This window comes from Ranitomeya imitator, chromosome 6 (genome assembly GCF_032444005.1).
Source record: "Ranitomeya imitator isolate aRanImi1 chromosome 6, aRanImi1.pri, whole genome shotgun sequence".
Lineage (NCBI taxonomy): Eukaryota > Metazoa > Chordata > Amphibia > Anura > Dendrobatidae > Ranitomeya > Ranitomeya imitator.
In genome coordinates this window covers 12,183,322-12,255,410 of record NC_091287.1, presented here as the reverse complement: position 1 = coordinate 12,255,410, position 72,089 = coordinate 12,183,322, and the positions used below count along the sequence as shown (strand labels likewise).

At 46.6% G+C, this 72,089-nt stretch overlaps 1 protein-coding gene across 1 annotated transcript; it reads right to left on the bottom strand.

Moving 5' to 3' along the window:
• Nucleotides 1-26,028: 26,028 nt before the first annotated feature.
• Nucleotides 26,029-71,011, bottom strand: LOC138643530 (cathelicidin-6-like). The gene is made up of 4 exons (XM_069732427.1): nt 70,711-71,011; nt 40,901-41,002; nt 40,735-40,815; nt 26,029-26,451 (listed from the first exon to the last, which is right to left on the bottom strand). The coding sequence occupies exons 1-4, from the start codon at nt 70,978-70,980 to the stop codon at nt 26,242-26,244; spliced, it is 663 nt and encodes a 220-aa protein (XP_069588528.1). The 5' UTR covers nt 70,981-71,011; the 3' UTR covers nt 26,029-26,241.
• Nucleotides 71,012-72,089: the final 1,078 nt, after the last annotated feature.

The following is a 72,089-nucleotide window of genomic DNA, read 5'->3' as shown; positions in this document are numbered from 1 at the left end:
AAGGGGCTGTTCACCCACAATGTTAGAAGTGTTCAGATCAGTAGCCAAAATGCCCCAATGTCTACACAAGATACCCCTCAATTGCGACCAGTGTGTATTATAGTTTGTAATGAATCTGGGCATATTATCCCGTACCTTGCATTCTGTATTTAGCAAGGACTCTTGTGTATGTGTCCTCGCCCTCTGAAATGCCATTGAAATACATCTCTGCGGATAGTTTCTTTCTTTAAAACGGGACGTCAATGTCAAGGCCTCTGATCTGAAGTCGTCATCGCGTGTGCAGTTCCTCCTTGTTCTGAGAAATTGTCCGGTAGGGACTCCGCGCTTTGTATGGTGGGGATGGAAACTTCTGAAGTCCAGGAGACTATTTGTAGCCGTGGGTTTACGATATAGCTTGGTGACAATAGTATCATTCTCCATCATGACTTCCAAATCCAAGAAGGTAGCTGAGGAGGAAGATGTTGAATAAGTAAAAAAAATGTTATATGGATTCTCATTCAACCCATCCATAAATACCCTACACTCAGCTTCTGTCCCCGACCAAACAAAAAACACATCGTCGATAAAGCGCATCCAATAACGCACCTTATCTTTGAATGCATCAAGTACATATACCACAGTGGCCTCCCACCAAGCCAAAAATAGGTTGGCTAGGGCCGGGGCACATCTGGCCCCCATGGCCACGCCGGAGGTCTGAAGGTAGTATGTCCTATCGAATGTAAAATAATTATGTTTGAGGACAAATTCCATCAGATCCACAATTAATGAGTCGTGCATTCTGTCAGAATGCCCCGACTGATCCAAAAAATAAAGGACTGCCCTAACCGCATCTTCGTGATCGATGTTTGAGTAGAGGGACTCTACATCACAAGTAACCATCAACATGTTACTAGGTAATATAATATCCCGGCACTTCTTGATGAAATATGAAGAGTCTAAAATAAAGGAAGGTAATATCTTAACCATAGGTTGCAGAAAGTGGTCGACATAGATACAGATTTTCTCGCATAGACTGCCGATACTGGCCACAATTGGACGGCCCGGTGGCTTACAAAGATCTTTATGCACCTTGGAGAGCATGTAAAAGGTCGCAATGATTGGGTGTTCAACCCACATAAAATTAAATTCCTGGCCATTAATGATCCCCAAGTCCCGAGCCCTTTCCAAAAGGCCCCTCAACTTACTTGAAAACACCCCTGTAGGGTCTGATGGTAACTTCCGGTAAAATCGGACATTGTCCAACTGGCGATGGGCCTCCTCCAGATATAAAGTGTGGGGCCATAGGACCACATTCCCCCCCTTATCAGCCTCCTTAATTAGGAAGGCAGGATTAGATTTCAAATTAGTAATGGCACGTTTTTCTTCTACTCCAAGGTTGTTAGGCGTGCCAGAAAAGGGGCGTAGTCGGAGAATGTCTTTTTTTACCAACTCAAAAAACACCCTTATTGCCGGTACCAGTGAAAAGGGGGGAGCCACCGTTGATTTATTTTTATGGGGAAACCGGTCCTTACCACTATCGATGGAGTCCTCCTGTAATAGTTGCAGCAAATCCTGGAGTACTTGTCGGTCCGTCTGATCCAATCCATCCCTGTCGTGTGGCCTATTGTGTAGAACTTGTAACACCAAGCGCCTACAAAATAAATACAGGTCCTTAACCAGTGTAAATTTATCCACCTTCTGTACCGGGGAGAACGTCAAGCCCCTTTGTAATACTGAAAGTTCCACCGGGGTGAGTTGATACTCAGATAAATTAATAACCTGTAACTTACCTGGTGGTTCCTGTAAACCAGGTGATGGAATGACAGCTTCCAATGATGGTCCCATTAATGGAAGAATTTGTGCCGTTTCGGCATCTTGCGACCTCCAAACCTGGTGAACCGTCGAGGTGGCTGAGCGGCACTTGCGGCCCCTTCTGGTCCTCCGTCGGGCTCGCTGTCGGACGATGATAAAAAATCACTCCCACTACCAGATGAATGAGGACCTCCTCCACCTCCCTTGGATGGCCCAGACCCCGCCCCAGGTTGTCTAGACATATGGGGGGCCTGTCTTCGATTCCCCTGGTGCTTCCATTGGAAAGCTTGTTGAGTATCAAAGTCCTTCCGATCCCCAAAGAACTTAGATCTCTTCTTCTCTCTGATATCCAGATCATATTTATCAAGGGTATCCTTGAGTCTCATCCTAAAGGGCTGGACCTGTGTTTTGTCATCAAAATTAGATAACTTGGATTCTAGTTCCTTAATGTGGCCTTTAGTGCTCACAAGCAACTTCCTATCATGCTCTAGGAGCATGTTCATGATAATATTGGAGCAACGTAACAATCCCTGTTCCCATGTTGAACGAAAAGCCACAGACGGCTCCCATGCGGGATAAATGGGAACCCTAATGCCCCGGGGTACAATATTAGCTTTCATGTACTCCTCCAAACTCCGAACATTCCACCACAGTCTGATCCCTAATCTATGGGCTGAAGTAAGCTCAGCTGTTAGTATAGAAAACTCTGAGCCCGGTATATGACTCTCCGTGGAAGAAAAAACTTCCTGTTGTGGCCAGTATCGGCAGTCTATGCGAGAAAATCTGTATCTATGTTGACCACTTTCTGCAACCTATGGTTAAGAAATTACCTTCCTTTATTTTAGACTCTTCATATTTCATCAAGAAGTGCCGGGATATTATATTACCTAGTAACATGTTGATGGTTACTTGTGATGTAGAGTCCCTCTACTCAAACATCGATCACGAAGATGCGGTTAGGGCAGTCCTTTATTTTTTGGATCAGTCGGGGCATTCTGACAGAATGCACGACTCATTAATTGTGGATCTGATGGAATTTGTCCTCAAACATAATTATTTTACATTCGATAGGACATACTACCTTCAGACCTCCGGCGTGGCCATGGGGGCCAGATGTGCCCCGGCCCTAGCCAACCTATTTTTGGCTTGGTGGGAGGCCACTGTGGTATATGTACTTGATGCATTCAAAGATAAGGTGCGTTATTGGATGCGCTTTATCGACGATGTGTTTTTTGTTTGGTCGGGGACAGAAGCTGAGTGTAGGGTATTTATGGATGGGTTGAACGAGAATCCATATAACATTTTTTTGACTTATTCAACATCTTCCTCCTCAGCTACCTTCTTGGATTTGGAAGTCATGATGGAGAATGATACTATTGTCACCAAGCTATATCGTAAACCCACGGCTACAAATAGTCTCCTGGACTTCAGAAGTTTCCATCCCCACCATACAAAGCGCGGAGTCCCTACCGGACAATTTCTCAGAACAAGGAGGAACTGCACACGCGATGACGACTTCAGATCAGAGGCCTTGACATTGACGTCCCGTTTTAAAGAAAGAAACTATCCGCAGAGATGTATTTCAATGGCATTTCAGAGGGCGAGGACACATACACAAGAGTCCTTGCTAAATACAGAATGCAAGGTACGGGATAATATGCCCAGATTCATTACAAACTATAATACACACTGGTCGCAATTGAGGGGTATCTTGTGTAGACATTGGGGCATTTTGGCTACTGATCTGAACACTTCTAACATTGTGGGTGAACAGCCCCTTTTGGTAGCTAGGAGAGCACCCAATTTGAGGGATCTCCTAGTCCAAAGTCACTATAGAAGACAGACTACCCGGTTGAATCGTGGAGTGAGGCTTAGGGGGTCGTTCCCCTGTGGAGACTGTAACATTTGTCCCCACATGGGTCCAACCAGGGAAACCTTTCAAAACCCCATTGATGGATCTAGGCATAGACTTGGAGGTTACATCAATTGCAGGACTAGATGCGTCATTTATGCTCTCATCTGTCCTTGCAAGATGGACCAGAAAAACAGAAAAGGGTGCAGCTATAGATATCCCTATGCGGACCCTTTCTATTCTGATCCCTACCTATCGCGGAGGTTGGCACCCTAGACCTGCGCAGTGGCGCCCCCACTCGACGGCGGCTGCCCCTATTCTAGGAATAGAAAGGGTCTGCATAGGGATATCTATAGCTGCACCCTTTTCTGTTTTTCTGGTTATGGAGGTTCGCGGTGTCGCCTACGTATGTTCTTGTTCCCTATTTCTTAGTTTTTTTTTAGTTGTCTGCGACGGTCCCTAATACATTGGTTTTTTTTTTCTAGAGTTTTCGCGTTTGTAATTGCCATTAGAACACTGGTGTGTAATTCATTCATTATATATATTCTTTTTAATTCTTTCATTTTTTCATTTATTTATTTTTTCGTAGGTGAATAATACTGTTCTCCGGGGTCCTATATGCCTCATAACATGGGGGTATCTTTAGCTTAATTCATTAGCGAAAGTTTGCACATACACCCTTTTACAGAAGGCTCTGGGGGAGCGGTGTATGTTGTTGTGCCCCCCCCATTCTTTGGTATAGTGGTGCAGGAGAGGTAAGAGAGACGGAAGTCCCCTTCTTCCTGCACTAGATTTAGCGCTAAGCGCTGATACGCACCGTCTAGTGGGCGGCAGGGAGAGAATGCCCGCCCACCGGATATGACGTGACGGCACGAAGTGCCGACGTCGGGATATCCGGAACGGAGTTAGCGTTCCCTTTCACTCCAGAGTGCAGATTACTCGGATACGCACCGGATATGGCGTCACGGCACGATGTGCCGACGGTGTGATATCCGGAACGGATTTGGCGTTCCCTTGTGTTCCAGAGTGCTGAATATCCGGCTACACCGGAAGTGAGGCGCCTAGCGTCCGGAAATCTGAAATGATGAGACGCCGGGTAGCTACATATAAAAAGGGGCGGGAAATGGACCGCCATAGCGTTATGCTCACGCAATATCTGTATAGGTGACACAATCCCCTGATGATTATGATCCATATGAAACGCGTTGGGAAACACTGTACAAGATGATGGGTCCAGAGAGAACAATGCGGTTGAAAGTGGAATGACCGACACGAGGGGCTACTGATACGCAGCACTGCACCAGGTCTCCAGAGGATGACTAGCAGAAGACTGATGAGTATCATGGGTTATATTATGCATGTGACTAGCTATATGTCTTTGCCCTAAGATGCTGCTTATAGAGGGTATCTGAATGACAAACATGGTCACTGCATTTCTTTGAGCATTAGAAAGAGTTATATACCGCTGGGTAGGGGTACGTTGTTTCTGCAACAGCAGTTACCTAGAGGCTGATAAGCGATTATAGACATAGCCTCCTGGGGCGTCATCCTGCCTTTTGATCACAGTTGTGGTATAGAGCCGTGAGATCTAGAGGTTTACGGATTCATAGTCTCTAGCCTGTTTCTGTTCAAAATACTAACGTATGTTTTACATACCAAATAGTGTTTTACTGCGCGGTTATATGCTCATATGTTTTTATATGTGTCTCCATGTTGGTACGTACGCACTTTGCACTTTTGTCAGCACTATATGTTTGCACCTTTCTTAATGGTTTAGAAATAAAAGTTATATTTTAATTATATTTAGGAACCGACTTGTTTCAATTTTGATGACACTTTACTAGTGTGTGACAATCATTTTTGGAAATGTTTGGACTCCATGTTGGTTTCTTGTAGCAGCATGGCTTCCAGGTCGGCAGGCCTGCACTTTCTTCCAGTAAATTACAGTGTTACTATCCTTAAATGTTTGTACTAATAGTAGCCTACAAAGAGTGTGGCTCAGCATGAAAGCAGGTAGAGGTGTTGCATGTGGTGTCAGGGCTCCCAGCACAGGAGGCCTACACTGATCCCTCTCCCAGCACAGGAGGCCTACACTGATCCCTCTCCCAGCACAGGAGGTCTACACCGATCCCTCTCCCAGCACAGGAGGCCTACACCGATCCCTCTCCCAGCACAGGAGGTCTACACCGATCCCTCTCCCAGCACAGGAGGCCTACACCGATCTCTCTCCCAGCACAGGAGGCCTACACCGATCCCTCTCCCAGCACAGGAGGTCTACACCGATCCCTCTCCCAGCACAGGAGGTCTACACCGATCCCTCACCCAGCACAGGAGGTCTACACCGATCCCTCACCCAGCACAGGAGGCCTACACCGATCCCTCTCCCAGCACAGGAGGCCTACACCGATCTCTCTCCCAGCACAGGAGGTCTACACCGATCCCTCACCCAGCACAGGAGGTCTACACCGATCCCTCACCCAGCACAGGAGGCCTACACCGATCCCTCTCCCAGCACAGGAGGCCTACACCGATCCCTCTCCCAGCACAGGAGACCTACACCGATCTCTCTCCCAGCACAGGAGGCCTACACCGATCCCTCTCCCAGCACAGGAGGTCTACACCGATCCCTCTCCCAGCACAGGAGGTCTACACCGATCCCTCACCCAGCACAGGAGGCCTACACCGATCCCTCTCCCAGCACAGGAGGCCTACACCGATCCCTCACCCAGCACAGGAGGTCTACACCGATCCCTCACCCAGCACAGGAGGTCTACACCGATCCCTCTCCCAGCACAGGAGGCCTACACCGATCCCTCTCCCAGCACAGGAGGCCTACACCGATCTCTCTCCCAGCACAGGAGGCCTACACCGATCCCTCTCCCAGCACAGGAGGTGTACACCGATCCCTCTCCCAGCACAGGAGGTCTACACCGATCCCTCACCCAGCACAGGAGGCCTACACCGATCCCTCTCCCAGCAGAGGAGGTCTACACCGATCCCTCACCCAGCACAGGAGGTCTACACCGATCCCTCTCCCAGCACAGGAGGTCTACACCGATCCCTCTCCCAGCACAGGAGGTCTACACCGATCCCTCTCCCAGCACAGGAGGTCTACACCGATCCCTCGCCCAGCACAGGAGGTCTACAAAGATCCCTCTCCCAGCACAGGAGGTCTACAAAGATCCCTCTCCCAGCACAGGAGGTCTACACCGATCCCTCGCCCAGCACAGGAGGTCTACAAAGATCCCTCTCCCAGCACAGGAGGTCTACACCGATCCCTCTCCCAGCACAGGAGGTCTACACCGATCCCTCGCCCAGCACAGGAGGTCTACAAAGATCCCTCTCCCAGCACAGGAGGCCTACACCGATCCCTCACCCACCTCGTCTTCATTGAAAGCTGTAAATGCTGTCTGGACCCCGATACCTCATGCCTGGTCCATGGCTGACTGCTGCTGTGCTATTATCACATTTCTACTCTGTGTCAATTGATTCCACTTTTCCTGGTGTCTGCCCCTAATTTTTGTAAATGTTTGGACTCCACGTTGGGTCTCCTTCATGTGTGTTGCCTGAATTTGGCAGGGCTCTCCGAGCACCGGGCCTGCACCTGTCACTCACCCACCTGTTACTGATCAATGTTTCAGCAAGAAATGCTGCACCAAGCCCTGTCCCATGCAGCCATGCTGCACAATTATACTATTTGTACTTTGGGACCATTTATGCCACTTTTCCTGGTGTCTACCCCTAATTTGAGATGTTTGGGAAGCTTTTTGACCACCTTAAGGTGTTGTCTATACGATTTGTTTTGCCTCCCATTGAAATAAATGTGGTTTGGGTACGTTTGGCGAACATGGTCAGTGAACAGCAGGACGTTCGCCGAACCGACTTTTGAAAGTTTTGCTCATCTCTAATTACTAACACCATCAATGAATGAGGGCACTAAGGGGTCTGGGCACTATCCTCTAACCCATTGTATCTAGTAACAGTGACATTAAAGGGTCTGGTCACTTTTTCATCTGTACCATTATTTCTAGTAAGCAAGCAGCAAAAGGTTTGGGCATTGTTTCTTCTAAATACATACCATGAGATACGGCCTTCCCAAAACCCTGTCTGATGACAAATGCACACTAAGCAGGATGCAGCCGGCCTCCACTGATAAAGGCTAGGGGCGGCACAGGTGTAAACTACTTGATAAAAACAGCCACCCCAACCAAACATTGCAGGGGTTGGCTGCCTAGCAGAAAAAATGCACATTGATATGACTCACATAGGACGCCAGTCACACTGATAAGTGTGGTGCACAGTGTCTCCTCTAAACCATTGCACCTAGTATGGGGGACAGTCATAGGTGTGGCACTATTCCCACTAAGTTATTGTACCTAGTCAGTGGGACAGTCATGGATCTGGCACTGATCTCTCTCCTCGAAGCCATTGTACCTAGTGAGTGGTACAGTAATGGGCATTGAGCTATTACCTCTAAACCATTGTATCTAGTGAGTGGTACAGTAATGGGTCTGGCACTGATCCCTCTCCTGTAAGCCATTGTACCTAGTGAGTGGGACAGAAATGGGTGTGACACTAATCCCTATCCTCCAAACTATTGTACCTAGTGAGTGGGACTGGCACTGATCCCTCTCCTCTAAGCTAGTGAGTGGTACAGTAATGGGTGTAGAACTATTCCCTCTAAGCCATTGTATCTAGCGAGTGGTACAGTAATGGGTCTGGCACTGATCCCTCTCCTCTAAGCCATTGTACCTAGTGAGTGGTACAATAATGGGTGTAGAGCTATTCCCTCTAAGCCATTGTATCTAGCGAGTGGTACAGTAATGGGTCTGGCACTGATCCCTCTCCTCTAAACCATTGTACCTAGTGAGTGGGACAGTAATGGGTGGGACACTAATCCCTATACTCTAAACCATTGTACCTAGTGAGTGGTACAGTAATGGGTGTGGCAGTGTTCCCTCTAAGCATTGCATGTAGTTTAATGTTTCTGGACACCAGCCATTTTCTGTAATGCAGGACAGATATGGGGTCTAGACATTGGTTGTTTTTTTCAATCTATTGCATTTTTCAGAAAGTAAAGGGGTCTTTACATTATTTGATCTAAGCTATTATACTGTATCTAATTATACAAATCTGTACTATTATAAATATATATACATACTACCCAACTAAACCGGTAAATTAACCGAATGCTGAGTCAAAAAAGTGTCTTGTACATTATTTTCTATAAAAAGTTACAACTTTATTGAAAGACAGATTACACATAAAAAATGGTTAAAACAATACCTCTGAACCTCAATGAACAGAATAGCTGACAGGTAGACGTATTGAGCAAATATCGCTAAACAGATAACCCGTAACTAGAACTTACTGACTTTAAATAGAATAATATCTATATTAAAAAATCAAAATTGGATTTTTTTGTTAAGCAAACATGTCACCTACCATGAATAGACATTTCGTAACTCTAATGTCATAGCCATAATGCTCCTATATATAATGAATGAACTTGTTTGCTAAGCACTAATAGCGATCAATAAACGGCTCCGGTGTGTAAATAACAATGGATGACTACTAAAAAAGTCTGCTATTATAGCAAAATATAAATCTAAAAGGGATGCAAAGTACAGATTTTTTATGCATAGACAGGTCCAAGATGCCGTGCAGCATATACCAAATTCACCTGCCACTCCGTATACACATGCCCGTACATCTCTAGCTTGCATGTGATCCATTGTTATTTACACACCGGAGCCGTTTATTGATCGCTATTAGTGCTTAGCAAACAAGTTCATTCATTATATATTAGAGTTACGAAATGTCTATTCATGGTAGGTGACATGTTTGCTTAACAAAAAAATCCAATTTTGTTTTTTTAATATAGATATTATTCTATTTAAAGTCAGTAAGTTCTAGTTACGGGTTATCTGTTTAGCGATATTTGCTCAATACGTCTACTTGTCAGCTATTCTGTTCATTGAGGTTCAGAGGTATTGTTTTAACCATTTTTTATGTGTAATCTGTCTTTCAATAAAGTTGTAACTTTTTATAGAAAATAATGTACAAGACACTTTTTTAACTCAGCATTCGGTTAATTTACCGGTTTAGTTGGGTAGTATGTATATATATCTAGTAAAGTGTTGCCCGCCCCAAGTGTGAGGGTATGGGTTTGGGTTATATGTTTACACTATTATAAATATATAAAATTATACACACCTAAATTATGTCCATTAAATGATTACATAGATCCTTACGAAGCACAATTACATTGTATATCAATGAAAAGTTGTAACTGCAGTACCAATATGATAAAAGGCTCCACTGTGGCTACATAATCTTCCAATAATTTACAAGCAGATTTTGATGTGGCATTCCATAATGGATGAGCGCAACCAATTCAACCCCTCCCTGCGTGCGTTATGTTAGACGGCCTCCTAGTAAAACGCGCCTTAAGGATAACGCTTTTTACAATTTCCACTGTGAAGTCGCGGGGCAAGTTATGAAAGATATTCTACTAGGTTAACTTTTTCTATGATTATATTTCAGATCCTCGTTCTACAGTGCCTTGTGAAAGTATTCACCCCCTGGAACTTTCCAACCTTTTCCCACATATCATGCTTCAAACATAAAGATTCCAAATGTAGATTTTTAGTGAAGAATCAAGAACAAGTGGAACACAATTGTGAAGTTGAACGAAATTTGTTGGTTATTTTACATTTTTGTGGAAATTCAAAAACTGACAAGTGGGCGTGCAATATTATGTTCCCTCCCCAGTGTCATGTGACTCATTAGTGTTACCAGGTGTCAGGTGTGAATGGGGGCAGGGGTGTAACATTGGCTGTTATTGCTCTCACACTTTCACAGTGGTCACTGGCTCCTCATGGCAAAGAACAATCTGAGGGTCGGAAAAAAAAGAATTGTTGCTCTATATAAAGATGGCCGAGACTATTAGAAGATTCCCAACAGCCTGACACTGCGCCGCAGGATGGGGCCAAGACCATAGGGATGATACAGGAGACATCTGGGCAGCTGGTCAGCTCCTGGAGGATTCTCTGGACACATGGTAACACATCCCCCACAAACAGCCAGAGACCCCACAAATATTCACAGGCTCCTCACAAGCCTCTGATACTGATGGAGGCAGATTCTGGGGTTGTAGTGACCACTACAGGCGAAGTGCAGTATTACCTGGGACCATTTGTGACAGCTGCTGCTTGTTGTTTGGTGGCATAAAATATATATTACATATAAAAAAAAGAATACAATGAACATCAGGAAGTTATATTACGTTTATTCAATAAACTGTTCACCTGAATGCGGCAAATCTCATCTTGTATCATTGTGGCAGTACCAGATATGTCCAGCAGAGGGCGGCACTGCTCTCCTTTCATCATTATATATGATATGGATAGATAATATGGATATATATAATATGGATAGATAATATGGATATATATATATATATATATATAATATGGATATATAATTCTATATAATTTGATGGGAATGAACCGATCTCAGATCAATCAGTCATTACGAACCGGTCCGTGCCGCCCGCTAGAGTGCGTCGTGGTGTATTCATCCTGCACATGACATCTCAGTCCTGAATTGTATCTATTTCATGAAGGAAACAAAGATGCACAACCTGTGGCGATGAATGTGCGTTTTGTCTGATTAGCGGCATTTTCGGTGCAGCGTTAGTCGGCGTCCGATCTCCACGCGATGCGTTTAGCAGAACGCGGAGATTTCCCGCTGACGAAGGGAAACACGAGGCTGAAAAGGCAGAAGGAGGATTCGGGGGCCGCAGCAGGGGCGTCATCACTTCCCCTCTTCGTCTTCTCTGTCGTTTTCACACCTCTGCTTGCTGTCAGTAAATAGGAACGTTCTGGTTTACACCCAGAGGCTAAACATCTGTCTTTAATATTTCTTTATTACAATATATCAGTACAGACAATGCAATGTTACAATCCTGACACTGACACATTGTAACAAGCCCTCAGCTGTGAGCATAGGAGGGACTAGACCATGGTGGGTTCCTGTCTGAGGGTCTGTTACAATCCTCTGTGAGCTAAACTGCCCGAACTGCAGACTGACACATTGTAACAAACACTGACCACAAGCTGTATACAGAGTATATAGCTGCTCATATACGGAGTGCGGTCTGTGGTTTTATGGTGTCGACCGCGTACAATGAAATTCAGCCGGAACGCTGCTAACTTGCAATGTGCTGGAAGTAAAGTCCACGTGGGCCGGTCATGTAGAGAAGACCGGGGGCGGACAGATCATTGGTGCAGCCGTACAGGGGCCCGAGAGCTCAGGGGGCCACATCCACCGCAGGCGGCATATATTCCGAGCTGTCGGGCTGCAGGGGGTCCACATATTGTTCCCTCACAGGGGTCTCTTCTATCCTCCAGTGGAAAAGACGTCACATGATCCCGGCCGAGCGCCCGGTCCCAGGAGGATGCAATACTCTCCAGTGAGCATTTGGTGTCTGGTTGGAAGCAAAGAACGTTTCCATTTATTATTATTATTATTATTATTTATTTATATAGCAGCATTAATTCCATGGTGCTGTACATGAGAAGGGGTGACATACAGAGTTATAGATATCGATTACAGTACACAGGTTTACAGTGACAGACTGATACAGAGGGGCGAGGACCCTGCCCTTGCGGACTTACATTCTATGGGATAGTGGGGAAGAGGCAGAAGGTAGGGGCGAGGCGGCGGCTCTCGCGGTGGTGAGGCAGCGGCTCTGGCGGTGGTGAGGCGGCGCTCTGGCGATGGTGAGGCGGCGGCGGCTCTGGCGGTGGTGAGGCGGCGGCTCTGGCGGTGGTGAGGCGGCGGCTCTGGCGGTGGGGAGGCGGCGGCTCTGGCGGTGGCGAGGCGGCGGCTCTGGCGGTGGGGAGGCGGCGGCTCTGGCGGTGGGGAGGCGGCGGCTCTGGCGGTGGGGAGGCGGCGGCTCTGGCGGTGGGGAGGCGGCGGCTCTGGCGGTGGCGAGGCGGCGGCTCTGGCGGTGGCGAGGCGGCGGCTCTGGCGGTGGCGAGGCGGCGGCTCTGGCGGTGGCGAGGCGGCGGCTCTGGCGGTGGCGAGGCGGCGGCTCTGGCGGTGGCGAGGCGGCGGCTCTGGCGGTGGCGAGGCGGCGGCTCTGGCGGTGGCGAGGCTGCGGCTCTGGCGTGGTGAGGCAGCGGCTCTGGCGATGGTGAGGCAGAGGCTCTGGCGGTGGGGAGGCGGTAGCTCTGGCGATGGCGAGGTGGCAGAATGGTTATTGCAGGCTGTAGGCTTTCTTGAAGAGATGGGTTTTCAGGTTCCGTCTGAAGGATCCGAGGATGGTGGATAATCGGACGTGTTGAGGCATGGAATTCCAGAGGATGGGGAATATTCGGGAGAAGTCTTGGAGGCGGTTGGATGAGGAGCGAATAAGTGTGGAGGAGAGTAGGAGGTCTTGGGAGGATCGGAGATCACGTGAGGGAAGATATTGGGAGATTAGCTCAGAGATATAGGGAGGAGACAGGTTGTGGATGGCTTTGTAGATCAGAGTTAGGCTACATTCAGACTAGCGTTGTGCGCCGCTGCGTCGGCGACGCGACGCACAATGCACCGAAAAACGCGGCAAAACGCACGCAAAAACGCTGCGTTTTGCGACGCATGCGTCGTTTTTTGCCGAAAATCGGACGCAAGAAAAATGCAACTTGTTGCGTTTTCTTGGTCCGACGCTTGCGGCAAAAAAGACGCATTTGTCGCAAAATGCAACAAGCAAAAACGCATGCGTCCCCCATGTTAAACATAGGGGCGCATGACGCGTGCGTCGCCGCTGCGTCGCCCGACGCGGCGCCGACGCACACTAGCACAACGCTAGTCTGAACGTACCCTTAGTAGTTTGAACTGGATTCATTGTGGAATTGGGAGCCAGTGGAGGGATTTGCAGAGGGGAGAAGCAGGGGAGTAGCGAGGAGAGAGGTGGATTAGCCGGGCAGCAGAGTTGAGGACAGACTGGAGTGGTGCAGGAGAGTTAGCAGGGAGGCCACAGAGGAGGGTGTTGCAGTAGTTGAGGCGGGAGATGATGAGGGCATGCACAAGAGTTTTGGTAGATTGTGGGCTGAGGAAAGGACGGATTCTGGAGATATTTTTGAGTTGGAGGCGACAGGAGGTGGCAAGAGTTTGGACGTGCGGTTTGAAGGACAGGGCAGAGTCGAGAGTTACCCCGAGGCAGCGGATTTCAGGTGCGGGAGAGAGCGTGATGCCGTTTACCATAATAGATAGGTCAGGTAGGGGGGATACGTGAGATGGGGGAAAGATGATGAGTTCGGTTTTGTCTATATTGAGTTTTAGGAAGTGAGAGGTGAAGAAGGAGGATATGGCTGATAGACACTCCGGTATTCTGGACAGCAGAGGTGACATCTGGGCCAGAGACATAGATCTGAGTGTCGTCCGCATACAGGTGGTACTGGAAGTGATGGGATTTTATGAGTTGTCCTAGGCCAAGGGTATAGATGGAAAAAAGTAGGAGCCCTAGGACAGAGCCTTGAGGAACTCCAGCAGAGAGGACGGGATGAGGAGGTGGTGTGGGAGTGGGAAACGCTAAATGTGCGGTCAGAAAGGTATGAGGTGATCCAGAGTAGGGCGAGGTCTTTGATGCCAAGGGAAGAGAGAATCTGTAGCAGTAGGCAGTGATCGACTGTGTCGAAAGCAGAGGACAGGTCAAGAAGGAGGAGGATGGAGAACTGTCTGTTAGCTTTGGCTGTGAGTAAGTCATTAGTAATTTTTGTCAGGGCAGTTTCGGTGGAGTGGTGGGGCAGAAGCCAGATTGGAGGTTGTCAAGGAGAGAGTTAGATGAGAGGTGGGAGGAAAGTTGAGCATGGACGTGCTGCTCAAGGAGTTTTGAAGCAAACGGGAGCAGTGATATGGGGCGATAGCTGGGCATAGCAGTTGGGTCAAGGTTAGTTTTTTTAGGATGGGTATGATGGTGGCATGTTTTGAAGGCCGAGGGGAAGGTACCAGAAGATAGCGATAGGTTGAAGAGATGGGTTAGGGGTGGAATGAGCGTGTTAGTGAGGTTTCCATTCACTGGCAGCAAGCAGCGCATTTAATAAAGGAGGAATTCACAGTGTTCTGGAATATGGGCGGCGATTCCTCGGTGCTGGGCAGTGGATGATGTGACATCCTAGATACAATCAGACGGGTGAAGGGGCGACCACTGTAAGACCCCCGTGACTCGGGAGGAGGCTGAAGATACAGCCCAGACATTGCTGCTTAGGAAGCTTTCCAGGGTCCTGGGAGAATTCAGAAATCTGCGTCCCGATCGTTACGGCCTTCACAGCGTTCTGCAAAAACATCAACGCATTAGACTCAAAATGTATCTGATGTTGTGGAGCTATGTAATGCTAAGACCTCTGCTGGCTGTCAGTGAATGGACGCATTCTTACAACCCGCCCTAATCGCAGTGAAGGGACAGAATTCACATCTAATATATAATTGCCTAGAATACTACTTCCTGCAATTTGTGCCAACTTCCGTGGCTTTGTCCGGAGCTAATGTCCGGAGCTAATGTCCGGAGCTAATGTCCGGAGCTAATGTGCGGAGCTAATGTGCGGAGATAATGTCCGGAGCTAATGTCCGGAGCTAATGTGCGGAGCTAATGTCCGGAGCTAATGTCCGGAGCTAATGTGCGGAGATAATGTCCGGAGCTAATGTGCGGAGCTAATGTCCGGAGCTAATGTCCGGAGCTAATGTCCGGAGCTAATGTCCGGAGCTAAGTGACGTCAACAGTGTCCAGTGTCTGATTGGTTGCCGCCTGCTGCGAGCAACCAATCAGAAACGTGCCGTACTGTGACACACTCCGCCCGCCATTTTGGTGTGATTTTTGAATTTTTACCTCACAGCAAGTTTCTACTGCGTGGAGGCGGCCCAGTGACGTTGCTCTTCAAGCTCCTGCCGAATTTCGTCAAAAAAATGATAATACCATTTACCAAAACTATATATATTTAGTTGTGAAGTGGTTCAGTGACATTTTCACACCAATTTTGAACTTTTGTTTGGTGTTTTCTCCATATACTGCCTATTATTTTTGTTCTTTCTTACTATTATTTATTAAATGTATTATTCTTACATTTGAATAAATAAAGTATATATGGATTCTAGACTCCCGATTCTTTAGAATCGGGCTGCCATCTAGTACATTATAATCACAGTAGGATCATTGAGGGCCCGGGATGGCGCACAGTGATGGGTCCAGCAGAAGACCCCTGGGTGTAGGTGACACTGGAGCAATCACCAGCGTCTACTGTGGGACGAGTCTGTGATCAGACCTTACAGGTGATCTGTACTGTGTGATCAGACCTTACAGGTGATCTGTCCTGTGCGATCAGACCTTACAGGTGATCTGTCCTGTGCGATCAGACCTTACAGGTGATCTGTGCTGTGCGATCAGACCTCACAGGTGATCTGTCCTGTGTGATCAGACCTCACAGGTGATCTGTCCTGTGTGATCAGACCTTACAGGTGATCTGTCCTGTGTGATCAGACCTTACAGGTGATCTGTCCTGTGTGATCAGACCTTACAGGTGATCTGTCCTGTGCGATCAGACCTCACAGGTGATCTGTCCTGTCTCATCAGACCTCACAGGTGAACTGTCCTGTGTGATCAGACCTTACAGGTGATCTGTCCTGTGCGATCAGACCTTACAGGTGATCTGTCCTGTGCGATCAGACCTTACAGGTGATCTGTCCTGTGCGATCAGACCTTACAGGTGATCTGTCCTGTGCGATCAGACCTTACAGGTGATCTGTCCTGTGCGATCAGACCTTACAGGTGATCTGTCCTGTGCGATCAGACCTTACAGGTGATCTGTCCTGTGCGATCAGACCTTACAGGTGATCTGTCCTGTGTCATCAGACCTCACAGGTGATCTGTCCTGTGTCATCAGACCTCACAGGTGATCTGTCCTGTGTCATCAGACCTTACAGGTGATCTGTCCTGTGTCATCAGACCTTACAGGTGATCTGTCCTGTGTCATCAGACCTTACAGGTGATCTGTCCTGTGTGATTAGACCTTACAGGTGATCTGTCCTGTGTGATCAGACCTTACAGGTGATCTGTCCTGTGTGATCAGACCTTACAGGTGATCTGTGCTGTGTGATCAGACCTTACAGGTGATCTGTCCTGTGTCATCAGACCTTACAGGTGATCTGTCCTGTGTCATCAGACCTTACAGGTGATCTGTCCTGTGTCATCAGACCTTACAGGTGATCTGTCCTGTGTCATCAGACCTTACAGGTGATCTGTCCTGTGTGATCAGACCTTACAGGTGATCTGTCTTGCGTGATCAGACCTTACAGGTGATCTGTCTTGCGTGATCAGACCTTACAGGTGATCTGTCCTGTGTGATCAGACCTTACAGGTGATCTGTGCTGTGTGATCAGACCTTACAGGTGATCTGTCCTGTGTGATCAGACCTTACAGGTGATGTGTCCTGTGTGTGCAGCCGGGATCAACAGTAAAGTGAGGTATGGAAACACCAGAGCCGCTCTTACATTTATCATGAGAAATCCTGGATATTGTGTAACTCCGGGGCCTGAAACTTCTGTACCAGAAATGACCTCATTTGGGAGCAGGGAGAACTTTTGGGATCCAACACGGCACCATAGAAGCCCCTCATCTCCTGAGCTCAGAAATCCCGTCTGAGCAGCTCATGAAAAACAAGGAAGCCGCTTTCTAATCACTGATCGCTCTCGGCCGGTGTCAGGACTGTCCGCAGATTTTTGCTCTTCTCTTTCTTCATGTGTTCAATACTCTTTCTCATTATTCCACATCATTTATGGACATTATGCTGATTTCTGTCTTGTGTGGATTTGTTGTTTCTGATATCTGGGGAGAATTTCATGTCAATAGCACCTTTACCAATAGATTTACTTAGAATATTGATGGTGTTCAATCCTTATTTCACTGCTGTATACAGTATATATGGCTCCTGATAGCTGATTTCTGTATAGAGAGGTCCGGTGTCGGGTTTATGGTGGGCTCCTGATAATTTCTGTATAGAGAGGTCCGGTGTTGGGTTTATGGTGGGCTCCTGATAGTTGATTTCAGTATAGAGAGGACCGGTGTCGGGTTTATGGTGGGCTCCTGATAATTTCTGTATATAGAGGTCTGGTGTCGGGTTTATGGTGGGCTCCTGATAGTTGATTTCTGTATAGAGAGGTCCGGTGTTGGATTTATGGTGGGCTCCTGATAATTTCTGTATAGAGAGGTGCGGTGTCAGGTTTATGGTGGGCTCCTGATAGTTGATTTCTGTATAGAGAGGTGCGGTGTCGGGTTTATGGTGGGCTCCTGATAGCTGATTTCTGTATAGAGAGGTGCGGTGTCGGGTTTATGGTGGGCTCCTGATAGCTGATTTCTGTATAGAGAGGTGCGGTGTCGGGTTTATGGTGGGCTCCTGATAGCTGATTTCTGTATAGAGAGGTCCGGTGTTGGGTTTATGGTGGGCTCCTGATAGCTGATTTCTGTATAGAGAGGTGCGGTGTCGGGTTTATGGTGGGCTCCTGATAGCTGATTTCTGTATAGAGAGGTGCGGTGTCGGGTTTATGGTGGGCTCCTGATAGCTGATTTCTGTATAGAGAGGTGCGGTGTCGGGTTTATGGTGGGCTCCTGATAGCTGATTTCTGTATAGAGAGGTCCGGTGTCGGGTTTATGGTGGGCTCCTGATAGCTGATTTCTGTATAGAGAGGTGCGGTGTCGGGTTTATGGTGGGCTCCTGGTAGTTGATTTCTGTATAGAGAGGTCCGGTGTCAGATTCATGGTAGGATGAAATGTATTAAATCTTTCTTGGAAGTTTATAAGTTCTTGTTCAGACTCAGTACAGATAATTAAGGTGTCATCGATGTAGCGGACGTAGGTTAAAGGTTTATCGAGATGACGCTAAAAGGCCACTTTCCAGTCTCCAGCTACTGACTAAATACTGAACGTGTGAACGTGGCCTTACTGAGAGCAATCTGTCAATCGATCTTTTTTTTTTCTGCCACAGAACCAGATTTTCTTTTTCTTCTGAGTAAATGGAGGACACCAGATATTGTGTCGCACACATCCGGAAACGCAAGATCTGATAAATCGGCACAACCATTTATATATCTGTTAAATATCTTCTATTTAACCTGAAGCAAGAAGCCGCCACGCTGCGCCTGCTCTTACCTCTCCCATCTGTCTGTAGTTTTCTTTCCTACATTGCCATGTGATCTTGATCTGATCGGTAATCATATCGGCCACACACGCCATCACCACCTGCATGTGATGAGATATTAGTGGCAGTGGTACATGTTGGTGGTGATGCATGAAGGCCCCGGTCTGGGGCTCATACAGCAGCGCAGGCTTTCTATGATCCATGTATGAAGGTAGACGAGCTGCGATCAATGAGATCCGTATCTGCTGCTGATAACCAGTGTCCCACGTTATACCTGCACTCAGTGCTACAATGATAATAGTATGGAAGGAGCAGAGGTCCACTAACCTATATAGCAGCGGTGGCCATACACTGGATAGGATGATGTATATGGAGTCGGTACATAGATACAGAACCAAGACAGGGGCCAAAGCTTTACCAGGCCTGAATATGTGCTCTGTACAGGAGCTTTACCATTTCTAGCTAAAGTTTCTCTCTGTTCCATATCTGCTTTTTACTCTACATGTGGCACCGACTGTAGGAATCCTACATCCATTATACAGTTGTGCTCAAAAGTTTACATACCCTGGCAGAGTTTTTGCTTTCTTCACCTTTTTTCAGAGAATATGAATGATAACACCAAAACGTTTTCTCCTCTCATGGTTAGTGGTTGGGTGAAGCCATTTATTGTCAGACTACTTTGTTTTCTCTTTTGAAATCATAATGATAAACCAAATCATCCAAATGACCCTGATCAAAAGTTCACATACCCTGGTGATTTTGTCCTGATAACATGCACAGACGTTAACACAAATGGGTGTGAAGGGCTACTAAAGGTAACATCCTCACCTGTGACCTGTTTGCTTGTAATCAGTGTGTGTCCATAAAAGCTGAGTGAGTTTCTGGGATCCAGACAGACTCTTGCATCTTTCATCCAGCCACTGACGTTTCTGGATTGTGAGTCATGGGGAAAGGAAAAGAATGGTCAATGGATCTACGGGAAAAGGTAGTTGAACTGTGTAAAACAGGAAAGGGATACAAAAAGATATCCAAGGAATTGATAATGCCAGTCAGCAGCATTCACACTGTGATTAACAAATGGAAAATCGAGGGCTCTGTAGAAACAAACCACGGTCAGGTAGACCTTCAAAAATGTCATCCACAACTGCCAGGAAAATTGTTCAGGATGCAAAGAAAAACCCACAAATAACATCCGTTGAAATATAGGACTCTCTGAAAACTAGCGGTGTGGCTGTTTCAAGATGCACAATAAGGAGGCACTTGAAGAAAAATGGGCTGCATGGTCGAGTCGCCAGAAGAAAGACATTACTGTGCAAATGCCATAAAGTATCTCACCTACAATATGAAAAACGGCACAGAGACAAGCCTCAAAACTTCTGGAACGAGGTAATTTGGAGTGATGAGATCAAAATTGAACTTTTTGGTCACAACCATAAGTGTTACATTTGAGAGAGGTCAACAAGGCCTATGATGAAAGGAACACCATTCCTACTGTAAAGCACGGAGGTGGATTGCTGATGCTTTGGGAACTTGGGAGCTACAAAGGCACAGGAAACTTGGTCAAAGTTGAAGGAAAGTTGAATGCAGCATGTTGTCAGCAAATACTGGAGGCAAATTTGCAATTGCAGCGCCCCAGAAACCGGGTCGTTGCAGTAATGTCGCTCTGCCGCTAAGGAGGGTGATGTTATGTCTGATTGCACTAAAGGAGTTCACCTGACCAGGTATCACAAGCACACATTACACTTCACACTCCGGCCACTAGGGGAGCAAAAGGCACTATGTATTAGGCCACTCCTCACACTGGTAAAACTGGTGGTCGGATTGGAAGTTAGAACAGAACGCAGCCTGGGAGAGCTCCAGGGAGGACCTGTCAGGGGTGGGTTCCTGGCAGGTACCTAGCAGAATGAATAGAAACCAACGGAACCGCGCCTGCACTACCTTGCGGCGGTATCCTAAGAAAGGACAAGAAGAGAAGGATATTGTGGAAAGTGAGAAACGAGATCAAGCACAAAGGAGAGCCAGGAGTCGTGCCCCGAGAACGGCAACTTCCTACTGAGGCGCGTAGCCGGTGACCGGAACACCGAGGAAGTAACTGACTTTATGCCATACTTCAAATACCACAGGACAGTTGATTATAGGTTGGCTGTCTACCATACATCACCTAAGCAGACATAGGGGGCAAGCATGGAGAGGGGCATCTCTAGGGTCCCAGAATAGCTCCGAGCCTTCCCGTCAAACGGGTGTGTCCTATCCAGATAAACTTGGGGGACGGAGAGAGAGAAAGAGAAAGAACGAGAACAGAAGTTGTGAGGACTATCCCGAATGCTCAGCAGGGAAGAACTACAACACACAGGCGCTAGTGGTAGGCAACGATTTCCACCTGCAAAGGGAACTCTGGATGTGCCTTCGGACCGGCCGGTCTCAGACAGCCCTGTTAGCAGTGCTCTGGATTGCGGATCCCGAAGTCTTCAGTAAAAGGTAAAGAGACTGCAACCCTGTGTCCTCGTTATTGACTGCACCTCACATCATCGCCACCTACACTACTGGGAAGACCTGGGGATATACTTCACCTGTGGGAAGGTATACCATCTAGCTGCCATCACATCACCCCAGTGGACCTCAAGCAGCGTCAGTCGACCTGACCGAACACCACAGGTGGCATCATGAAACTTTAGCCGACTTTCACCACCCCTTTTATTGGATGCCCCTTAGCAGGGTCACGGACCGGGTTCAGCTACCGTGACAACCTAAGAACTGAGACAGAGAGGTCCGGTACCAAGTAACCCGCGGCCCTGTGTCTGGGGGCGCTCCACAATCATCAGTCCAGAAGCTGCGCATGGGACGAACTTGGATGTTCCAACATGACAACGATACAAAACACAAGGCCAAGTTGACCTGTTATTGGCTACAGCAGAACAAAGTGAAGGTTCTGGAGTGGCCATCTCAGTCTCCTGACCTCAGTATCATTGAGCCACTCTGGGGAGATCTCAAGCGCGCAGTTCATGCTACACAGCCCAGGAATTTACAGGAACTGGAGACTTTATGCCGAGAAGAGTGGGCAACTTTATCGTCTGAGAAAATAAAGAACCTCACCCACAACTACCACAAAAGACTTCAAGCTGTCATTGATGTTAGAGGGGGCAATACATGGTATTAAGAAATAGGGTATGTGAACTTTTGATAAGGGTCATTTGGATGTTTTGGGTTGTCATTATCATTTAAAAAGAGAAAACACAGTAGTCTGACAATAAATGGCTTCACCCAACCACGAGTGGAGGAAAAGTTTTCGTGTTATCATTCATATTCTCAGAACAAAGGCCAAGAAAACAAAGATTCTGCCGGGGAATGTAAACTCTTTATATCTGGTGTCTCTATATAATCTGCAGCCGGTGTATATTGATCAGATAGGCAGCCGGTGTCTGATCTGTATGTCTTCTATATCTTTACCCGTCTGCCCTGTGTTCATCTACATCTTGTCAGTGACTACATCAGATCTGGACTATAACCCCCATCCTCTTCCTCAATGTCAGTCGCTGCCAGAGACAATTCCCATAATGGCACTCACCCCATCAGATTTATATTCACAGTTTGCAGAATCCTCGTTCCCAGAGGTCAAACAATTTGTCTCTTTGATGGAGAATTTCAGAACTTTCCTCCCTGTAGATGATTCCTGAAAAAAGTATAGAAAGAAATAGAAAAGGAGACGAGGATACATTAAACTGGCGATCCGGGAGCGACATCAATGGTTCAAAATGGAGAAATTAAAATCCCAAGTTTTAATATACTTTCTATTCTAATTCTCTATATTTCAAGACCTCCGCTTGCTGTCAATCAGTAGGAGCCTTCTGGTGGGTTGCGATGTGTCCTGGTCGTGTGATGGACGCACACGTGACATTTATCGGAGCCGGCCAGCTGAGCGTCCATCACATCACTTCCAAAGATTCTCCTTGATTGACAGAAAGCAGAGATCCTGAAAATTGTGACGATTCGATGGAAAGTGTATAGGGACATTGCAGATCTAGATAAATAATGAGATGTATTTACTGATAGTGAAATATTCCTGTGCTCCCCTGACGATTGGCTGATGCAGCCGCCATGTTACCGCTCACCTGCACATCTTCAATCTTCAAGAGCTTAAAGAGGAAATCCTGAGCCCACAATGTGTTACCAAAATGGACAATGTGTGCGATGAGATTGTGAGGGGGGACGGGGGCGGCCGCCATGGAGAAGACCTGGCTGCAGAGGAGCAGACACTGGAAGGAGCGGTCCATCCCTGGGGTCAGAAGCTGCAGTGAGACCCCCGCTATCACTGATGTTCCAGGACTCACAGTCTCAAGTGTCTGCTCAGCAAACACTCGGGTGCACATATTTCTGAGGACAGGGTGCGGCGATGGCGGGAACACCCCCATGATATTACAGGATGGCCCGGACTTAGGATTTCTGATACTTTGTATCTTTCTCTGTGAAATAGAACTTCCTGAAATCTGAATCGTTTCACTGTTGCGATCCTTCCTTATTTCAGTGTTTCTTTGTGTTCTACGTCAATTAAAGGGGGTTTCCATGATTTTTTCCTCCCAAAAGCGACGTACATGTTCAAAGTAATAAACGGAGCCGATGCTCCCGGGTCCGGTGCTGCCGCTCCACAACTGACCTGTTCCCTGCATGCCACAGTGATGCCACGACGTCAGCGCACATGACCGCTGCAGCCAGTCACTAAGCTCAGCAGCTCCACTGATGTAGATGGCACAACGACTTGGGTGCAGCCATGATGGGCGCTGTAGTTGTGATGTTACCGCTGCAGCCAGTCACTAAGCTCAGCAGCTCCACTGATGTAGATGGAACAACGACTTGGGTGCAGCCATGATGGCCGCTGTAGTTATGATGTTACCGCTGCAGCCAGTCACTAAGCTCAGCAGCTCCACTGATGTAGATGGAACAACGACTTGGGTGCAGCCATGATGGGCGCTGTAGTTGTGATGTTACCGCTGCAGCCAGTTACTAAGCTCAGCAGCTCCACTGATGTAGATGGCACAATGACTTGGGTGCAGCCATGATGGTCGCTGTAGTTGTGATGTTACCGCTGCAGCCAGTCACTAAGCTCAGCAGCTCCACTGATGTAGATGGAACAACGACTTGGGTGCAGCCATGATGGGCGCTGTAGTTGTGATGTTACCGCTGCAGCCAGTTACTAAGCTCAGCAGCTCCACTGATGTAGACGGAACAATGACTTGGGTGCAGCCATGATGGTCGCTGTAGTTGTGATGTTACCGCTGCAGCCACTCACTAAGCTCAGCAGTTCCACTGATGTAGACGGAACAACGACTTGGCTGCGGCCATGATGGGCGCTGCAGTTGTGATGTTACCGCTGCAGCCAGTCAGTAAGCTCAGCAGCTCCACTGCTGTAACATGCCATCTGGTGGCTGGTCTTCCTCTTCGCCTTGTTTCTTCTATTTTCCCACAGTGACGTCCTTCTCCACTGACTGTAAACCACGTAGATCACGTAAGAGTTTTCCTTCCCCCTCTCTCTTCTACACTTCTATCAATCCTTCACTTCTTATATTATACTTTTACCTCTAACGATACTTTATTTTTGTCTACCTTCCTTCTTACATGTTTTTCTTCCTTTTTTTCTTTTTCCTTTCTTTCCTCTTGCTTTCTTTATCTTTTTGCCCACCCTTTCTCTTTTTTTCATCCTGCCTCTTTTCATTGTTCCGTTCTTCTTTGTCATTCCTTTTAATCTTTACTCTGCTCTTCCTCCTTTTCTACCTTTTGCTTTGTTTCCTTCCTTTCTTTTCATTCTTGTCTCTCTGACTCCTCCATTCATCCTCTTTCCCTTCCTTTCTCTCTATCTCTTTTCATCCTTCTTTTCTCTGTCTTTTTTATCCTTCCTTTCTCTCTTTTCATCCTTTTTTCCCTCTTTTTGTTCCTCCTTTCTTTTCATTCTTGTCTCTCTGACTCCTCCATTCATCCTCTTTCCCTTCCTTTCTCTCTATCTCTTTTCATCCTTCTTCTCTGTCTTTTTTATCTTTCCTTTCTCTCTTTTCATCCTCTTTTTGTTCCTCCTTTGTTTTCATTCTTGTCTCTCTGACTCCTCCATTCATCCCCTTTCCCTTCCTTTCTCTCTATCTCTTTTCATCCTTCTTTTCTCTGTCTTTTTTTATCCTTCCTTTCTCTCTTTTCATCCTTTTTTCCCTCTTTTCGTTCCTCCTTTCTTTTCATTCTTGTCTCTCTGACTCCTCCATTCATCCTCTTTCTCTTCCTTTCTCTATATCTCTTTTCATCCTTCTTTTCTCTGTCTTTTTTATCCTTCCTTTCTCTTTTCATCCTTTTTTCCCTTTTTTCCTTCCTCCTTTCTTTTCATTCCTGTCTCTCTGACTCCTCCATTCATCCCCCTTCCCTTCCTTGCTCTCTATCTCTTTTCATCTTGCTTTTCTGTCTGTTTTTTATCCTTCCTTTCTCTCTTTTCATCCTCTTTTTGTTCCTCCTTTCTTTTCATTCTTGTCTCTCTGACTCCTCCATTCATCCCCTTTCCCTTCCTTTCTCTCTATCTCTTTTCATCCTTCTTTTCTTTGTCTTTTTTATCCTTCCTTTCTCTTTTCATCCTTTTTTCCTTCCTCCTTTCTTTTCATTCTTGTCTCTCTGACTCCTCCATTCATCCCCTTTCCTCTCTCTCTCTTTTCATCTTGCTTTTCTGTCTCTTTTTTATCCTTCCTTTCTCTCTTTTCATCCTTTTTTCGTTCCTCCTTTCTTTTCGTTCTTGTCTCTCTCCCACCATTCATTCCCCCTTCCGTCCTATACTTTCTTGCCCCATCCTTTCCTCTTTTACTTCCCTCATTCGCATTCCTCCTTCCTCCGTTGTTGAGAGATGGATAGATGGAGGAGACGAGACAAAGGATAAAGTGAAGATGACAATAACTGTAGGCTTATCCCGTGTAAACGCTCATCTCATGGCCTTGGCTGAATCTGATGCTTTGCCGGCAGCTGCCTGGCGTTGGGTGATCTGGCGCAGGACACAATCTGCCTGATTCCTGACCCCCTTTAGCTGTTTTCTGGTTTTCTTGCTCAGTCACAGCTGACACCTTTTATCTGCACTGATACATTGTAACAAGACCATAATACAGTCACTGCCTTCCAGTGTGCAGGCCCATCAGCTGTGCTAGCAGGACTGAGCCAGGGCTGGTTTTCATTCACTGACAGCAAGCAGAGAGATCTCATTCCTAAACTTTATTTAGTTTCTCCTTGAACCGACACCATCAAAAGACAAAACTCCAATAATTACAAGAGTAAAAGTGGTTACAATGATTCAGTATCAGAGAGAACACATGAAGCTGCGGTGGTGGCGGTCATCAGTACACGCTAGGAGTAGTAGTTCCTTCCTATTAATCTACAGGGTTTCTCCTCTCGGACGACGTCTGGACGACATTATTGACCTGGGACGTTTGGGTTCCTATTTGGATTGAACATCTCGAAGATGCAGGCGACGCAGGAGGACACGGCGTGGCTGCCCACAACGCTCTGGTCATCAAACTGACGGAAGTTGGTCTCCACTTTCTTTTTGCCGCTTTTTAAAAGCTTTAGAAAGTGATGAGTCTTTGTGCTTGACTTGTGCTCTCCACTCTGCGAAGCTGCAACCTGTGAAGGACACGAGATTGTGACATGTAAAGAGTGTGGTGATTCATGGAGGAGAAAGTAAGTCTGGCATGAGATAATAAGTCAGAGGTCAGAGATAGTAAGTCAGAGGTCAGAGATAGTAACTCAGGGGTCAGAGATAGTAAGTCAGAGGTCAGAGATAGTAAGTCAGAGGTCAGAGATAATAAGTCATGGGTCAGAGATAATAAGTCAGAGGTCAGAGATAGTAACTCAGAGGTCAGAGATAATAAGTCAGAGGTCAGAGATAATAAGTCAGAGGTCAGAGATAATAAGTCATGGGTCAGAGATAATAAGTCAGAGGTCAGAGATAGTAACTCAGAGGTCAGAGATAATAAGTCAGAGGTCAGAGATATTATCTCTGACCTCTGAGTTACTATCTCTGACCTCTGACTTATTATCTCTGACCTCTGAGTTACTATCTCTGACCTCTGACTTATTATCTCTGACCCATGACTTATTATCTCTGACCTCTGACTTATTATCTCTGACCTCTGAGTTACTATCTCTGACCTCTGACTTATTATCTCTGACCCATGACTTATTATCTCTGACCTCTGAGTTATTATCTCTGACCTCTGAGTTACTATCTCTGACCTCTGACTTATTATCTCTGACCCATGACTTATTATCTCTGACCTCTGAGTTACTAAGTCATGGGTCAGAGATAATAAGTCAGAGGTCAGAGATAGTAACTCAGAGGTCAGAGATAATAACTCAGAGGTCAGAGATAATAAGTCATGGGTCAGAGATAATAAGTCAGAGGTCAGAGATAGTAACTCAGGGGTCAGAGATAATAAGTCAGGTCAGAGATAATAAGTCATGGGTCAGAGATAATAAGTCAGAGGTCAGAGATAATAAGTCATGGGTCAGAGATAATAAGTCATGGGTCAGAGATAATAAGTCAGAGGTCAGAGATAGTAACTCAGGGGTCAGAGATAATAAGTCATGGGTCAGAGATAATAAGTCAGAGGTCAGAGATAATAAGTCAGAGGTCAGAGATAGTAACTCAGGGGTCAGAGATAATAAGTCAGAGGTCAGAGATAGTAACTCAGGGGTCAGAGATAATAAGTCAGAGGTCAGAGATAGTAACTCAGGGGTCAGAGATAATAAGTCAGAGGTCAGAGATAATAAGTCATGGGTCAGAGATAATAAGTCAGAGGTCAGAGATAGTAACTCAGGGATCAGAGATAAGTCAGAGGTCATAGATAATAACTCAGAGGTCAGAGATAATAAGTCAGAGGTCAGAGATAGTAACTCAGGGGTCAGAGATAATAAGTCAGAGGTCAGAGATAGTAACTCAGGGGTCAGAGATAATAAGTCAGAGGTCAGAGATAGTAACTCAGGGGTCAGAGATAATAAGTCAGAGGTCAGAGATAGTAACTCAGGGGTCAGAGATAATAAGTCAGAGGTCAGAGATAATAAGTCAGAGGTCAGAGATAGTAACTCAAGCGTCAGAGATAATAAGTCAGAGGTCATCGATAATAACTCAGAGGTCAGAGATAATAAGTCAGAGGTCAGAGATAGTAACTCAGGGGTCAGAGATAATAAGTCAGAGGTCAGAGATAGTAACTCAGGGGTCAGAGATAATAAGTCATGGGTCAGAGATAATAAGTCAGAGGTCAGAGATAGTAACTCAGAGGTCAGAGATAATAAGTCAGAGGTCAGAGATAGTAACTCAGAGGTCAGAGATAATAAGTCAGAGGTCAGAGATAATAAGTCAGAGGTCAGAGATAGTAACTCAGGGGTCAGAGATAATAAGTCAGAAGTCAGAGATAATAACTCAGAGGTCAGAGATAATAAGTCAGAGGTCAGAGATAGTAACTCAGGGGTCAGAGATAATAAGTCAGAGGTCAGAGATAGTAACTCGGGTCAGAGATAATAAGTCAGAAGTCAGAGATAATAACTCAGAGGTCAGAGATAATAAGTCAGAGGTCAGAGATAGTAACTCAGGGGTCAGAGATAATAAGTCAGAGGTCAGAGATAGTAACTCAGGGGTCAGAGATAATAAGTCAGAGGTCAGAGATAGTAACTCAGGGGTCAGAGATAATAAGTCAGAGGTCAGAGATAGTAACTCAGAGGTCAGAGATAATAAGTCATGGGTCAGAGATAGTAACTCAGAGGTCAGAGATAATAAGTCAGAGGTCAGAGATAATAAGTCAGAGGTCAGAGATAGTAACTCAGGGGTCAGAGATAATAAGTCAGAGGTCAGAGATAATAAGTCATGGGTCAGAGATAATAAGTCATGGGTCAGAGATAATAAGTCAGAGGTCAGAGATAATAAGTCAGAGGTCAGAGATAGTAACTCAGGGGTCAGAGATAATAAGTCAGAGGTCAGAGATAATAACTCAGAGGTCAGAGATAATAAGTCATGGGTCAGAGATAATAACTCAGAGGTCAGATAATAAGTCATGGGTCAGAGATAGTAACTCAGAGGTCAGAGATAATAAGTCAGAGGTTAGAGATAGTAACTCAGGGGTCAGAGATAATAAGTCAGAGGTCAGAGATAGTAACTCAGGGGTCAGATATAATAAGTCAGAGGTCAGAGATAGTAACTCAGGGGTCAGAGATAATAAGTCAGAGGTCAGAGATAAAAAGTCAGAGGTCAGAGATAGTAACTCAGGCGTCAGAGATAATAAGTCAGAGGTCATAGATAATAACTCAGAGGTCAGAGATAATAAGTCAGAGGTCAGAGATAGTAACTCAGGGGTCAGAGATAATAAGTCAGGTCAGAGATAGTAACTCAGGGGTCAGAGATAATAAGTCAGAGGTCAGAGATAGTAACTCAGGGGTCAGAGATAATAAGTCAGAGGTCAGAGATAGTAACTCAGAGGTCAGAGATAATAAGTCAGAGGTCAGAGATAATAACTCAGAGGTCAGAGATAATAAGTCAGAGGTCAGAGATAGTAACTCAGGGGTCAGAGATAATAAGTCAGAGGTCAGAGATAATAAGTCATGGGTCAGAGATAAGTCAGAGGTCAGAGATAATAAGTCAGAGGTCAGAGATAGTAACTCAGGGGTCAGAGATAATAAGTCAGAGGTCAGAGATAGTAACTCAGGGGTCAGAGATAATAAGTCAGAGGTCAGAGATAATAAGTCATGGGTCAGAGATAAGTCAGAGGTCAGAGATAATAAGTCAGAGGTCAGAGATAGTAACTCAGGGGTCAGAGATAATAAGTCAGGGGTCAGAGATAATAAGTCAGAGGTCAGAGATAATAACTCAGAGGTCAGAGATAATACGTCAGAGGTCAGAGATAGTAACTCAGGTGTCAGAGATAATAAGTCAGAGATCAGAGATAGTAACTCAGGGGTCAGAGATAATAAGTCAGAGGTCAGAGATAATAAGTCATGGGTCAGAGATAATAAGTCAGAGGTCAGAGATAATAAGTCAGAGGTCAGAGATAGTAACTCAGGGGTCAGAGATAATAAGTCAGAGGTCAGAGATAATAAGTCATGGGTCAGAGATAATAAGTCAGAGGTCAGAGATAATAAGTCAGAGATAGTAACTCGGGTCAGAGATAATAAGTCAGAGGTCAGAGATAATAACTCAGAGGTCAGAGATAATAAGTCATGGGTCAGAGATAATAACTCAGAGGTCAGAGATAATAAGTCATGGGTCAGAGATAGTAACTCAGAGGTCAGAGATAATAAGTCAGAGGTTAGAGATAGTAACTCAGGGGTCAGAGATAATAAGTCAGAGGTCAGAGATAGTAACTCAGGGGTCAGATATAATAAGTCAGAGGTCAGAGATAGTAACTCAGGGGTCAGAGATAATAAGTCACAGGTCAGAGATAATAAGTCAGAGGTCAGAGATAGTAACTCAGGGGTCAGAGATAATAAGTCAGAGGTCAGAGATAATAAGTCAGAGGTCAGAGATAGTAACTCAGGGGTCAGAGATAATAAGTCAGAGGTCAGAGATAATAAGTCAGAGGTCAGAGATAATAAGTCAGAGGTCAGAGATAATAACTCAGAGGTCAGAGATAATAACTCAGAGGTCAGAGATAATAAGTCAGAGGTCAGAGATAGTAACTCAGGGGTCAGAGATAATAAGTCAGAGGTCAGAGATAATAACTCAGAGGTCAGAGATAATAAGTCAGAGGTCATAGATAATAACTCAGAGGTCAGAGATAATAAGTCAGAGGTCAGAGATAGTAACTCAGGGGTCAGAGATAATAAGTCAGAGGTCAGAGATAATAAGTCAGAGGTCAGAGATAATAAGTCAGAGGTCAGAGATAATAACTCAGAGGTCAGAGATAATAACTCAGAGGTCAGAGATAATAAGTCAGAGGTCAGAGATAGTAACTCAGGGGTCAGAGATAATAAGTCAGAGGTCAGAGATAATAACTCAGAGGTCAGAGATAATAAGTCAGAGGTCATAGATAATAACTCAGAGGTCAGAGATAATAAGTCAGAGGTCAGAGATAGTAACTCAGGGGTCAGAGATAATAAGTCAGAGGTCAGAGATAGTAACTCAGGGGTCAGAGATAATAAGTCAGAGGTCATAGATAATAACTCAGAGGTCAGAGATAATAAGTCAGAGGTCAGAGATAGTAACTCAGGGGTCAGAGATAATAAGTCAGAGGTCAGAGATAATAACTCAGAGGTCAGAGATAGTAACTCAGGGGTCAGAGATAATAAGTCAGAGGTCATAGATAATAACTCAGAGGTCAGAGATAATAAGTCAGAGGTCATAGATAATAACTCAGATGTCAGAGATAATAAGTCAGAGGTCAGAGAAAGTAACTCAGGGGTCAGAGATAATAAGTCAGAGGTCAGAGATAGTAACTCAGGGGTCAGAGATAATAAGTCAGAGGTCAGAGATAGTAACTCAGGGGTCAGAGATAATAAGTCAGAGGTCATAGATAATAACTCAGAGGTCAGAGATAATAAGTCAGAGGTCAGAGATAGTAACTCAGGGGTCAGAGATAATAAGTCAGAGGTCAGAGATAATAAGTCAGAGGTCAGAGATAGTAACTCAGGGGTCAGAGATAATAAGTCAGAGGTCATAGATAATAACTCAGAGGTCAGAGATAATAAGTCAGAGGTCATAGATAATAACTCAGAGGTCAGAGATAATAAGTCAGAGGTCAGAGAAAGTAACTCAGGGGTCAGAGATAATAAGTCAGAGGTCAGAGATAATAACTCAAAGGTCAGAGATAATAAGTCAGAGGTCAGAGATAGTAACTCAGGGGTCAGAGATAATAAGTCAGAGGTCAGAGATAATAAGTCAGGGGTCAGAGATAATAAGTCAGAGGTCAGAGATAATAAGTCAGAGGTTAGAGATAGTAACTCAGGGGTCAGAGATAATAAGTCAGAGGTCAGAGATAGTAACTCAGGGGTCAGAGATAATAAGTCAGAGGTCAGAGATAGTAACTCAGGGGTCAGAGATAATAAGTCAGAGGTCAGAGATAATAAGTCATGGGTCAGAGATAAGTCAGAGGTCAGAGATAATAAGTCAGAGGTCAGAGATAGTAACTCAGGGGTCAGAGATAATAAGTCAGAGGTCAGAGATAATAAGTCAGGGGTCAGAGATAATAAGTCAGAGGTCAGAGATAATAACTCAGAGGTCAGAGATAATAAGTCAGAGGTCAGAGATAGTAACTCAGGGGTCAGAGATAATAAGTCAGAGGTCAGAGATAGTAACTCAGGGGTCAGAGATAATAAGTCAGAGGTCAGAGATAATAAGTCAGAGGTCAGAGATAATAACTCAGAGGTCAGAGATAATAAGTCAGAGGTCAGAGATAGTAACTCAGGGGTCAGAGATAATAAGTCAGAGGTCAGAGATAACTCAGAGGTCAGAGATAATAAGTCAGAGTTCAGAGATAGTAACTCAGGGGTCAGAGATAATAAGTCAGAGGTCAGAGATAGTAACTCAGGGGTCAGAGATAATAAGTCAGAGATCAGAGATAGTAACTCAGGGGTCAGAGATAATAAGTCAGAGGTCAGAGATAATAAGTCATGGGTCAGAGATATTAAGTCAGAGGTCAGAGATAATAAGTCAGAGGTCAGAGATAGTAACTCAGGGGTCAGAGATAATAAGTCAGAGGTCAGAGATAATAACTCAGAGGTCAGAGATAATAAGTCATGGGTCAGAGATAACTCAGAGGTCAGAGATAATAAGTCATGGGTCAGAGATAGTAACTCAGAGGTCAGAGATAATAAGTCAGAGGTTAGAGATAGTAACTCAGGGGTCAGAGATAATGAGTCAGAGGTCAGAGATAATAAGTCATGGGTCAGAGATAATAAGTCAGAGGTCAGAGATAATAAGTCAGAGGTCAGAGATAGTAACTCAGGGGTCAGAGATAATAAGTCAGAGGTCAGAGATAATAAGTCATGGGTCAGAGATAATAAGTCAGAGTTCAGAGATAATAAGTCATGGGTCAGAGATAATAAGTCAGAGGTCAGAGATAATAAGTCAGAGGTCAAAGATAATAAGTCATGGGTCAGAGATAATAAGTCAGAGGTCAGAGGTAATAAGTCAGAGGTCAGAGATAATAAGTCAGAAGTCAGAGATAGTAACTCAGGGGTCAGAGATAATAAGTCAGAGGTCAGAGATAATAAGTCAGGGGTCAGAGTTAATAACTCAGAGGTCAGAGATAATAACTCAGAGGTCAGAGATAATAAGTCAGAGGTCAGAGATAATAACTCAGAGGTCAGAGATAATAAGTCAGAGGTCAGAGATAACTCAGAGGTCAGAGATAATAACTCAGAGGTCAGAGATAATAAGTCATGGGTCAGAGATAATAACTCAGTGGTCAGAGATAATAAGTCATGGGTCAGAGATAGTAACTCAGAGGTCAGAGATAATAAGTCAGAGGTCAGAGAGAGTAACTCAGGGGTCAGAGATAATAAGTCAGAGGTCAGAGATAGTAACTCAGAGGTCAGAGATAATAAGTCAGAGGTCAGAGAGAGTAACTCAGGTGTCAGAGATAATAAGTCAGAGGTCAGAGATAGTAACTCAGAGGTCAGAGATAATAAGTCAGAGGTCAGAGATAGTAACTCAGGGGTCAGAGATAGTAACTCAGGGGTCAGAGATAATAAGTCATGGGTCAGAGATAATAAGTCAGAGGTCAGAGATAGTAACTCAGAGGTCAGAGATAATAAGACAGAGGTCAGAGATAATAAGTCAGAGGTCAGAGATAATAAGTCATGGGTCAGAGATAATAACTCAGAGGTCAGAGATAATAAGTCATGGGTCAGAGATAGTAACTCAGAGGTCAGAGATAATAAGTCAGAGGTCAGAGATAGTAACTCAGGGGTCAGAGATAATAAGTCAGAGGTCAGAGATAATAACTCAGGGGTCAGAGATAATAAGTCAGAGGTGAGAGATAGTAACTCAGGGGTCAGAGATGATAAGTCAGAGGTCAGAGATAGTAACTCAGGGGTCAGAGATAATAAGTCATGGGTCAGAGATAATAAGTCATGGGTCAGAGATAATAAGTCAGAGGTCAGAGATAGTAACTCAGAGGTCAGAGATAATAAGTCAGAGGTCAGAGATAATAAATCATGGGTCAGAGATAATAAGTCAGAGGTCAGAGATAATAAGTCAGAGGTCAGAGATAGTAACTCAGGGGTCAGAGATAATAAGTCATGGGTCAGAGATAATAAGTGAGAGGTCAGAGATAATAAGTTAGAGGTCAGAGATAATAAGTCAGAGGTCAGAGATAGTAACTCAAAGGTCAGAGATAATAAGACAGAGGTCAGAGATAATAAGTCAGAGGTCAGAGATAATAAGTCATGGGTCAGAGATAATAATAATAATCTTTATTTTTATATAGCGCAGCATATAAAAGCATCACCAAACCAGGGATTCAAGCTTCAGGAGGCTAATTTGCATATTCCAGGTGCCTTCTGGGAGAAGCGAAGTCTCCCTAAGCTAGAAGATCGTTGGGTACAGCCGGGACCAGCTGCTTCGAAAGCATCACCAAACCAGGGATTCAAGCTTCAGGAGGCTAATTTGCATATTCCAGGTGCCTTCTGGGAGAAGCGAAGTCTCCCTAAGCTAGAAGATCGTTGGGTACAGCCGGGACCAGCTGCTTCGAAAGCATCACCAAACCAGGGATTCAAGCTTCAGGAGGCTAATTTGCATATTCCAGGTGCCTTCTGGGAGAAGCGAAGTCTCCCTAAGCTAGAAGATCGTTGGGTACAGCCGGGACCAGCTGCTTCGAAAGCATCACCAAACCGCACGCCGTAAGGCGCGCGAATTTTTGCCTGTAGGACATTATTGCAAGAGAGCTTGGCTGAGTAGATTACACAAGAAGGAAAACACACAGCAAGTCAGCAGGATCTAGGAGCAACATGGCAGATGTGACAACCTACATGGTGAGCTGCAGCATGTGCTACATGTTCACAGATCGACCAGAAGAAGAATCCAATTTCACCTGTCAGAAGTGTAGACTAGTGGCCCTTTTAGAAGAAAAGGTGCGGGGTCTGGAAGAAAGAATAGCAACTTTGAAACTCATCAAAGAGAATGAAGACTTTCTAGACAGAACAGAAGCATCTCTACTGGTCACAGAAGGTGCAAAAAGTGTCAGAGAACCTCCAAAAGCAGATGAGTGGAAGCATGTGACCAAAAGAAGCAAGAAGACCATGGAGAAATCACCAACCACACAACTGAAGAACCGATATCAAATCTTTGTAGAGGATGAAGATGGCACACCTAAGAATGAAGCAATACCAGCAAGCAAAAAAGAAAAGGGCACACAGCAACAAGTGACAGCAAAAAGTACAGCCAAGAAGCAACGAAGAGTGGTGGTGGTGGGAGACTCACTACTGAGAGGCACCGAAGCAGCCATCTGCAGACCGGACATAACTGCAAGAGAAGTATGCTGCCTTCCAGGTGCGATGATCAAGGATGTGACCGATAGGATACCAAAGCTCTTCAGCTCCAAGGACGTCCACCCATTTCTTCTGATACATGTTGGCACCAATGACACAGCAAGGAAGGACCTACCGACAATCTGCAAGGACTTTGAAGAGTTGGGGAAGAAAGTAAAGGAACTGGATGCACAGGTAGTTTTTTCTTCTATCCTTCCAGTAGACGGGCATGGCACCAGGAGATGGAACAGGATCCTTGATGCAAACAACTGGCTAAGACGATGGTGCAGACAACAAGGATTTGGATTCCTGGACCACGGTGTGAATTACTGGTATGATGGACTCCTCGCCAGAGACGGACTACACCTCAACAAACCTGGGAAACACACATTCGCCAGAAGACTCGCTACACTCATCAGGAGGGCGTTAAACTAGAAGAAGAGGGGACGGGAAGAAAAACATTAGACTCGAACAAAGACGACCCAGGAAAACATACTCAGAAGGGAGGTAAGAACATTTCTAAAACAATCCACAGTGAGGAGATTGGAACAAAACAAAATCCTCTAAACTGCATGCTCGCAAACGCCAGAAGCCTGACAAACAAGATGGAAGAACTAGAAGCAGAAATATCTACAGGTAACTTTGACATAGTGGGAATAACCGAGACATGGTTAGATGAAAGCTATGACTGGGCAGTTAACTTACAGGGTTACAGTCTGTTTAGAAAGGATCGTAAAAATCGGAGAGGAGGAGGGGTTTGTCTCTATGTAAAGTCTTGTCTAAAGTCCACTTTAAGGGAGGATATTAGCGAAGGGAATGAGGATGTCGAGTCCATATGGGTTGAAATTCATGGAGGGAAAAATGGTAACAAAATTCTCATTGGGGTCTGTTACAAACCCCCAAATATAACAGAAAGCATGGAAAGTCTACTTCTAAAGCAGATAGATGAAGCTGCAACCCATAATGAGGTCCTGGTTATGGGGGACTTTAACTACCCGGATATTAACTGGGAAACAGAAACCTGTGAAACCCATAAAGGCAACAGGTTTCTGCTAATAACCAAGAAAAATTATCTTTCACAATTGGTGCAGAATCCAACCAGAGGAGCAGCACTTTTAGACCTAATACTATCTAATAGACCTGACAGAATAACAAATCTGCAGGTGGTTGGGCATTTAGGAAATAGCGACCACAATATTGTGCAGTTTCACCTGTCTTTCACTAGGGGGACTTGTCAGGGAGTCACAAAAACACTGAACTTTAGGAAGGCAAAGTTTGAACAGCTTAGAGATGCCCTTAATCTGGTAGACTGGGACAATATCCTCAGAAATGAGAATACAGATAATAAATGGGAAATGTTTAAGAACATCCTAAATAGGCAGTGTAAGCGGTTTATACCTTGTGGGAATAAAAGAACTAGAAATAGGAAAAACCCAATGTGGCTAAACAAAGAAGTAAGACAGGAAATTAACAGTAAAAAGAAAGCATTTGCACTACTAAAGCAGGATGGCACCATTGAAGCTCTAAAAAACTATAAGGAGAAAAATACTTTATCTAAAAAACTAATTAAAGCTGCCAAAAAGGAAACAGAGAAGCACATTGCTAAGGAGAGTAAAACTAATCCCAAACTGTTCTTCAACTATATCAATAGTAAAAGAATAAAAACTGAAAATGTAGGCCCCTTAAAAAATAGTGAGGAAAGAATGGTTGTAGATGACGAGGAAAAAGCTAACATATTAAACACCTTCTTCTCCACGGTATTCACGGTGGAAAATGAAATGCTAGGTGAAATCCCAAGAAACAATGAAAACCCTATATTAAGGGTCACCAATCTAACCCAAGAAGAGGTGCGAAACCGGCTAAATAAGATTAAAATAGATAAATCTCCGGGTCCAGATGGCATACACCCACGAGTACTAAGAGAACTAAGTAATGTAATAGATAAACCATTATTTCTTATTTTTAGTGACTCTATAGCGACAGGGTCTGTTCCGCAGGACTGGCGCATAGCAAATGTGGTGCCAATATTCAAAAAGGGCTCTAAAAGTGAACCTGGAAATTATAGGCCAGTAAGTCTAACCTCTATTGTTGGTAAAATATTTGAAGGGTTTCTGAGGGATGTTATTCTGGATTATCTCAATGAGAATAACTGTTTAACTCCATATCAGCATGGGTTTATGAGAAATCGCTCCTGTCAAACCAATCTAATCAGTTTTTATGAAGAGGTAAGCTATAGGCTGGACCACGGTGAGTCATTGGACGTGGTATATCTCGATTTTTCCAAAGCGTTTGATACCGTGCCGCACAAGAGGTTGGTACACAAAATGAGAATGCTTGGTCTGGGGGAAAATGTGTGTAAATGGGTTAGTAACTGGCTTAGTGATAGAAAGCAGAGGGTGGTTATAAATGGTATAGTCTCTAACTGGGTCGCTGTGACCAGTGGGGTACCGCAGGGGTCAGTATTGGGACCTGTTCTCTTCAACATATTCATTAATGATCTGGTAGAAGGTTTACACAGTAAAATATCGATATTTGCAGATGATACAAAACTATGTAAAGCAGTTAATACAAGAGAAGATAGTATTCTGCTACAGATGGATCTGGATAAGTTGGAAACTTGGGCTGAAAGGTGGCAGATGAGGTTTAACAATGATAAATGTAAGGTTATACACATGGGAAGAGGGAATCAATATCACCATTACACACTGAACGGGAAACCACTGGGTAAATCTGACAGGGAGAAGGACTTGGGGATCCTAGTTAATGATAAACTTACCTGGAGCAGCCAGTGCCAGGCAGCAGCTGCCAAGGCAAACAGGATCATGGGGTGCATTAAAAGAGGTCTGGATACACATGATGAGAGCATTATACTGCCTCTGTACAAATCCCTAGTTAGACCGCACATGGAGTACTGTGTCCAGTTTTGGGCACCGGTGCTCAGGAAGGATATAATGGAACTAGAGAGAGTACAAAGGAGGGCAACAAAATTAATAAAGGGGATGGGAGAACTACAATACCCAGATAGATTAGCGAAATTAGGATTATTTAGTCTAGAAAAAAGACGACTGAGGGGCGATCTAATAACCATGTATAAGTATATAAGGGGACAATACAAATATCTCGCTGAGGATCTGTTTATACCAAGGAAGGTGACGGGCACAAGGGGGCATTCTTTGCGTCTGGAGGAGAGAAGGTTTTTCCACCAACATAGAAGAGGATTCTTTACTGTTAGGGCAGTGAGAATCTGGAATTGCTTGCCTGAGGAGGTGGTGATGGCGAACTCAGTCGAGGGGTTCAAGAGAGGCCTGGATGTCTTCCTGGAGCAGAACAATATTGTATCATACAATTATTAGGTTCTGTAGAAGGACGTAGATCTGGGTATTTATTATGATGGAATATAGGCTGAACTGGATGGACAAATGTCTTTTTTCGGCCTTACTAACTATGTTACTATGTTACTATGCTTTACAGTTTGCACACATTATCATCACTGTCCCGATGGGGCTCACAATCTAAATTCCCTATCAGTATGTCTTTGGAATGTGGGAGAAAACCAGAGAACCCGGAGGAAACCCACGCCAACACGGAGAGAACATACAAACTCTTTGCAGATGTTGTCCTGGGTGGGATTTGAACCCAGGACCCCAGCGCTGTGCTAACCACTGAGCCACCGTGCTGCCCAACTCAGAGGTCAGAGAGAGTAACTCAGATGTCAGAGATAATAAGTCATGGGTCAGAGATAATAAGTCAGAGGTCAGAGACAATAAGTCAGAGGTCAGAGACAATAAGTCAGAGGTCAGAGACAATAAGTCAGAGGTCAGAGATAATAAGTCAGAGGTCAGAGATAATAAGTCAGAGGTCAGAGACAATAAGTCAGAGGTCAGAGATAATAAGTTATGGGTCATACAGTAGATAATAGGTCAGTGATCTGAGATAATAAGTCTTAGGCCTGAGATGGTAAGTTGGTGATATCTCAGACCTCGGACGTAACATCTCACACCTGTCTGGTTACTCACTGCAAGATAAAAAAAATAATTTCACTATTTATTAGACATAGACAGAAATGTTTTTTTTTTAAAGTCATTGTATTGGGAAATCCTCTTCTTCACTTGATAGAATCATTACTGACCTTGCCCACTGCAGTTGATCACTATTGATCTCCATCACTTCCTTCAGCCTGATGCTACTGACCACCGCACTTCAGCTGATCACCAGTGACCCCTCAGCCGCCCCTGATTTCTGCGTCACGCTGCTAATCGTTATTGACACCTCCACCTCATCAGTAACGACACACATCTCTCAGATTATCAATATTCTCTTCATCTCATCTGATCACTATTGATCCTCGTCATCTCACTTGATCACTATTGATCCTCTTCATCTCACCTGATCACTATTGATCCTCTTCATCTCAGCTGATCACTATTGATCCTCTTCATCTCAGCTGATCACTATTGATCCCCTCCACTTCACCTGATCACTATTGATCGCCTCCACCTCACCTGATCACTATTGATCCCCTCCACCTCACCTGATCACTATTGATCATCATCATCTCAGCTGATCATTATTGATCCTCTTCATCTCAGCTCATCACTATTGATCCCCTCCACCTCACCTGATCACTATTGACCCCCTCCTCCTCACCTGATCACTATTGATCTTCTTCATCTTAGCTAATCACTATTGATCCTCATCATCTCAGCTGATCATTATTGATCCTCTTCATCTCAGCTCATCACTATTGATCCCCTCCACTTCACCTGATCACTATTGATCGCCTCCACCTCACCTGATCACTATTGATCCCCTCCACCTCACCTGATCACTATTGATCATCATCATCTCAGCTGATCATTATTGATCCTCTTCATCTCAGCTCATCACTATTGATCCCCTCCACCTCACCTGATCACTATTGACCCCCTCCTCCTCACCTGATCACTATTGATCTTCTTCATCTTAACTGATCACTATTGATTCTCGTCAGCACAGCTGATCACTACTAATTCTCTTCATCTCGGCTGATCACTACTGATCCTCTTCATATCAGATGATCACTATTGATCCCCTCCACCTCACCTGATCACTATTGATCTCCTCCTCCTCACCTGATCACTATTGATCTTCTTCATCTTAGCTAATCACTATTGATCCTCATCATCTCAGCTGATCATTATTGATCCTCTTCATCTCAGCTCATCACTATTGATCCCCTCCAATCACCTGATCACTATTGATCCCCTCCTCCTCACCTGATCACTATTGCTCTTCTTCATCTTAGCTAATCACTATTGATCCTCATCAGCACAGCTGATCACTATTGATCCTCATCATCTGACCTGATCACTATAGATCTCGTTCACATCAGATGATCACTGTAGATTCCCTCCACTTCAGTTATTCATGACGTTGCAATAATCAGGAGATCTAGGAGGGCAGGACACTTACCGAGGAGTCCATATCCCGGCAGATAACTTCTGGATGCTTTCCGTCTTGCCCGGGCAGTGATGTTGTGCAAATTTTCACAACCTGCAAAACAAAACGTCAAAATTGGGGCTAAAGTCAATGCGAAATCTCAGGTGTGAACGGTGCCGCTCTGCAGCCTCGCACTCACCCCGTCCTCCTTGAAGGGACAGTTTTCTTCTTTTTCTGATGATTTGGAGCAAATCGTCTCCTTGATAATAAACGTCATATTCTCGCCGTCACGTGACGCGTCCTGAGGAGAGACGGCATGAGTTACTGCCTTATAATCACCTTGTTTAACCCCTTCCTGGCTGGTCGGGGGGCACAGACTTGTACACGAGGTGTCTTAGGGCTGTCTGCGCTCCTCCATATATCCGTGTAACACCCCAGGTAAACAGTTGTTAAAGTGATGCTGCCTTCCTTTCGGGGAGGGCGATATCATGCTTGGAGGCAAGGGGGATTCCCTTTACCAGGTAGTACACCTACATGCAACACTTTCTGAATCCAGGCCTGAAGGGGGAGCTCTGAACCCGGATTCAGGGGAGCATCCCTCAGATATATGTATTCTGGTCTGGAGGAGGAGTTAGTGAGTCTGTAGCAGACAGTGGAGGAGAGAGGAGTGAGAGCAGAGAGTGGAGCCGTGCAGCCAGGACTGTGCTGCAGCTCCAGGAATGGAAGATAACCTGAAGGGTTGGATTGTTAGTGAGCATCTGAGGAACGAAGCACAGGAGAAGGAAGGAGCTTGGAGGGGAACTGTGACTGGGCACCCTCTGAGCTGAAGCGCGGGAATCGGGCACCGGGAGCCTGAGGCTGTGTTCCACTCTAGGTTGCACAGCAGAACCGGAGGACAAAGGACTTTATGTGATTTGTGCGCACCCACACCTGAAGGTGCAGTAGTACACGAAGAGCCCGGGTCGTGATAGGGACCCTATAAAAACGCTCACACTGCCCACCATACGGATACCTGTCCCAGGACAGGAGAGAGGACATTGCCAGAAGCCACAGGCAGTGAGGACCTCGTATACAAGAGCAAGCAGGAAGGCTTACGGACCTCACCTGGGAGAGGGACCTATGTCTCCAGGCCGGCCGGCCCAAATTACTACCAGTTGCTGGCACCCTGGACTGTGGCCTGATTCAACCAGTAAACCAGGTAAAGACGTTACAACCCTGTGTCCTCCATTTATTTGCCGGCATGCAACATCCCTGGGCAGCACACCATGCAACATCCCTGAGCAGCACACCGGGAGCCCTGGGGACCCAGCTTCACCTGTGGGAAGCAATACCATCTGGCTGCCGTACCATCACCCCCAGAGGACCCCTTTAAGAAGCGTCGGTCACTCTTGACTGTGTACCACAGGTGGCGTCATGAACTTTCATTACTTTACCAATCCCTTTAAAGACTTTCCCTTTTACTTGGGCACCCAGGGCCGCAGACCAGGTTGCAGTCACCGTGACCTCTCCTTTAATAACAATTGGACCCAGTACCGTGTATCCCCATGGCCCTGGTGGACGTCGCACCTACACGGTTCCTCCTGGAAATGTCAGACATTTCTCTGGAAAATACCAGATGCTGATGATGGAGGAGACGGGCGGTTACCAGATACTGATCATGGGGGAGACGGGTGGTCACCAGATACTGATGATGGAGGGGACGGGCGGCCATCAGATACTGATGATGGAGGGGACGGGCGGCCATCAGATACTGATAATGGAGGTGACGGGCGGTCACCAGATACTGATGATGGAGGAGACGGGCGGCCATCAGATACTGATGATGGAGGTGACGGGCGGTCACCAGATACTGATGATGGAGGTGACGGGCGGTCACCAGATACTGATGATGGAGGGGACGGGCGGCCATCAGATACTGATGATGGAGGGGACGGGCGGCCATCAGATACTGATGATGGAGGGGACGGGCGGCCATCAGATACTGATGATGGAGGGGACGGGCGGCCATCAGATACTGATGATGGAGGTGACGGGCGGTCACCAGATACTGATGATGGAGGAGATGGGCGGCCATCAGATACTGATGATGGAGGTGACGGGCGGTCACCAGATACTGATGATGGAGGTGACGGGCGGTCACCAGATACTGATGATGGAGGGGACGGGCGGCCATCAGATACTGATGATGGAGGGGACGGGCGGCCATCAGATACTGATGATGGAGGAGACGGGCGGTTACCAGATACTGATCATGGGGGAGACGGGTGGTCACCAGATACTGATGATGGAGGTGACGGGCAGTCACCAGATACTGATGATGGAGGTGACGGGCAGTCACCAGATACTGATGATGGAGGGGACGGCCGGTCACCAGATACTGATGATGGAGGTGACGGGCGGTCACCAGATACTGGTGATGGAGGAGACAGGCAGTCACCAGATACTGATGATGGAGGAGACAGGCGGTCACCAGATACTGATGATGGAGGAGACGGGCGGTCACCAGATACTGATGATGGAGGAGACGGGCGGTCACCAGATACTGATGATGGAGGTGACAGGCGGTCACCAGATACTGATGATGGAGGTGACGGGCGGTCATCAGATACTGATGATGGAGGTGACAGGCGGTCACCAGATACTGATGATGGAGGTGACAGGTGGTCACCAGATACTGATGATGGAGGTGACAGGCGGTCACCAGATACTGATGATGGAGGTGACGGGCGGTCATCAGATACTGATGATGGAGGTGACAGGCGGTCACCAGATACTGATGATGGAGGTGACAGGTGGTCACCAGATACTGATGATGGAGGTGACAGGCGGTCACCAGATACTGATGATGGAGGAGACGGGCAGTCACCAGATACTGATGATGGAGGAGACAGGCAGTCACCAGATACTGATGATGGAGGAGACGGGCGGTCACCAGATACTGATGATGGAGGTGACAGGCGGTCACCAGATACTGATGATGGAGGGGACAGGCAGTCACCAGATACTGATGATGGAGGAGACAGGCAGTCACCAGATACTGATGATGGAGGAGACGGGCGGTCACCAGATACTGATGATGGAGGTGACGGGCGGTCACCAGATACTGGTGATGGAGGTGACGGGCGGTCACCAGATACTGATGATGGAGGGGACAGGCAGTCACCAGATACTGATGATGGAGGAGACGGGCGGTCACCAGATACTGATGATGGAGGTGACGGGCGGTCACCAGATACTGGTGATGGAGGTGACGGGCAGTCACCAGATGCTGATGATGGAGGTGACGGGCAGTCACCAGATGCTGATGATGGAGGTGACGGGTGGTCACCAGATACTGATGATGGAGGTGACGGGCAGTCATCAGACACCGATGATGGAGGAGACCGATGCTCGCTAGATCCCAGTATATAGAGTAAGGAGGCATTATACATAGTTATTTATATACAGTTATACATACCTGGAGTATCCCGAACAGAAATCCTGTAGTGCCCAGATCCTTATTATATGCATCTATGGCCTCGTCCACCGGTCGCTCCTGCGGGGGGCTGCTGTGGGGGGCAGAATACATCATGGCTGCCACCTGCAGTATCAGACCCAGCTGCAGACAGCTCTCCATGTTCTTCCGGTATATTCTCACTGATCAGTTCTGATAGAAATGATGCTCCAGTGAAGACTATAACTACTTGTACCTCTCCGTGCCGTCACTCCAGTGTATCTAAGCTGGGGATACCGCGCAGTATCTCACCTTATGTTCTCATGGTTCATTTGTGCAATATCTTGGGAGGGTCTCAGCCTGCCCTGACCCCGTTTGTGCCCGGTCTGCCGTATTGTGTCTGCAGCACCCGGCTTTATATTCTGGGTAATTGCACAATATCCCGAGAAGCTTCTTCTTCTTATTATTATTATTAGTTTAACCAGGAAAAATCCAACGACAGGAAATCTTATCTTTACCACAAAGCTGCCGTCACCGCTGAGGACACTTCACGCGTCACATTAATCAGATATGGAGAAATTCCATTCATGACCATTCATGACCATGACTATGGGATTGTCATCTCCATCATGCGATAACTGGAGCTCTGCCTATAGATGGGGGTCCAAAGAGATCTCCGCCGATGGCGCAGGAACACTCGGTCTCACATGCTCTATGGCAATAGAAATTTTAGGGGTAAAAGTTTTGTTGACCGTTTTGCTGTTCTCCAAGGACCCATCGGTAGTTACCTGTGCTACTAGTGATTTGGATTCAATCCACAGACTGGGATCAAAAATAGCAGAAAACTCCAACCTTCTGGCAGAAGAATGAGGAATAAAAGGCAAACCTGTCCCAAGAAATTCTGGAACAATGGCTCCAAGATCTGTATGGAGGTCAGAGAAAGTCATGAAAGCCAAGCTATGGGGCCCTGGAAGAATGGGGCCAAGTCTTGTTTGGTCCTCTCTCTTTACCTATAGGGTGTTGTCCAAAACTCTCCTCTAAGAGGAGCTTCAAGGGTGTAAGATCTTGGAAAAATGAACAAGAAAGGACATCCACTACTCTTCATGGATAGTAGAGATTGGTTCAGGTTGGTGGGAACATTTTTTCCATACAAAATTATCCATGAAGTGAACTTCAAAGGTCATAATAATTGGACATTCACCAAACCCAGATCTGGCACCTGAAGCTGCATTCTATGAAATACATTTCCTCCGCCCAAAATCATAACTGTGGTGTTCTGGTCCTAAAGGAAGCGCATGACGTTCTCCAGAGAGTAGGTATCTACTGTAGGTATCTCACTTCCTTGGCCATCATCTAATGAGCAATCATGATGGACTTAATGGCAAGAACAGGACAAAAAGCCACAATGGAAACAGTCAACACGAGACGAAGATCCACCAAGCCTCCATATTAGAGTTCACGGCCTCGACATGTTCTCCAGATCTTAACGTTGGATGTGTCCTTGTCTTTGTCGTGCAGCTGCAGTGCAATACAGCACAACCTTCACCAGGGGGAGTATAATAGGGACGCGAGACTGACAAACACTGAGCAGCTGAACAGATGCCACCTAGTGGCAAGAGAGTAGTCAGAAAAAGCCGAGTCAGGGCACAAGATAACACGTCAGTACAAAAAGGATTAAAACAGAAAGGATAGTCAGTACGTAGCAAGAGATAAGTAAACCAGAGCGAGCAAAATACGGTACAATAGGGACAAATCAAGACAGAGTCAATAGCCAAGCCAGGAGATCAGAATCAGAGAATCAATCAGAACAGACAAACGCAGGGAAAGGGCAGACAGAGGGGGATAACAGACACAGGACAGGTCAGGGTTCACAGCAGGAAAAACCAAGGGCTTCCAGAGTCAGATTCACAAGCCAAAGACAGAACTATAACTGACACTGCCAGCAAGATTCATGGGAGCTAAATAGCAAACCTGAACCCAGAATGAGGCAGAGCAAAGTTAACCCTTGATATGATCCATCCAAAAAAGGGCAGACACTAATAAATCCTGGAACGGATCATGACAGTCTTGTTGCTTTTTCCAGTGGTGGTTTGGAACTTGATATTAAACGTTGTACCTTTTTATCATTTTTGTGATTCTTCTTTCCTTCCTCTGCTCTCACGATGTGCAGCGTCCTCCTCTATGGCTGGTGTGGAAGGTGGCAGCTGATTTCGGTGTGGTGGTTCAGGCATCACATAACGTCACTGCTATACGTCTCTCATCACGGGCATACCAACATCTGCTGTTGGCCTCTGATTTGCCAGCAGCATGTGTTGCTGTGTCGGGAGCCGGCAGGTCTCTGCACCGCAATACATTTTAGCAGAATGTACCTGTCACGGAGCTACCGCGACAGAGAGGTTCCAGAGAACCGCCGCGCTCTGGGCCTCGTTCACTCACGATGAACAGAAGCTCTTCTCCTGAATTCTGACCTGGCTGTCTTGTGCCAGCAGGGCAGGAGTTAAACCTTGCTACTGAAGTTGCTGAGAGCTATGTCTCTCAGCTGATTTGGTTTTGGTAATCTCCGCTCCTATATAGACTCAGCTTTGTCTACAACTGTTGTCAGTGATCAGTTCTGCTGCCTGGCTTGGAGTGAGAAGGAGCGTGTATTAGGAGCTTGGAGGTTTATTTACAGAGATTGGTGTCTGCTGTTTTGGTTGCATGTTAAACCGGTTTTCCTTCCTAGTTTTTTCCTTCTCTTCCCTTCTCTGTGTTTCCTCTGTGGTTGTGTGAGCATTTGGTGAGTTTGAGACTTTTAGTTACCTTGTCTGTATACCCTGTTATTTGTTGTATTATTACACTGGTGCAGTCCACCTCCTTTGGGGGGAGAGGGGGCCACTGATAGGGCCTGCACAGGAGACAGGGATACGCTGGCGGCTCAGGCCTCCTAACCATTATAGGTACCCCTGAGATAAGGGAAAACCAGGGCCCCATTATAGTGGCAGAGACAAGTGCGGGTCCCAGTACGCCGTCCTGCCCCTTTAACGCCGTTAACGGTGTGACAGTACCTCTGAAGATGCACATCCAGGTGAAATTGGTGCTGGCATCAGCGGGCCCTCCTCCTGCCCCCAATGCGAGTATGATTATTACACCACTGGTCACAACATAAGACGGCCAGTTGATTTACTAGCAGATTTGACTTCACCCACGGTGATCCTGTAAATAGTTGAACCTCCCCCAAAAAAATTAAAAAAACCTTTCTCAAGTAGCCTAAGTCTGGGTAAGTAGTGGGGTGAGGGCTTCTCCTATTTAGGAAGCAGAGAAGCTACAAAGAGCGCCTCTTTCTGTAGGACTCAGCACATTACACATACACAATGTAATTCCTCATGTCTCCTGCGGAGGAGCTGTAGGGAGATGGAACACTTACTGCTGGGATCAGATCATAGCTGATCGCTGCGGCTCCTGGCAGGAGGACACTGTGTGACCACAGAGCAGGCTGCCAGGGCATGCTGGAAGTTGGAGAATCAGTAATCTATTGATTTCTGTTTTTTTCCTGCTATCTTTATAAGATCAGTCCCATGACTGAGAAAACAAAGATGTGATCGAATTGTGAAACTTGTGAAGTCATCGGAGTTTTTAGAACTGTCCGTCATCGGACATGATACAATGTTTCGCCCGCGGGTTTTCCACCATGAATCACCCTCTTTACATCTGACGTCCACGGTCCTGGTGATTGATAACATTCTGCCACTCAACAGCCGCGCTCTTCTGATTGTTGTTATTGGAAACAGTCAGCAAGCTGGTAGAGATAGAAAAACTCAACTGACTGCTGGTTTTTTATGTTTTACTGCTTTTCACAAAAACATTTTAGTTATGTTTGTGTCACTATACCCTGACAGGTAAACTTCTATAGAAACACGTCGGTGGAGCCATAGGAGGATTTTTTTCCAGGGTGACTTGAAAGGTTTTTTGCACCATTTTGGGGTAGATACAACTTTTTGATCATTTCATTATTTTATCTTTTCATTTATTTTTTTAGTGAACTGAAGTTACTGAACAAAAGGTAATTGTGGCGCCTTATTTCCCTGCCCTGCGTTCAGTGTGTGGATTACGGCAGCATTGGGGGGACAGTAGGACGGGGGGCTTGTGCAGGTTGTCAATAGATGGGGCCAGAAAAGGGAACATATATACCAGAATGGGGTCCCTGTCCAAATCCTGCACTGGGGCCCATCAGACTCTACTGACGTCACATATGTGCCTGTGCTGTAATCTCTGCAGACGAGTCCTGGCTGGAGAAGTTGTCATGTCGGTCTGGGCCAGATGGAAAAGATGAGAAAAGTGAAGGGCTCCACCATGAAGAACATCAGCTGTAAGTCATCTACTATATAACTGTGCGGTGAGCCCGGGTATGCTCTGCAGCACTGGTATCTATCACTATATGGGCACCGGATGGCGGTAATATCAGTGTTGGTCTTTGTGTAGACATGAATTCAGTCATCTGCTGAGATTGCCCTACACCCACAATTAGGGGCCGCCACCATGGTTGTAACCCGATAAGGGGCCCACTCAGATTTAGAAATACAGCATTATATAAAAGTGACAGGAGATAAGGGGCCGCCATGTCCAGTGCCACAAAATAGCCCGAAATGCATGAGGTTTGTTCCTTATCATTTCGCCAAAACGCACTGTGGATTTACCGCGGAATTACTGCGGGTTTTGTGCGGATTCCACCTGCGGATTTACACCTGCAGATTCCTATTGTGGAGCAGGTGTACACCGCTGCGGAATCCGCATAAAGAATTGACATGCTGTGCAATAAACAACGCTACGTTTCGGTGCGGTATTTTCCGCCGCCTGGGTACAGCGGATTTGGTTTTCCATAGGTTTACATGGTACTGTACAACGCATGGAAAACTGCTTCAAATCTGCAGCCGCCAATCCGCTGCGCATCCGCAGCAAAATCCGCAACGTGTGCACAAACCCTTATGCTTCACTTATTCTCAAATTAAACTGCTGATGACTAGGACCCCTGGGACCCTCAGTGATCCCGAGGATGGGGCTTTGTAGCTCTGGTGGGATCGAGCGCGGATGCAGAGTGACCTCCGCTCCATTCATTGTTAATGGGGCTGCCTGGAGAAACAAAGTACAGCCTCGGCTTTCTCCCGCACTCCCGTAGACTTGCTGTAGATTTGATCCTTGATTAAAAGAGATTCTACAAAGGCGCCTGGGGGGAGAAGGAGTCTCAGGTGACGGGAACTGAAATATCCAAATCTCTTGTCGTGGGTGAGCCGGACGTCCGGGCAAATACACACGGAATTATACTTGTTCTGTATCTGAAGATTTATGTCTTCCTGTCATTTTATGTTTTTCTGGAAATCTCCTGTCAGTATCTCTATAAAGTGACGGAACATTCCAAAGACGTCGATCTGCCTAAACCAACAGAAAACGGACAGAGAGCGGCGCTGATATCCGGCTCTGAGACTTCCTATTGGCTGCGGCTCAAATCTGATGGAAAATGTTCTTCACCAGCCAAATCCATCATATAAGACCCGTCCTCTCTGCTCCTTACAAAGTCACCATCTGCCCAGATTCTTGGTGTCTTACTGTGACTCCAGTTTTTCTTCATTGTCTACTGGAGTCTGGGGTTGTCAGATATCATCCTCAGCCAAGTGCTGCCAGTACAATGCCCACAGAAAAGTGCTGTTAGTAGAGTGCCCACTAAAAATGGTGCTGTCAATAGAGTGCCCACTAAAAAAGGTGCTGTTAGTAGAGTGCCCACTAAAAAAAGTGCTGTTAGTAGAGTGCCCACTAAAAAAGTGCTGTCAGTAGAGTGCCCACTAAAAAAATTGCTGTCAGTAGAGTGTCCACTAAAAAGTGCTGTCAGCGTGTCCACTAAAGAAAGTGCTGCCAGTAGAGTGCCCACTAATAAAAGTGCTGTCAGTAAAGTGTCCATTAAAAAAAAATGCTGTCAGTAGAGTGGCCACTAAGAAAAGTGCTAAAAATTAGCACTCTCCTATTCAGGAGAGTGCCAATTTTTAAACTGTAATACCAATAGAGTTCCCATTGAAAAACAGGACTATCAGTAGAGCGACCGCTCATCAACAGGACTATCAGTAGAGTGAGCGCTCATCAACAGGACTATCAGTAGCAGTAGAGTGACCGCTCATCAACAGGACTATCAGTAGAGTGACCGCTCATCAACAGGACTATCAGTAGAGTGACTGCTCATCAACAGGACTATCAGTAGCAGTAGAGTGACAGCTCATCAACAGGACTATCAGTATAGTGACTGCTCATCAACAGGACTATCAGTAGCAGTAGAGTGACCGCTCATCAACAGGACTATCAGTAGAGTGACTGCTCATCAACAGGACTATCAGTAGCAGTAGAGTGACCGCTCATCAACAGGACTATCAGTAGCAGTAGAGTGACCGCTCATCAACAGGACTAACAATGCAGAACCCTCTGATAACAATACTGTCCTTAGATTTGCCACTTATAAACATTCCAGACAGGAGAGCACCCATGGATCACAGTCAGTAAAGTGCCCACTGAGAAACTACAGAGCGCTCTGTGATATACAATACTGCCCTCAGAATGCCAACTGTAAAGTAGTATTGTCAGTAGAGTGCCCTCTGATAAACCGTACTATCAGTAAAGTAGCCTCTGAAAAACAATACTTGTCACTTACATTTGTCACTGAAAACATTCTGGCCAGTGTCATGATTCCAATGGCAGGGAATCACAAAAGGACAAGCACCAACGAGCTCTAGGGTGATGGAACCTGAGCTGACCGCGACCCTAAACCTGAACACACAAATAACAATAGCCGGGGAACGTGCCTACGTTGATCCTAGACGTCTCGCACCAGCCGAAGATCTAACTTCCCCTATTAGAAGAAACACAGACCTCTCTTGCCTCCAGAGAAATACCCCACAGAAATAGCAGCCCCCCACATATAATGACGGTGAAATGAGAGGAAGGCACATACACAGTATGAAAACAGATTCAGCAAAATGAGGCCCGCTAAAACTAGATAGCAGAGGATACAAAAGTAAACTGCGCGGTCAGCAAAAAACCCTTCAAAAAACCATCCTGTAATTACTTGAACTCATGTTCCAACTCATGGAACATGAGGAGTAATTACAGCCCACTAAAGCAACCAGCAGCAAAGAGACAATTATATGCAAGCTGGACAAGACAAAAATAAAGCAAAACGTGGAACAAGAAAATCAAAACTTAGCTTGTCCTGAAGATTACTGAAGCCAGAAGCTGAGGTAACAAAACACTCTGATAACCTTGATAGCCGGCGGGGAAAAGACAAGAAAGCCCGGATAAATAGGAAACTCCCAAATCTTAATAGAACAGGTGGACACCAGAGACAGCAGAACACAAATCACCCAGTACCATCAGTAACCACCAGAGGGAGCCCAAAAACAGAACTCACAACAGTACCCCCCCCCTTGAGGAGGGGTCACCGAACCCTCACGAGAACCACCAGGGCGACCAGGATGAGCCCTATGAAAAGCGCGGACCAAATCATCAGCATGAACATCAGAGGCAACCACCCAAGAATTATCCCCCTGACCATAACCCTTCCACTTGACCAAATATTGGAGTTTCCGTCTGGAAACACGAGAATCCAAGATCTTCTCCACAACATACTCCAATTCTCCCTCCACCAGCACCGGAGCAGGAGGCTCAAGCGAAGGAACAACAGGTACCTCATACCTCCGCAACAACGACCGATGGAACACATTATGAATAGCAAACGATGCCGGGAGATCCAAACGAAACGACACAGGGTTAAGAATTTCCAAGATCCTATAAGGACCGATGAACCGAGGCTTGAACTTAGGAGAAGAGACCTTCATAGGAACAAAACGAGAAGACAACCACACCAAGTCCCCAACACGAAGTCGAGGACCCACGCGGCGACGGCGATTAGCAAACTGCTGAGCCTTCTCCTGGGACAACTTCAAATTGTCCACCACATGACTCCAAATCCGATGCAACCCATCCACCACCATGTCCACTCCAGGATAATCAGAAGGCTCCACCTGACCAGAGGAAAAACGAGGATGAAACCCCGAATTACAAAAGAAAGGAGAAACCAAGGTAGCAGAACTAGCCCGATTATTAAGGGCAAACTCGGCCAGCGGCAAAAAGGTAACCCAGTCATCCTGATCAGCAGAAACAAAACACCTCAAATAAGTTTCCAAGGTCTGATTAGTTCGCTCCGTCTGGCCATTCGTCTGAGGATGGAATGCAGACGAAAAGGACAAATCAATGCCCATCTTAGCACAGAACGTCCGCCAAAATCTAGACACAAACTGGGATCCCCTGTCAGAAACGATGTTCTCCGGAATCCCATGCAAACGAACCACGTTCTGGAAAAACAGAGGGACCAACTCAGAGGAGGAAGGCAACTTAGGCAAGGGTACAAGATGAACCATTTTAGAAAAGCGGTCATACACAACCCAGATGACAGACATTTTTTGAGAGACAGGGAGATCCGAAATAAAGTCCATGGAAATGTGCGTCCAAGGCCTCTTCGGGATAGGCAAAGGTGACAACAATCCACTGGCTCGAGAACAGCAAGGCTTAGCCCGAGCACAAACCTCACAAGACTGCACAAAAGAACGCACATCCCTCGACAAGGAAGGCCACCAAAAAGACCTGGCCACCAAGTCTCTAGTACCAAATATTCCAGGATGACCTGCCAACGCAGAAGAATGGACCTCGGAGATGACTCTACTGGTCCAACTATCCGGAACAAACAGTCTCTCAGGCGGACAACGATCAGGTTTACCCGCCTGAAACTCCTACAAAGCACGTCGCAAGTCTGGGAAGACGGCCGACAAAATCACCCCATCCCTAAGGATACCAGTGGGCTCAGAATTTCCAGGGGAGTCAGGCACAAAACTCCTAGAAAGAGCATCCGCCTTCACATTCTTTGAACCTGGCAGGTATGAAACCACAAAATTGAAACGAGAGAAAAACAGTGACCAACGAGCCTGTCTAGGATTCAGACGCCTGGCAGACTCAAGGTAAATCAGATTTTTGTGATCAGTCAAGACCACCACACGATGTCTAGCACCCTCCAGCCAATGACGCCACTCCTCAAATGCCCACTTCATGGCCAAATGTTCCCGATTACCCACATCATAATTCCGCTCAGCGGGCGAAAATTTTCTAGAAAAGAACGCACATGGCTTCATCACCGAGCAATCGGAGCTTCTCTGTGACAAAACCGCCCCCGCTCCAATCTCGGAAGCATCAACCTCAACTTGGAAAGGAAGCGAAACATCAGGCTGACGCAACACAGGAGCAGAAGAAAACCGGCGTTTAAGTTCCCGAAAGGCCTCCACAGCCGCAGGAGACCAATCAGCAACATCAGCACCCTTCTTAGTCAGATCAGTCAAAGGCTTAACAACACTAGAAAAATTAGTTATAAAACGACGATAGAAATTAGCAAAGCCTAAGAACTTCTGCAGACTCTTAAGAGATGCAGGCTGCGTCCAGTCACAAATAGCCCAAACCTTGACGGGATCCATCTCAATAGTAGAAGGAGAAAAAATATACCCCAAGAAAGAAATCTTCTGGACTCCAAAGAGACACTTTGAGCCCTTTACAAACAAGGAATTAGCCCGCAGGACCTGAAACACCTTCCTGACCTGCTGAACATGAGACTCCCAGTCATCAGAAAAAACCAAAATATCATCCAAGTACACAATCATAAATTTATCCAGATATTCACGGAAAATATCGTGCATAAAGGACTGGAAGACTGAAGGAGCATTAGAAAGTCCGAAAGGCATTACCAAATACTCAAAATGGCCCTCAGGCGTATTAAATGCGGTTTTCCACTCATCACCTTGCTTTATTCGTATAAGATTATACGCACCCCGAAGATCAATCTTAGTGAACCATTTAGCCCCCTTAATGCGAGCAAACAAATCAGTCAACAAAGGCAAAGGATACTGATATTTTACGGTAATCTTATTCAAAAGACGATAATCTATACAAGGCCTCAAGGACCCATCTTTTTTGGCCACGAAAAAAAAACCTGCTCCCAAAGGGGACGAAGATGGACGGATATGTCCCTTTTCCAAGGACTCCTTAACATAATCCCGCATAGCAGTATGCTCTGGCACTGACAGATTGAACAAACGACCTTTAGGAAATTTACTACCAGGAATTAAATCTATAGCACAATCGCAATCCCTGTGAGGAGGAAGCGAACTGAGCTTAGGCTCCTCAAAAACATCCCGATAATCAGACAAAAATACAGGAACCTCAGAAGGAGTAGATGAAGCGATAGAAATCGGAGGTGCATCATCATGAACCCCCTGACATCCCCAGCTTAACACAGACATTGTTTTCCAGTCAAGGACTGGATTATGAGTTTGTAACCATGGCAGACCAAGTACTAGAACATCATGTAAATTATACAACACCAGGAAGCGAATCACCTCCTGATGAACAGGAGTCATACGCATGGTCACTTGTGTCCAGTACTGAGGTTTATTCATAGCCAAAGGTGTAGAGTCAATTCCCTTCAAAGGAATTGGAACTTCCAGAGGCTCCAGACTAAACCCACATCGCTTGGCAAATGACCAATCCATAAGACTCAGGGCAGCGCCTGAATCTACATAGGCATCAATGGAAATGGATGATAATGAGCAAATCAGAGTCACAGACAGAATGAATTAGACTGTAAAGTACTAATGGCAACAGACTTATCAACCTTTTTTGTGCGTTTAGAGCATGCTGATATAACATGAGCTGAATCACCACAATAAAAGCACAACCCATTTTTCCGCCTATAGTTTTGCCGTTCACTTCTAGACTGAACTCTATCACATTGCATTGTCTCAAGTGCCTGTTCAGAAGACACCGCCAAATGGTGCACAGGTTTGCGCTCCCGTAAACGCCGATCAATCTGAATAGCCATAGTCATAGACTCATTCAGACCCGTAGGCGCAGGGAACCCCGCCATAACATCTTTAATGGCCTCAGAAAGGCCATCTCTGAACTTTGCAGCCAGGGCGCACTCATTCCACTGAGTAAGCACTGACCATTTCCGAAATTTTTGACAATATATTTCTGCTTCATCTTGCCCCTGAGAGAGAGCTAATAAAGCTTTTTCAGCCTGAATCTCCTGGTTAGGTTCCTCATAGAGCAAACCCAATGCCAGAAAAAACGCATCCACATTAGGGTACGTTCACACTAGCGTTGCGCCGCCCTGCGTCGGCGACGCAACGCGTGACGCATCGAAAAACGCGCACAAACGCGCGCAAAAACGCGCGCGTTTTGCGACGCGTGCGTCGTTTTTGACCAAAATCGGACGCACAGAAAATGCAACTTGTAGCGTTTTCGTGCATCCGACGCCAGCGTCGGAAACGACGCACGTGGCGAAAAACGCAACCAAAAAGACGCACGCGTCCCCTATGTTAAACATAGGGGCGCGTCGCCGCTGCGTCGCCGCTGCGTCGCCGACGCAACAGCGGCGCAACGCTAATGTGAACTTAGACTTAAGCAACGCAGGATCCCCTGGTGCCAATGCAAATGCCCAATTTTGAGGGTCACCCCGCAGGAAAGATATAATAATCTTAACCTGCTGAGCAGGGTCTCCAGAAGAGCGAGATTTCAAAGAAAGGAACAGCTTGCAATTGTTCCTAAAATTCAGAAAACTAGATCTATCTCCAGCAAAGAACTCTGGAATAGGAATTCTAGGTTCAGACATAGGAGCATGTACAACAAAATCTTGTATATTTTGAACCTTAACAGCAAGATTATTCAAGCTGGAAGCTAAACTCTGGACGTCCATGATAAACAGCTAAGGTCAAAGCCATTCAAGGATTAAGAGGAGGAAAAAAAAAAAAAATCAGCCTGGCTGCAATTAAGGCTAGGCAGCAACCTCAGAGGAGAGAGAGAAAAAAAAAAAACAAACTTCCTCAGACTACTTTTCCTCCTACTTCAGCCCAAACATTTTGGCCGGCTATACTGTCATGATTCCAATGGCAGGGAATCACAAAAGGACAAGCACCAACGAGCTCTAGGGTGATGGAACCTGAGCTGACCGCGACCCTAAACCTGAACACACAAATAACAATAGCCGGGGAACGTGCCTACGTTGATCCTAGACGTCTCGCACCAGGGATTCAAGCTTCAGGAGGCTAATTTGCATATTCCAGGTGCCTTCTGGGAGAAGCGAAGTCTCCCTAAGCTAGAAGATCGTTGGATACAGCCGGGACCAGCTGCTTCGAAAGCATCACCAAACCAGGGATTCAAGCTTCAGGAGGCTAATTTGCATATTCCAGGTGCCTTCTGGGAGAAGCGAAGTCTCCCTAAGCTAGAAGATCGTTGGATACAGCCGGGACCAGCTGCTTCGAAAGCATCACCAAACCAGGGATTCAAGCTTCAGGAGGCTAATTTGCATATTCCAGGTGCCTTCTGGGAGAAGCGAAGTTTCCCTAAGCTAGAAGATCGTTGGGTACAGCCGGGACCAGCTGCTTCGAAAGCATCACCAAACCAGGGATTCAAGAATTTTTGCCTGTAGGACATTATTGCAAGAGAGCTTGGCTGAGTAGATTACACAAGAAGGAAAACACACAGCAAGTCAGCAGGATCTAGGAGCAACATGGCAGATGTGACAACCTACATGGTGAGCTGCAGCATGTGCTACATGTTCACAGATCGACCAGAAGAAGAATCCAATTTCACCTGTCAGAAGTGTAGACTAGTGGCCCTTTTAGAAGAAAAGGTGCGGGGTCTGGAAGAAAGAATAGCAACTTTGAAACTCATCAAAGAGAATGAAGACTTTCTAGACAGAACAGAAGCATCTCTACTGGTCACAGAAGGTGCAAAAAGTGTCAGAGAACCTCCAAAAGCAGATGAGTGGAAGCATGTGACCAAAAGAAGCAAGAAGACCATGGAGAAATCACCAACCACACAACTGAAGAACCGATATCAAATCTTTGTAGAGGATGAAGATAGCACACCTAAGAATGAAGCAATACCAGAAAGCAAAAAAGAAAATGGCACACAGCAACAAGTGACAGCAAAAAGTACAGCCAAGAAGCAACGAAGAGTGGTGGTGGTGGGAGACTCACTACTGAGAGGCACCGAAGCAGCCATCTGCAGACCGGACATAACTGCAAGAGAAGTATGCTGCCTTCCAGGTGCGATGATCAAGGATGTGACCGATAGGATACCAAAGCTCTTCAGCTCCAAGGACGTCCACCCATTTCTTCTGATACATGTTGGCACCAATGACACGGCAAGGAAGGACCTACCGACAATCTGCAAGGACTTTGAAGAGTTGGGGAAGAAAGTAAAGGAACTGGATGCACAGGTAGTTTTTTCTTCTATCCTTCCAGTAGACGGGCATGGCACCAGGAGATGGAACAGGATCCTTGATGCAAACAACTGGCTAAGACGATGGTGCAGACAACAAGGATTTGGATTCCTGGACCACGGTGTGAATTACTGGTATGATGGACTCCTCGCCAGAGACGGACTACACCTCAACAAACCTGGGAAACACACATTCGCCAGAAGACTCGCTACACTCATCAGGAGGGCGTTAAACTAGAAGAAGAGGGGACGGGAAGAAAAACATTAGACTCGAACAAAGACGACCCAGGAAAACATACTCAGAAGGGAGGTAAGAACATTTCTAAAACAATCCACAGTGAGGAGATTGGAACAAAACAAAATCCTCTAAACTGCATGCTCGCAAACGCCAGAAGCCTGACAAACAAGATGGAAGAACTAGAAGCAGAAATATCTACAGGTAACTTTGACATAGTGGGAATAACCGAGACATGGTTAGATGAAAGCTATGACTGGGCAGTTAACTTACAGGGTTACAGTCTGTTTAGAAAGGATCGTAAAAATCGGAGAGGAGGAGGGGTTTGTCTCTATGTAAAGTCTTGTCTAAAGTCCACTTTAAGGGAGGATATTAGCGAAGGGAATGAGGATGTCGAGTCCATATGGGTTGAAATTCATGGAGGGAAAAATGGTAACAAAATTCTCATTGGGGTCTGTTACAAACCCCCAAATATAACAGAAAGCATGGAAAGTCTACTTCTAAAGCAGATAGATGAAGCTGCAACCCATAATGAGGTCCTGGTTATGGGGGACTTTAACTACCCGGATATTAACTGGGAAACAGAAACCTGTGAAACCCATAAAGGCAACAGGTTTCTGCTAATAACCAAGAAAAATTATCTTTCACAATTGGTGCAGAATCCAACCAGAGGAGCAGCACTTTTAGACCTAATACTGTCTAATAGACCTGACAGAATAACAAATCTGCAGGTGGTCGGGCATCTAGGAAATAGCGACCACAATATTGTACAGTTTCACCTGTCTTTCACTAGGGGGACTTGTCAGGGAGTCACAAAAACATTGAACTTTAGGAAGGCAAAGTTTAAACAGCTTAGAGATGCCCTTAATCTGGTAGACTGGGACAATATCCTCAGAAATAAGAATACAGATAATAAATGGGAAATGTTTAAGAACATCCTAAATAGGCAGTGTAAGCGGTTTATACCTTGTGGGAATAAAAGGACTAGAAATAGGAAAAACCCAATGTGGCTAAACAAAGAAGTAAGACAGGCAATTAACAGTAAAAAGAAAGCATTTGCACTACTAAAGCAGGATGGCACCATTGAAGCTCTAAAAAACTATAGGGAGAAAAATACTTTATCTAAAAAACTAATTAAAGCTGCCAAAAAGGAAACAGAGAAGCACATTGCTAAGGAGAGTAAAACTAATCCCAAACTGTTCTTCAACTATATCAATAGTAAAAGAATAAAAACTGAAAATGTAGGCCCCTTAAAAAATAGTGAGGAAAGAATGGTTGTAGATGACGAGGAAAAAGCTAACATATTAAACACCTTCTTCTCCACGGTATTCACGGTGGAAAATGAAATGCTAGGTGAAATCCCAAGAAACAATGAAAACCCTATATTAAGGGTCACCAATCTAACCCAAGAAGAGGTGCGAAACCGGCTAAATAAGATTAAAATAGATAAATCTCCGGGTCCGGATGGCATACACCCACGAGTACTAAGAGAACTAAGTAATGTAATAGATAAACCATTATTTCTTATTTTTAGGGACTCTATAGCGACAGGGTCTGTTCCGCAGGACTGGCGCATAGCAAATGTGGTGCCAATATTCAAAAAGGGCTCTAAAAGTGAACCTGGAAATTATAGGCCAGTAAGTCTAACCTCTATTGTTGGTAAAATATTTGAAGGGTTTCTGAGGGATGTTATTCTGGATTATCTCAATGAGAATAACTGTTTAACTCCATATCAGCATGGGTTTATGAGAAATCGCTCCTGTCAAACCAATCTAATCAGTTTTTATGAAGAGGTAAGCTATAGACTGGACCACGGTGAGTCATTGGACGTGGTATATCTCGATTTTTCCAAAGCGTTTGATACCGTGCCGCACAAGAGGTTGGTACACAAAATGAGAATGCTTGGCCTGGGGGAAAATGTGTGTAAATGGGTTAGTAACTGGCTTAGTGATAGAAAGCAGAGGGTGGTTATAAATGGTATAGTCTCTAACTGGGTCGCTGTGACCAGTGGGGTACCGCAGGGGTGAGTATTGGGACCTGTTCTCTTCAACATATTCATTAATGATCTGGTAGAAGGTTTACACAGTAAAATATCGATATTTGCAGATGATACAAAACTATGTAAAGCAGTTAATACAAGAGAAGATAGTATTCTGCTACAGATGGATCTGGATAAGTTGGAAACTTGGGCTGAAAGGTGGCAGATGAGGTTTAACAATGATAAATGTAAGGTTATACACATGGGAAGAGGGAATCAATATCACCATTACACACTGAACGGGAAACCACTGGGTAAATCTGACAGGGAGAAGGACTTGGGGATCCTAGTTAATGATAAACTTACCTGGAGCAGCCAGTGCCAGGCAGCAGCTGCCAAGGCAAACAGGATCATGGGGTGCATTAAAAGAGGTCTGGATACACATGATGAGAGCATTATACTGCCTCTGTACAAATCCCTAGTTAGACCGCACATGGAGTACTGTGTCCAGTTTTGGGCACCGGTGCTCAGGAAGGATATAATGGAACTAGAGAGAGTACAAAGGAGGGCAACAAAATTAATAAAGGGGATGGGAGAACTACAATACCCAGATAGATTAGCGAAATTAGGATTATTTAGTCTAGAAAAAAGACGACTGAGGGGCGATCTAATAACCATGTATAAGTATATAAGGGGACAATACAAATATCTCGCTGAGGATCTGTTTATACCAAGGAAGGTGACGGGCACAAGGGGGCATTCTTTGCGTCTGGAGGAGAGAAGGTTTTTCCACCAACATAGAAGAGGATTCTTTACTGTTAGGGCAGTGAGAATCTGGAATTGCTTGCCAGAGGAGGTGGTGATGGCGAACTCAGTCGAGGGGTTCAAGAGAGGCCTGGATGTCTTCCTGGAGCAGAACAATATTGTATCATACAATTATTAGGTTCTGTAGAAGGACGTAGATCTGGGTATTTATTATGATGGAATATAGGCTGAACTGGATGGACAAATGTCTTTTTTCGGCCTTACTAACTATGTTACTATGTTACTATGTTACCAGCCGAAGATCTAACTTCCCCTATTAGAAGAAACACAGACCTCTCTTTGCCTCCAGAGAAATACCCCACAGAAATAGCAGCCCCCCACATATAATGACGGTGAAATGAGAGGAAGGCACATACACAGTATGAAAACAGATTCAGCAAAATGAGGCCCGCTAAAACTAGATAGCAGAGGATACAAAAGTAAACTGCGCGGTCAGCAAAAAACCCTTCAAAAAACCATCCTGTAATTACTTGAACTCATGTTCCAACTCATGGAACATGAGGAGCAATTAAAGCCCACTAAAGCAACCAGCAGCAAAGAGACAATTATATGCAAGCTGGACAAGACAAAAATAAAGCAAAACGTGGAACAAGAAAATCAAAACTTAGCTTGTCCTGAAGATTACTGAAGCCAGAAGCTGAGGTAACAAAACACTCTGATAACCTTGATAGCCAGCGGGGAAAAGACAAGAAAGCCTGGATAAATAGGAAACTCCCAAATCCTAATAGAACAGGTGGACACCAGAGACAGCAGAACACAAATCACCCAGTACCATCAGTAACCACCAGAGGGAGCCCAAAAACAGAACTCACAACAGGCCAGTAAAGTGCCCACTTACAAACTATACTGTTAACAGAGCGGCTAATGAAAAACAGTAGAGTGCCCTCTGATAAATAATACTGTCGTAAGAAAGCCAGCTATAACGCAGTATTGTCAGTGGGGTGCCCACTGATATAAAGTATTGTTATAAGATTGCCCACTGATAAACCGTACAACCAGTAGATTGACCACTGATGAACAACACCAAAAGAGTGCCCCAATAAATAGTCATAAATGGCTATTAGAGTGTCATTGAAGAAATAGTACCGTCAGTAGAATAACCACTGCAAAGTGTGCCTACATAAACAGTGCAGCAGAGCGCCCTTTAGAAATAGTACTGTCAGTAGAGTGGTCACTGATAAACAGTGCCAGTACGGTGCCACACAAAAATAATACTGCATGTGGAGTTATCCAAAAAAGACTGTGCCAGAAAAGTGTCCCTTGATAAACAATACTGTCAGCAGAGTGTCCCCAATAAATAATAGTGGTAGTAGAGTGACCCCAATAAATGATACTGACTGTGGAGTGCCCTCAATAAGTAACACTGGCAGTAGAGTGCCCCCAATAAATAATACTGGCAGTAGAGTGCCCCCAACAAATAATACTGGCAGTAGAGTGCCCCCAATAAATAATACTGGAAGTAGAGTGCCCCCAATAAATAATACTGCTTATAAAGTGCCTCCAATAAATAATATGAGTTATAAAGTAGATCCAATAAATAATACTGGCAGTAGAGTGCCCCCAACAAATAATACTGGTAGTAGAGTACCCCCACAATAGCACGGGTAGTACAGTGCCCCAATACATAATATTGGTTATAGAGTGCATCCAATATATAGCACTGGCAGTAGAGTGCCCCCAATAAATAATGCTGGCAGTAGAGTGCCCCCAATAAATAATACTGATTATAGAGTAACCCCAATAAATAATACTGGAAGTAGAGTTCCCCCAATAAATAATACTGGTTATAAAGTGCCTCCAATAAATACTACTGGTTATAAAGTAGATCCAATAAATAGCACTGGAAGTAGAGTGCCCCCAATAAATAATGCTGGTAATAGAGTGCCCCTAATAAATAGTACTGCTAGTAGAGCGCCCCCCAATAAATAATACTGCTAGTAGAGTGCCCCCATAATATCTGGCAGTAGAGTGCCCCCAATAAATAACTTTGCTAGTAGAGTGCCCCCAATAAATAATACTGCTTATAGAGTGCCCCCAATAAATAATACTGATTATAGAGTGCCCCCAATAACTAATACTGGAAGTAGAGTGCCCCCAATAAATAATACTGTTTATAAAGTGCCTCCAATAAATAATACTGGTTATAACATAGATCCAATAAATAACACTGGAAGTAGAGTGCCCCAATCAATAATGCTGGTAGTGGAGTGCCCCTAATAAATAATACTGATTATAGAGTGCCCCCAATAAATAATACTGGAAGTAGAGTGTCCCCAATAAATAATATTTGTATAAAGTGCATCCAATAAATAATACTGGTTATAAAGTGCATCCAATAAATAATACTGGCAGTAGAGTGACCCCAATAAATAATACTGGCAGTAGAGTGCCCCCAATAAATAATACTGGCAGTAGAGTGCCCCCAATAAATAATACTGGTTATAAAGTGCATCCAATAAATAATACTGGAAGTAGAGTGCCCCCAATAAATAATACTGGTTATAAAGTGCATCCAATAAATAATACTGGAAGTAGAGTGCCCCCCAATAAATAACACTGGTTATAAAGTGCATCCAATAAATAATACTGGCAGTAGAGTGACCCCAATAAATAATACTGGCAGTATAGTGCCCCCAATAAATAATACTGGAAGTAGAGTGCCCCCCAATAAATAACACTGGTTATAAAGTGCATCCAATAAAAAAGGTGCAGATTCTGACCTGCGTTTTCTGCCAAGAAATTCAGAATCTGCACAGAAAATTCCACAGTCAAATCTGCAACGTGTGCACATAGCCTAAATAATACTGGCAGCAGAGTGCCCCCAATAAATAATACTGGCAGCAGAGTGCCCCCAATAAATAATACTGGCAGTAGAGCGACCCCAATAAATCACACTGGCAGTAGAGTGCCCCCAATAAATAACACTGGAGAACGTAATAGCAACAGTTTATGAGGTAGAAATAATAATATTCAATAAAAGATCAATATAAAAGCTGAATAATATAAATAATAAACCGAAATCCCGTTGCTAAGAAGAGAGAGAAAAAAGTGGCAGACCACTCGGAACTTGAATAAAAAATTAAAAAGCCGTCACCTGGACTCACAAGACTAGCAGATAAATATAAATAAAAAATATATATACATATATATTATATATTATAAAAAGCCACAAAACAAAATGGGTCTAATATAAAATAAGCCTTTATTATATCAATATGGCAACAGCGGCACAACAGTGCATGTACTTGGGGAATATATACGCGGATAGACAGGATAAAATACGAAATAGGCAAAAAAATGGACAATCCCACAATCTTATAGCAAAAACATATATAATGGTGTGCATAAAAAAGGGGGGGGGGGGGGGGTTATACAATTAGTAGGAAGAGTGCAAATGTTAAATTGGAAATAACTAAAGTGTATATGCGTGTACTCATTAACAATGTGCAAATAAAAAGTGGCAAACAATATGTGCAAAACTTTGCAAAAAACAATAAGGGAGGGACAACTCCACAGTGCACAAATGTGTCCTCTCGTGCACCGCAATATTGCATATGCACACCAATGATTTTAAAGATGTATGGGAATTACACAATTAGATCGTATATATACCTGTCGGTCCTGCGTGCCCAAGTACAGAGCGCGCGTTTTGCTGATTCCTTCGTCATCACCCCCATACATCTTTAAAATCATTGGTGTGCATATGCAATATTGGGGGGGACTCACCTATAGGGTCACTCTACTCGGGGCACTCACCTATAGGGCACTCTACTCAGGGGGCACTCACCTATAGGTAGAACTCACCTATAGGGGCACTCTACTCAGGAGCACTCACCTGTAGGGGGCACTCTACTCAGGGGCACTCACCTATAGGGGGTACTCTGCTCAGGGGGACTCACCTATAGGGGCACTCTACACAAGGAGGCACTCACCTATAGGGGGCACTCATCTATAGGGGGCACTCTACTCAGGGGCACTCACCTATAGGGGGTACTCTGCTCAGGGGGACTCACCTATAGGGGGCACTCTACTCAGGGGGCACTCACCTATAGGGGGACTCTACTCCGGGGGCACTCACCTATAGGGGCACTCTACTCAGGGGGGGCACTCACCTATAGGGGGTACTCTACACAGGGGGCACTCACCTATAGGGGGCACTCTACACAGAGGGCACTCACCTATAGGGGGCACTCTACACAGGGGGGCACTCACATATGGGGGGCACTCACCTCAGGGGAGCCCTCACCCATAGGGGACACTCTACTCAGGGGGGCACTCACCTATAGGGGGCACTTTACTCAGGGGGGACTCACCTATAGGGGGCACTCTACTCAGGGGGGACTCACCTATAGGGCACTCTACTCAGGGGGCACTCACCTATAGGGGGTACTCTACACAGGGGGGCACTCACCTATAGGGGGCACTCTACACAGGAGGCACTCACCTATAGGGGGCACTCTACACAGGGGGCACTCACCTATAGGGGGTACTTTACTCAGGGGGACTCACCTATAGGGGCACTCTACTCAGGGGGACTCACCTATAGGGGACACTCTACTCAGGGGGCACTGACCTATAGGGGCACTCTACTCAGGGGCACTCACCTATAGGGGGCACTCTACTCAGGGGCACTCACCTATAGGGGGTACTCTGCTCAGGGGGACTCACCTATAGGGGCACTCTACACAAGGGGGCACTCACCTATAGGGAGCACTCAACTCAGGGGGCACTCATCTATAGGGGGCACTCTACACAGGGGGCACTCACCTATAGGGGGCACTCTACACAGGGGGCACTCACCTATGGGGGCACTCTACTCAGGGGGCACTCACCTATAGGGGCACTCTACTCAGGGGGCACTCACCTATAGGGGCACTCTACTCAGGGGGCACTCACCTATAGGGGGTACTCTACACAGGGGGCACTCACCTATAGGGGGCACACTACACAGAGGGCACTCACCTATAGGGGGCACTCTACACAGGGGGGACTCACCTATGGGGGGCACTCACCTCAGGGGAGCCCTCACCCATAGGTGACACTACTCAGGGGCACTCACCTATAGGGGGCACTTTACTCAGGGGGGACTCACCTATAGGGGGCACTCTACTCAGGGGGGACTCACCTATAGGGGACACTCTACTCAGGGGGCACTCACCTATAGTGGGTATTCTACACAGGGGGCACTCACCTATAGGGGGCACTCTACACAGGGGACACTCACCTATGGAGGCACTCTACACAGGGGGCACTCACCTATAGGGGCACTCTACTCAGGGGGCACACACCTATAGGGGGTACTCTACACAGGGGGGCACTCACCTATAGGGGGCACTCTACACAGGAGGCACCCACCTATAGGGGGCACTATACACAGGGGGCACTCACCTATAGGGGGTACTTTACTCAGGGGGCACTCACCTATAGGGGGCACTCTACTCAGGGGGACTCACCTACAGGGGACACTCTACTCAGGGGGCACTGATCTATAGGGGGCACTCTACATAGGGGCACTCACCTATAGGGGCACTCTACTCAGGGGCACTCACCTATAGGGGGTACTCTGCTCAGGGGGACTCACCTATAGGGGCACTCTACACAAGGGGGCACTCACCTATAGGGGGCACTCAACTCAGGGGGCACTCATCTATAGGGGGCACTCTACACAGGGGGCACTCACCTATAGGAGCACTCTACACAGGGGGCACTCACCTATAGGGGGCACTCACCTATAGGGGCACTCTACTCAGGGGCACTCACCTATAGGGGCACTCTACTCAAGGGGCACTCACCTATAGGGGGTACTCTACACAGGGGGCACACACCTATAGGGGCACTCTACACAGAGGGCACTCACCTATAGGGGGCACTCTACACAGGGGGCACTCACCTATGGGGGGAACTCACCTCAGGGGAGCCCTCACCCATAGGGGACACTCTACTCAGGGGGGCACTCACCTATAGGGGCAATTTACTCAGGGGGGACTCACCTATAGGGGGCACTCTACTCTGGGGGTCTCACCTATAGGGGACACTCTACTCAGGGGGCACTGACCTATAGGGGGCTCTCTACTCAGGGGGGACTCACCTATAGGGGGCACTCTACTCATGGGGGGCACTCACCTATAGGGGCACTCTACTCAGGGGGCACTCACCTATAGTGGGTATTCTACACAGGGGGCACTCACCTATAGGGGGCACTCTACACAGGGGACACTCACCTATGGGGGCACTCTACTCAGGGGCACTCACCTATAGGGGGTACTCTACACAGGGGGGCACTCACCTATAGGGGGCACTCTACACAGGAGGCACTCGCCTATAGGGGGCACTCTACACAGGGGGCACTCACCTATAGGGGGTAATTTACTCAGGGGGACTCACCTATAGGGGGCACTCTACTCAGGGGGACTCACCTATAGGGGACACTCTACTCAGGGGGCACTGACCTATAGGGGCTCTCTACACAGGGGGCACTCACCTATAGGGGGCACTCTACTCAGGGGGCACTCACCTATAGGGGCACTCTACTCAGGGGGCACTCACCTATAGGGGCACTCTACTCAGGGGGCACTCGCCTATAGAGGGTACTCTACACAGGGGGCACTCACCTATAAGGGGCACTCTACACAGAGGGCACTCACCTATAAGGGGCGCTCTACACAGAGGGCACTCACCTATGGGGGGAACTCACCTCAGGGGAGCCCTCACCCATAGGGGACACTCTACTCAGGGGGGGCACTCACCTATAGGGGGCACTTTACTCAGGGGGGACTCACCTATAGGGGGCACTCTACTCTGGGGGTCTCACCTATAGGGGACACTCTACTCAGGGGCCACTGACCTATAGGGGTCTCTCTACTCAGGGGGGACTCACCTATAGGGGGCACTCTACTCAGGGGGCACTCACCTATAGGGGCACTCTACTCAGGGGGCACTCACCTATAGTGGGTATTCTACACAGGGGACACTCACCTATAGGGGGCACTCTACACAGGGGACACTCACCTATGGGGGCAGTCTACTCAGGGGCACTTACCTATAGGGGGTACTCTACACAGGGGGGCACTCACCTATAGGGGGCACTCTACTCAGGGGGACTCACCTATAGGGGACACTCTACTCAGGGGGTACTGACCTATAGGGGCTCTCTACTCAGGGGGGACCCACCTATAGTGGGCATTCTACTCAGGGGGCACTCACCTATAGGGCACTCTACTCAGGGGGCACTCACCTATAGGAGTACTCTACACAGGGGGCACTCACCTATAGAGGGCACTCTACACAGGAGACACTCACCTAGAGGGGGCACTCTACACAGGGGGCACTCACCTATGGGGGCAGTCTACTCAGGGGCACTTACCTATAGGGGGTACTCTACACAGGGGGGCACTCACCTATAGGGGGCTCTCTACACAGGGGGCACTCACCTATAGGGGGTACTTTACTCAGGGGGACTCACCTATAGGGGGCACTCTACTCAGGGGGACTCACCTATAGGGGACACTCTACTCAGGGGGTACTGACCTATAGGGGCTCTCTACTCAGGGGGGACCCACCTATAGTGGGCATTCTACTCAGGGGGCACTCACCTATAGGGCACTCTACTCAGGGGGCACTCGCCTATAGGAGTACTCTACACAGGGGGCACTCACCTATAGAGGGCACTCTACACAGGGGGCACTCACCTAGAGGGGGCACTCTACACAGGGGGCACTCACCTATGGGGGGCACTCACCTATAGGGGCACTCTACTCAGGGGCCACTCACCTATAAGGGGTACTCTACACAGGGGGCACTCACATATAGGGGGCACTCTACACAGGGGGCACTCACCTATAGAGGGTACTCTACACAGGGGGGCACTCACCTATAGGGGGTACTCACCTATAGGGAGCAATCTACTCAGGGGGGACTCACCTATAGGGGACGCTCTACTCATGGGGGGCACTCACCTATAGGGGCATTCTACTCAGGGGGCACTCACCTATAGGGGGTACTCTACACAGGGGGCACTCACCTATAGGGGGCACTCTACACAGGGGGGCACTCACCTATGGGGGCACTCACCTCAGGGGAGCCCTCACTCATAGGGGACACTCTACTCAGGGGGCACTCACCTATAGGGGCACTTTACTCAGGGGGCACTCACCTATAGGGGGCACTCTACACAGGGGGGACTCACCTATAGGGGGTAGTCTACACAGGGGGCACTCACCTATAGGGGACACTACACAGGGGGCACTCACCTATGGGGGCACTCACCTCAAGGGAGCCCTCACCCATAGGGGCACTCTACTCAGGGGGCACTCGCCTATAGGGGCACTTTACTCAGGGGGCACTCACCTATAGGGGGCACTCTACACAGGGGGGCTCACCTATAGGGGGTACTCTACACAGGGGCACTCACCTATAGGGGGCACTCTACACGGGGGCACTCACCTATGGGGGGCACTCACCTCAGGGGAGCCCTCACCCATAGGGGTCACTCTACTCAGGGGGCACTCACCTATAGGGCACTTTACTCAGGGGAGGCGCTCAACTATAGGGGGCACTCTACACAAGGGGCACTCACCTATAGGGGGTACTCTACACAGGGGGCACTCACCTATAAGGAGCACTCTACACAGGGGGGCACTCACCTATGGGGGGCACTCACTTCAGGGGAACCCTCACCAATAGGGGGCACTCTACTCAGGGGGGCACTCACCTATAGGGGCACTTTACTCAGGGGGGACTCACCTATAGGGGACACTCACCTATAGGGGCACTCTACTCAGGGGGACTCACCTATAGGGGACACTCTACTCAGGGGGGCACCCACCTATAGGGGGCACCCACCTATAGGGGGCACTCTACACAGGGGGCACTCACCTATAGGGGCACTCAACACAGGGAGCACTCACCTATGGGGGGCACTCACCTCAGGGGAGCCCTCACCCATAGGGGGCACTCTACTCAGGGGGCCATCACCTATAGGGGCACTTTACTCAGGGGGGCACTCACCTATAGGGGGTACTCTACACAGGGGGACTCACCTATAGGGGTACTCTACACAGGGGGGACTCACCTATAGGGGTACTCTACACAGGGGGCACTCACCTATAGGGGGCACTCTACACAAGGGGCACTCACCTATAGGGGGTACTCTACACAGGGGGCACTCACCAATAGGGGGCACTCTACACAGGGGAGCACTCACCTATGGGGGCACTCACCTCAGGGGAGCCCTCACAGATAGGGGGCACTCTACTCAGGGGGGCACTCACCTTTAGGGGCACTTTGCTCAGGGGGGCACTCACCTATGGGGGGCACTCACCTATGGGGGGCACTCACCTATAGGGGCACTCTACTTGGGGGACTCACCTATAGGGGGCACTCTACTCAGGGGGGGGCACTCACCTATAAGGGGCACTCACCTATAGGGGGCACTCTACTCAGGGGGCACTCTACTCAGGGGGCACTCACCTATAGGGGGCTCTCTACTCAGGGGGACTCACCTATAGGGGCACTCTACTCAGGGGGCACTCACCTATAGGGGGCACTCTACACAGGGGGTACTCACCTATGGGGGGCACTCACCTCAGGGGAGCCCTCACCCATAGGGGGCACTCTACTAAGGGGGTACTCACCTATAGGGGCACTCTACTCAGGGGGCACTCACCTCAGTGGAGCACTCACCTATAGGGGCACTCTACTCAGGGGGACTCACCTATAGGGGGCACTCTACTCAGGGGAGCACTCACCTATAGGGGCATTCTACTCAGGGGACACTCACCTATAGGGGCACTCTACTCAGGGGGACTCACCTATAGGGGGCTCTCTACTCAGGGGGGACTCACCTATAGGGGCACTCTATTCGGGGGGGGGACTCACCTATAGGGGGCACTCTACTCAGGGGGTCTCACCTATAGGGGGCACGCTACTCAGGGGGGCAGTCACCTATAGGACACTCACCTCAGTCAGCATTCACCTCAAGGGGACACTCACCTCAGGAGGGACACTTACCTCAGTCAAAATTCACCTCAGGGGGACACTCACCTCAGGGGGTCACTCACATCAGGGGGGACACTCACCTCAGGGGAAAACTCACCTCAGGGGGGCACTCACCTAAGGGGGGACACTCATCTTAGTTGGGACACTCATCTCAGGGGGGACACTCATCTCAGGGGGAGAGCACTCACTTAGGGGGACACTCACCTCAGGGGGGGCTCCCAGGAGTTTATAGATCACTTCCCCATCGGACTCAGCGTTATAGAGGGCAGTGGCCTGGGACATGTAGTCCGCTCGCTGTGAGACTCTGGGTGGAATTGTGCGTCCAGCGGTTTGTGATGCGGCTGCCGCTAGAAGCACCGCCGAGAGGAGCCAGGCAGCCATAGTCACCTGCACCCAGACCTGTGTGAGCTGTTGTGTGTCTGTGTGCCAGGAGGACTCCGGAGATCTCTGCCTCCTCCGCGCCACGTACGGCATTAATAGCAATCATTAATATTCTGAAGTTGGTAAGACGTTTCCTTGTCTTGATCTTCTGCTTATAATACACCGAGGATGAGACACCTGAGGAGGAAGGAGGCTCCTGTCAGCACCGCTGTGTAACACATCTGTATGGTCAGCCTGCTGATTTACACTGCAGCACTGCTCCCTTAGGACACAGCTATAGTCAATGAATGCAGCTCAGCTGCAATGCCTACTGGAGTCCGAGGTCCTCAAAAGATCCACCTGCGAATACATCATACATGATATGAACCTTTAAGATGATAAATCATCACCAAAGAGCTCCAAAACAGAGAGAGAAGCATTACAAACCCCTCACAAAAGGAACTCACTGTCAAATCCTCCTTCAACTCATTAAGCACTAAGCAATGTGCCAGGAAACAATGAGTCAAATATGCAAAAATATGTCATGGAGGATAAGTGACTGATCATTCATCTCTGTATACAGGGAGCTCCCCCTAGTGGTGGCTGCACAGGATCTTATCATATATCTCTGTATACAGGGAGCTCCCCCTAGTGGTGGCTGCAGACAGGATCTTATCATGTATCTCTGTATACAGGGAGCTCCCCCTAGTGGTGGCTGCAGACAGGATCTTATCATGTATCTCTGTATACAGGGAGCTCCCTCTAGTGGTGGCTGCAGACAGGATCTTATCATGTATCTCTGTATACAGGGAGCTCCCTCTAGTGGTGACTGCAGACAGGATCTTATCATGTATCTCTGTATACAGGGAGCTCCCTCTAGTGGTGGCTGCAGACAGGATCTTATCATGTATCTCTGTATACAGGGAGCTCCCCCTAGTGGTGGCTGCAGACAGGATCTTATCATGTATTTCTGTATACAGGGAGCTCCCCCTAGTGGTGACTGCAGACAGGATCTTATCATGTATCTCTGTATACAGGGAGCTCCCTCTAGTGGTGGCTGCAGACAGGATCTTATCATGTATCTCTGTATACAGGGAGCTCCCTCTAGTGGTGGCTGCAGACAGGATCTTATCATGTATCTCTGTATACAGGGAGCTCCCCCTAGTGGTGGCTGCAGACAGGATCTTATCATGTATTTCTGTATACAGGGAGCTCCCCCTAGT

Coding starts and splice junctions, on each gene's coding strand:
- LOC138643530 (XM_069732427.1), bottom strand. CDS start 70,980: ATGCCGTACGTGGCGCGGAGGAGGCAGAGATCTCCGGAGTCCTCCTGG. Junction 41,003..70,710: donor TCCTGGGAGCCCCCCCTGAG/GTGAGTGTCCCC, acceptor GTCTCTCCTCAG/GACGCGTCACGTGACGGCGA. Junction 26,452..40,734: donor GCCGGGATATGGACTCCTCG/GTAAGTGTCCTG, acceptor TGTCCTTCACAG/GTTGCAGCTTCGCAGAGTGG.